Source organism: Kogia breviceps, chromosome 3 (assembly GCF_026419965.1).
Source record: "Kogia breviceps isolate mKogBre1 chromosome 3, mKogBre1 haplotype 1, whole genome shotgun sequence".
In the NCBI taxonomy this organism is placed as follows: Eukaryota; Metazoa; Chordata; class Mammalia; order Artiodactyla; family Physeteridae; genus Kogia; species Kogia breviceps.
Window position 1 is genome coordinate 43,860,088 of NC_081312.1, and position 72,089 is coordinate 43,932,176.

Below are 72,089 nucleotides of genomic sequence, written 5' to 3' on the forward strand. Positions count from 1 at the left end.
TGAATCACAATCTCTGGGTGTGAACCCAGGGATCAACACCACAGGAGTTTGCACGTTTATGCAAGTTTTGTCACCAGTAAAGCCCGTAAACAATTCCCAGGGAATAAAAATACAACTGAGGTAATAAAATAAAGTCTAACCTTTTTTGCTCCTTTGTGCTTCGTCCAGTTTCACTTGCTCACGGGGTGTCGCATACAGAGGCCTTGCACCCAGCACTAGGAACCAGAGTTCCCAGTGCGAAAAGACAGCACCAACAGTTCAGCCGGAGGAACCTTGTACAGAGACGCCGCGCCTAGCACTGTGGTCTGGAGCCTAAGCAGCACACCTGCCGTTTGCCTGAGAAGAACCCGCCCCCTCCCTGGTACTGATTCCTATAAATCAGCCCCACCCACAGCCTGCAGGGAGAGCACCTGCTCTGCAGCTGGAGCTCATACCTCTCCATTCTTTGATCAAAGAATAAAGCTTTCCTTTCCTTTTGAACCGAAGAACTTGGTCTCATTTTATCGGTGCGAGTAACATCCGGTAGAAGAACCCCTTTGGGGGCCGGACTCTGGAGGGTTGGTACCCGTGTAAGGACTGGTTAAGCAAACTCAAAATTATCATTCAAACTACGAAGGCTTCAAGGGCTATATGTAATAGATAATAATTCAAACCAGAGCAACGTTTTAAATATATTGAAATGCTGAATTCCAAAGTATTCGGTTATGATTTTTTTTTTCAAATGAGTGCAATGTGAGAAGCATATACTGAAGGGAAATAGGATTTGGGGAATTGTACCTACATGAATCAAGCACGTTGGTTGCACTCAAATGGGCAGATCTGTCCACTATGCAATAAAATGACTTCAATGGTTTCAGGTGGGTGGGTATTACATCAGTCTCTGATAATAAGAACAGCACAGTAGATAGTCACTTGACAACTCAATTACTAGCTGTGATAGTTGAATATGAACCTTCACTTTGGGTTTTTACATGTCTGTTTTGAACTTAGAATTGAATTCAAGTAAGAAAAACACTTTACGTTACACTGAGTAGTAGAACTTCCACTTCAGGCTTTATTAAAGAAAAAAAATATATACCATGTCTTCCCCTTCCACTTCCCTTACTCCAGACCAAGAATTTAGCTAATGTAGCTAGCATGGTAAATGGGGCTGGGGCCAAAGAGGCAGTCTTGTGGTTAGGATATCGGTTACACTCAGGAGAATTGACTAAGTAAGTAAATATATTGAGGCTAATGAGACCCAGGTGTTTCAGTGCTGAAGATAGTTACAAATAGGTAAAAGAAGCAAGGATAAACCCTGTGGTGTTGGATTGGAATTAGAGGGGTCAATGTGAATTCATGGTTTTTTTTTGTTTGTTTTTTTTTTTGTGGTATGCGGGCCTCTCACTGCTGTGGCCTCTCCCGCTGCGGAGCACAGGCTCCGGACGCGCAGGCCCAGCGGCCATGGCTCACGGGCCCAGCCGCTCCGCGGCATGTGGGATCCTCCCGGACCGGGGCACGAACCCGTATCCCCTGCATCGGCAGGCGGATTCTCAACCACTGCGCCACCAGGGAAGCCAATTCATGGTTTTTTAACATAGAGAGATGATAGATAGATAGGTAGGATAGATGATAAATAGATATAGGTGCATGTGTGTATATATATGAATGTGTGTATGTACATACATATTTCCTAGTCTGCTAAGAAGAACTAAAAGCAATGACACCCAATACCAATGAGTACTAAGATCACAGTTTCTAAATTACATTCTCCCCTACAGGAATGAGGACTCTTTAAAGAAATAACTAAGTCCAGGGCTGTGGCAGAGGAAGAGCAGATGAGCCTAGAACATTGTTGTTCCAGAAAGTAAGGAAGTGCTCAAAAAATGATGGGAACATGTCAAAAGGACATAGGAACAAACTTGAGGGGTCTAATAAATAATAATAGTGACATGTAAGAACACATTGAATAAAATAGAAGTCTGCAAGTCCATAGTTACATAAATAAATGAATGAATATATAAATTAATGAGGGGAAATGAAAAGCTCTACCTTATAAGAAAATTTCAAATAATAAATGTAAAGGAAACAATGAAATTAGAAAATCACCATTTGGCAAATGTAATGGTACTAACTGATTTAACCATGGATTATCAATGGATGCTAAAAGTAATAAGTGAAAATTTAATGAGAAGCATGATATTTACATGTCTCAAAGCACCTCTCCAAAAAATACTTATTCAATGCTTATTAATAAATAAGTACATAATAGTTACTAACTTTATAATAGACTAACCAGAGAGATACTATCTTAACCCAGTGATAAAAATGAACATCAATAGTAATAGGACAAATAAATATCATGTGCCCCCTTATATTATACACTGAGAAGAACACATCACTTCTGTAGTATTCCTGCCAGAAATGTGTAATCTGAATCTAATCATGAGGAAATGCCAGACAAAACCAAATTAAGGAACATTTTACAGAGTAAATTTTAAAAACTCAATGTTATAAAAGATAAGGAAGGACTGGGGAACTCTTCTAGACTGAGAGAGACTAAAATAAAGGACAACTAACTGTAACACGTGATCTTAGAGCAGACCCCAGACTTACAAAGGGTATTTGGGGGGTCATCACTGGATAACTGGCAAATTTTTAGTGAAGTCTATGGATTAGATGACAGTATTGTTCAATATTAATTTCTTGCTGGTATATAAGAAAGAGTCTATTTTTATGGAATACACATTTATTTATTTTTTTAACATCTTTATTGGAGTATAACTGTTTTACAATAGTGTGTTAGTTTTTCCTTTACAACAAAGTGAATCAGTTATACATATACATATGTTCCCATATCTCTTCCCTCTTGCGTCACCCTCTCTCCCACCCTCCCTATCCCACCCCTCTAGGTGGTCACAAAGCACAGAGCTGATCTCCCTGTGCTATGCGGCAGCTTCCCACTAGCTATCTATTTTACGTTTGGTAGTGTGTATATGTCCATGCCACTCTCTCACTTCGGCACAGCTTACCCTTCCCCCTCCCTATATCTTCAAGTCCATGCTCTAGTAGGTCTGTGTTTTAAACATTAAGGGACAATGGAATGTCCCTTAATGGTTTAGAAAAAATTAGAAAAATTAGAAAAAATTAGAAAAAAATAATAAAAATATATAGAGAGAAGGAATAATAAAGGAAAAGTGGTAAAATGTTAATGTAGGGGAGAAAAAAAATTGTCCTCTATTTGCTTATGTTCCTCCCTGAGGCCTGCAAATTAAACTGACAAAAGACAGCTTAACAGGAGAAAAAGGTTTATTCGTGTACACAGGGGACCCAGCAGAAGAAGTAGCTGGCTTATTAAATGGTTTAAGTTAAAGGTTTATAACCCTAACTTAGGGGAAAAGGAAAGGGAAGAAAAGGTTTTTCTGGGCAAAAGAAATAAGTTTCTTTAGGAAAGACAAATGGGTTTTTAGGAGACCAATCAAGAGATACGAAAGTTAGTGATAATGTTTGTCTGTACAGGTATGAGTGGTCTTTCTGTCTCCTTCAGTGCCATAAAACTCCTCTGGAGAAGAAATTTGGGATAGATTTTATTCACATTCTTCCATCTGGGAGTAAATTCACTCCAAATAAGGAATTTATGGCAGCCTCATTTCCCAGACACTGCTGCTTTTAGCAAGATATGGGAAGCTCCAAGAATACTTCTTTCTGCATCTGTTGATTCTCAAATATCTTGAGCTTAAAATAATCTTTATACCAAATCTGGGGTTCTGAGTGAGTCCTTACATTAACAAGTGGGAAATCTTGATGAAAGATATATAGGCGTTCCTTGTACTCTTTTTTGCAAATTTTCTATAAATTTGAAATTATTTCAAAACAAAAAGTTTCAAAGGTATGTACACCTCACAAATTGGAAATTTAATTTTAAAAATATTGCTAGCTCATTGGTTTATTAAAGACGTGGCAACTCTGAAGGATGGATTGAATGTAAAAGGAAAGATTTAATTTCCATAAATAAGTGAGTAGTAAGCATCTATCCTTGAGGAAGAGGACCGTGTAAGGAACATTAGTAACTTAATCCACGTAGAACAGGGTATTTAGAGGATCCTCAGAGCTCTTCAGTAAGAAATGCAGCCCTACCTGTCAGACAACAGATCTCAGGCTGAGTGTAGGATAGCCACTCAACAGAAGGCTCTGCTGACAGCTTTCTGGGCTATAACCTATTGCAAAGATGATGTTGTGTCCACAGTTTGATTTTCTTGCCTAAATTCTTATCTTAAGAAAGTAACATAATGTCCAGATCTTCAAAGTTAAAATAAAAGACCTTTCAAAAATGAACTTATCAGGACTTCCCTGGTGGTGCAGTGGTTAAGAATCTGCCTGCCAATGTAGGGGATATGGGTTCAAGCTCTGGTCCAGGAAGATCCCACATGCTGCGGAGCAGCTAAACCCGTGCGCCACAACTACTGAGCCTGCGCTCTAGAGTCCGTCCGTGAGCCACAGCTAATGAGCCCGAGCGCCACAACTACTGAAGCCCACGTGCCTAGAGCCTGTGCTCCGCAACAAGAGAAGCCACTGAAATGAGAAGTCCGCGCACCACAACGAAGAGTAGCCCCCGCTCGCCACAACTAGAGAAAGACCGTGTGCAGCAATGAAGACCCAATGCAGCCAAAAATAAATAAATAAATTTATTTATTTTTTTAAAAAAAGAACTTATCTACGAAACAGAAACAGAGTCACAGAGAGAACAGACTTGTGGTTACCAAGGAAGAGGGGTGGGTGGGGGAGGGGTGGACTGGGAGTTAGAGATTAACAGATGCAAATAGTATATATAGGATGGATAAACAACAAGGTCCTACCATGTAGCACAGGGAACTATATTCAATACTCTGTGATAAATCATAATGGGAAAGAATATGAAAAAGAATGTATATACATGTATAACTAAATCACTTTGCTGTACAGCAGGAATTAGCACAACATTGTAAATCAACTATACTTCAGTAAAATAAATTTAAAATAATAATCATAATAAAAAATAAAAGGTCCTTGTTTTTCTGTTTTGCAAAATGAAAGTTCTGATATTTTCCAAATAATAATAATATAAGCAACTCACATGTATTAAGGACTTACTTGGGGTCAGAACCTCTCCTCAGTGCGTTATGTGCATTGTTTTATTTACTCATCTCCATTTCCCTATGAAGTATGAATCACTATTGTTCTCTTTATTTTAAAAATAAGGAAACAAGATGCTCTGAGCGATTCAAGTCTCCAGGATCACCAAGATCTTAAGTGGCTGTATCAGAATTTGAACCCAGGCTTTCTAATATCAAAGTCCAGGTAATTAACCGCTATATAGGATGCTATGCTATTCCTCATCATTCTGTGGTTCCCTCTAGATTCCAGCTTATGGTAATAACTTAGGGTCCAGTCATGTAGTAGGTATACCATCTCAGCCAAAAAAAAAAATCCTGAGGGACATAAGGAACAGACTTGTGGTTGCCAAGGGGGAGGGGTTGGGGAAGGGATGGACTGAGAATTTGGGGTAGTAGATGCAAACTATTACATATGGAATGGATGGACAACAAGGTCCTACTGTATAGCACAGGGAACTATATTCAATGTCCTGGGATAAACCATAATGGAAAAGAATATAAAAAACAATGTATATATATATATATATATATACATATATATATGTATATATATATGTATATGTATAGCTGAGTCACTTTGCTGTAATAGCAGAAATTAACACAACTTTGTAAATCAACTATACTTCAATTTCTAAAAAAATCCTGAGGTGCCCAAAAGGAAACCAATTTAAGGTAACCATCTCGATATAAACCCAAGAAAAAGGGGAACTGCTCTGCAAATAAGAGCTACCCTAGGTCATAGTTGACTCACATTATACTGCTTAATGCCTTTGGTGCCTCACTGCTGTGGCAAACTGATAAGCGTTCAGCTCTCTTTTGCTGCTTGCTTAAAGGTCAGGAGGGAGAGGTTGTTTAGAAAAGATACTGAAAAATACCCATCTCCAGCTTTAATTAATTTTTCTTTATTTATTTAATTAATTTCTCTTTTCAAGGGACTCGACTCAGTCCCTCGACTCTCTCTCACACACAATTGACTGTTAAGTATGTCTAATAGCTGCTCCTACACAGTAGCTACTAAAATAAAATGGGAGCATCGAAGAGCCAGGACCAAACTAGAAGAAAATCATCATCCCCAACTCTTAATTCAGTCCTAGGAATGCTCAAACTCTTCAAACTCTTTTCTGCTTCAGCACACAAGGGATGATAGTCAAATGCGTGACACACCCCGTTGCACGTTTCCTGCAGGATCAACTGAAACCCTACTCAATTCTCTTTCATTCAACTCCGTAATGACCTATACAGGAAAAGAATCTAAAAAAAGAATGGATATATGTATGTGTATATGTATAACAGATTCTCTTTGCTGTACACCTGAAACAACCACAACATTGTAAATCAACTATAATCCAAAAAAATTTTTTTTAAAAAAGAAAAGATATCAGAATCAAGTGAGCTCAAGTGACATTATTATACGGAAGCCATCGATTCTAATTTATGAAAAAGAATACCTTTTGTAAACTTTTAAGTGCCAACTATTATGGGTAATAAGTCACAAATAGCTACAGATATGATACATATTATTATTAATATGATACATATTATTATACGTATTCTAGGTTAAATTCGATTGTTGCTTCTTTTAGGACTATTGCATTTTTCCCCTCTTTTGCAAATTATTTTATTTTATCTAGATCCCTACCATAGCAGATCAGAAAGAAGGATGGCAGAAGCAGAGAAGTCTGTTAGAAATTGCTGTAGCCCAAGAATTTGTGCTGATCAAGTCTGGACTTCTCCATCATCAGCTGGGAGATAGGGGTAGTGAGGACTGGGATGTGGAGAGCAGGGCTTGAAATCTTTCTCTCTCTCTCTCTCTCTCTCTCCCTCTCTCTCTCTCTCTCTCTCTCTCTCTCTCTCTCTCTCTCTCTCTCACACACACACACACACACACACAGCTTTACTGAGGTAAAACTGACAAATAAAATTGTGTATATTTAAGTTGTACAACTTGACATTTTGATATACATATACATTGTGAAATGAACAGTGCAAGCAAGATATTTAACATCTCCATCGCCTCATATAGTTACTATTTTCTTTCCGTTCTTTGTGTGTATGTGTGTGTGTGTGTGTGTGTATGTGTGTGTGGTGAGCCCTCAAGACCTACCCGCTTAGCAAACTTCAAGTCTACAATACAGTATTGTTAACTACAGTCACTTTGCTGCATGTTATTTCTCCGGAACTCATTCATCTTGCACAGCTGAAACTTTGTACCCCTTGACCAATATCTTCTCATTCCCCACCTCCACCTCCAGCCTCTGGCAACCACCATTCTTCTCTCTGCTTTTATGAGTTTGACTATTTTAGTTTCCACATATAAGTGAGATCATGCAGTATTTGTCTCACTATGTCATTCCCATGTACAGGACTCCTCTGGTTGTAGAATGTTATCATCCAGGCCCTGGTGGCCTGACTTTGGTAGGCACATTTGACTCAAAGTTGACAGGATAGGGTCAAGGTCCAAAAGGATCAGAGAATGGGTTCCTCAGACCAGATGGCAGCCACTACTTGTGTATTCTTATATCAGCATTTGGGTTCTGCGGGACTTCTCTTGTGGTCCAGTGGGTACGACTCCATGCTCCCAATGCAGGGGGCCGGGGTTCAATCCTTGGTCGGGGAACTAGGTGCGGCATTCATACCACAACGAAGATCCCGTGAGCTGCAGCTAAGAGCCAGTGCAGCCAAAATAAATAAATAAATAAATATTTTTAAAAAATATTTCGTTTCTACCCTTGTATTCCCAGAACCCAGAGAGCTGGACAGGTTGATGGCACAAGTGCCACCTCCAAGGTCTGCCCTTGGTGCCCCTGTGTGAAATAGGCTCTGAATACTTTAGCATTAAATAATAGTAGTAGTAGTAAGTAGTAGCAGTAAATTTAAGTACATCATGTCACAGCATGTGCTATCACACGTATATGAAGTAACTTTTATTATTCCTATTTTCCAGATGAGAAAATTGAGGGGAATTCTCTCAATTTCCAGGGGGAATTTAGGCACTGGAGTGGCCATTCAGAACTGGGGCGAGGCAGCTGGGCCTTTACATGCCCACAAGAACTAGGCTTTGAATACAGACTGTTCGGGAAAGGGGTGTAACACTGGGCAAAGCAGCCCTTTTTGGTTGAGGTACTTCCTGAAGGGGACTGACAGCTGAGGACAGTCTGCCAGCAGGACTCCCAGCCCTGGGAGAGAGTGAGGTCTTCATTCCTGAAGGGGGACAGGATTATTTCAGAGGGATCTTTGTTTTTGCTACCTCCCCCCAACACACACACACATAAAATCCACGGCACTCACCAATGCCTTTTAGATCTTTTTTTAAGAGAAGGAACAGAGAAATGCTACAAAAGACCGATTATGAACTGAAAAGAGAGAATTAGACTGCTGAAAAGATCCAGCCACATTTGCATTACTTGTATTGCCCAGTTTTTTTGTTTGTTTTTGGCCATGCCCCACGGCTTGCAGGATCTCAGTTCCCAGACCAGGAACTGAACCTGGGCCACAGCAGTGAAAGCCGGGGATCCTAACCATAGGCCACCAGGGAACTCCTTTATGGCCCAGTTTTAAACTGCTTACAAAGAGGACTTCTCCCTTGCTGCCTAATTAATCTTTCAAAATTTGCCTTCCATAACTCTGACTCACCATACATCTGAATGCTTATTTGTTTCCAAGCTTCCCATTCAAATTTGGGGACTGCTGTCTGCTCCAAGAATACAGATAACTCCAGAGCTGGCAGGCTTTCAATTAGCACTTTGTTTTCCCTTCCCTAGACTTCTGCTGTCTTAGACCTCACAGGCTATTTGATGCTAAAGGAGTGGTTTTCTTCCACAGTGTCAGGTGCAGTGTCTGGCACATAGTAGGTTCTCAATAAAGATTGGTCAGATGACCAATGTGTTCTAGTTGGAAACTTAAAACATTTCTTCTAATGCTAGCAACATCTCACCACTCCCTCCATGTTTGTGCCACATGGTTTCCCACTGGCTACACAAGGCATAGATCCATTTTCCAGGAGCTATGCTCTCAGACTTGGGACCAAAAGAATTAAGATTACCTCCCAGGCAGCCCTCTACCCAGGTATCCAAATACATAAACTAGTAGTTATTTTAGTTAAACCCCTGAGATTTGACACAAACAACAAAAAAAAAGTGAGGCTCACACATAGTAAAGTAACTGTTCAAAAGAGAACTCAGTAATTTGCAATTAAGTCAAAAAAATGGTTGACTCACACGTACACACAAGTCAACCACTTTTCCTTGGTAAAGGCAAACTAAATTTAGCCAAAAAAGCTACCTGTTTTTCAAAGTAGATGTAATGGGTTTTGCTGACATTGCACTTGGAAAAAATTATATCCTTATAATATTTTTTAAAAATTTTGTAAAAACAAAATCATTCTGGATTAAGAATCAGAAGCTTCTATTTCAATCCACAAAATCTCTGCTGATATGCTTTTCCCTTCTTTTGTCTGTTTAAATAAGCAGACTCTTGGCCTTAGCTGGATCCCCTTTGCCTCTGTCTGTTTTTCTATGTATAAAAATGACCATTTCCTGGCCTTGATTCTCCTTGCTGTCAGTAGGCTGCTTTTACTGAAAAGGTGTGTTCATGTTCTTGGCTTTACCAGTAAATTGATTTTATAGCTGAACTGGCAAGGTTCTGTGGGGGTGGGGAGCCAGAAGTGGCATATCAGGTGGTCAAGGAATGTGAAAATTTAGGTTACAGATTAGAAAAACTTCAAAATGTACACTGCACATTTTAAAAGCACTGCTGGTTGTAAAGCACTGAAGCTATTCCTCATAACTGAGAGTATGTATAAATAATAAATATTTTGTTTTAAAAACAAAATAAGTGTCCAAAACAAAAACAAAATAAGTGTCCAACCACATTAGGTTAATAAAAAATGGTTTCATTTGGATAAAATATATAAATTAGACATCTCAATTTCCATAAAATTTTCTTGTTCAGATTCCTGTGTCTAATTTACAATTTGGGGTTAATTGTATTCGGATTTATGTGTCTGAGGAATTAAATGTTTGACATGATAAAAAGAAAAATCTCCTTTTTATTCACAACAAATACAGTAGGCCTTTGCTTCTTTTTGAAAAATTCAGGAAAATAATACAGAAAGAAAAATATTTAGGAACTTACGGATTCTCCAGAGTTTTTGCCTGTTAACATCTCTGGCACCATAAAAAGTAATACTGCGACCATCTCTGTATATCACAAAGAGCTTTAGGTAGGTCTGTGAGCCCCAAGAGAGCCGTTTACCTGGCTTTGTCTTTTTAGTGCCTTGCACGATGCCTGGCCCAGAGCAGGTTCTCAGTAATTGTTTAACGGCTAACTAAATAGAGCTATTGCCTCATGGCAAAAAATAACCACTTATGACCTTATGATGTAAAGGTTAAGAACATTAACAGAGGATGTATACTTTCATGAAAATGTAGGGAAGGAAGGAGAAAGGAAGGGAGGGAAATACATAGAGATTGTGTGCCAGTTAACACCTTTGATAACTCTGATGATTTTAAGCCTGAAAACTTTCTGTTGTGCACCTTAAAAAGCATTCTGCATCAATTAATGCATTTATGTAATAAGCACTTATGTTATGCTTAATATGCTCTAGGTACTGTTCTAGGCAGTGAATAAATACAGCCATGAACAAATTCCCTACTGTTACGGAATTACACTCCAGTGGAACCCACATCACTATCTTAAAAGGGAAGAATTTATAACCCCATTTTTATGAGTAGAAATAGTATGATTGACCTTCCTGACCTGTCCAGTGTTTTAAGAGGCATGGATTTTGCATATTAGCATCCTACTCTATTTGAAGGCAGCTTTACAGACCAACCTAATTATTTAACATTGTATCACCAGCAGCTGATACTCTAATTAAAACAAGATTTTACCATCAGGAAAGGGGTCTATGTATATGTATAAATGTATATACATTTGTACGTATACACACACATTATATACACACACATACACATATATATATTACATATATACACAAAAATAATTTCCTAATGTTTGCATTTTTGTAGGTTTAGCACTATATGGAGAATACTAATATGACCTGATTTTTTTAGTGTGTTTAAGTATTTCTACATATTTTAATTAGACTTCAAACTTGATTAATAATCAGGATAGGTTTTTTTTTTCTATGAACTCCTTTTCCTTTAGAAAAGAAATTTGACAGAGTAAAAGTTTACTGGAAATATGGCAAGAGTTACATGCTGGAGCATAATATTTAGAAAATTTTCAACATAAATGAATTATATAAATAAGAAGATTCAGTTCAACTTTCATAGGGCAATATATTTTAAAAGTTCACTTTTAAAGAAGAAATCCATTTCAGTCCCCTTAAATATATTATATACCTAATTATTAGAAACCAATTAGATGTTAAGAAAACTACTTAATCCTAAATCCTTTCATGGATTTTACAAATTAGACCTATTAAACATTTTAAGAGAGCATTTAAATTTTATGCTGAATCAAACAGCTGAATTTAAATAATTTAGTAGGAGTCATTAAAGTTTTATTTTTATACAACAGAATTAAACATATTGGACTCTATCCTCTTTGGGTTTCATCAAGCTCAGAGTGTGATGGGAAGAAAGCCAGATCTAGGAGACTCAGGCCTGGGTTGAGGTCTTATCACTGCTTTGTGACCTTAGAGGTGTCATTTAAGCACTTTGAGTATTAATCATTCCATCTCAAAAGATCTTTCTAAAGATTGAGTAAAAGTAGGTGAAACTGCTTGGAAAACTGTAAGAAGGCAAGCTCACTGCATGCTATTTATTATCATTACTCTACTGCCTTCCTGGCAATGAAGAAAAAACATTAATCACATGCCTCTCCACCCCAAGCTGGGGGGATCACATCCTAATAATGGCAAGCATCCCACAATCAAGCCAAAATACAGTGATCCTCTACTCAGTAGACTGGGCCAAAATGTCCAGGTGTTCTTCTGTATCTGTAGTCAGGTGCAAAATTGGACTCCCTAGTATGAGAACCACAATTCTGTAGCTCATATTCTATATCAAACCATCTCCTGATTTTATGCATTAATGGCATCCCTAGTCACGCCATGTGGTTTAAGCTTTCTTTATAAATTTGGATAATGGCTGTGATAAATTTATCCTGAATTATTTCTCTATTAATTCCTTTTTGAACACAACATTGGGGTGTTAGAATATAGGGTTGTCCTTACCCTTCCCTATCTTGTTTTCTTCCAAAAGGAAAAACAGAACAAAACTGTCTTCACTGGCTTAACGATCTCTATTAAAACGTGGTGCCTATATTAGCACCTATTTTTTCTTTCTTGCTTGCCCAATGATCTTTCTTCCTATGCTTTGTTGATTACATTTCAAAAACCCAACCCTTTCTAAAAGTCATTCCCCTTTGTTGCTGTTGGCAATTGCACCATATTTACCTACTCCATTTCCCACCCAATAAACATCTGTGTCTTATTATGCTCACAGAAAAACACTAGGTATTTGGGATATGCAAGACACAGCCCCCTACTTTCAAACTTACCTCTACTTTCCACTAATTTTCTTTCCTATAATCATTTGTCTGTACCTCCAAACTTGTCTACTAAGGTGTCTACTGTCCTTGTAACAGAAATTTTTCCTCTTTGAAAGAGTAACCTCCTCTATATTCTTTATATTTACTTCTTATGCATCTCCATAATGCTACTAAAAACAATTTCCTAGAAACTGGAGTTTTAATACTGGTTATATGATTAAGGATTTGTGTGTGTGTCTTTATTTGTAATGATATTGTGGTTTTGTTTTTAAACACGAGACCTTACCATTTAAGTACTGAAATATTTATATATAAGATGTAATCTCTAGGATTTGTTTTGAAAAAAATTATGAGAAAGGGAAATGGAAAATGGATGGAACCAGACTGGCCATGGGTGTTGGGCCTGGTTAATACATGAAGAGATCATTACACTCTTCGGTCTCCCTGTTTTAATATTCTCCACAATAAAGAGGTGAAAAGTTTTTCTCTTCACTTGCTACAGTCTGGGCTACTCTCATAAGATCTAATATTTAGATGACTTTTACCATTTAAATGGTGCTACAAAATCCAATACCGAAATACAAAATTACTATATACTACTATGGTATATATATTAATAATAGCTATCGTTTTTTACTATATACTAGCCTACTAGGTACTGTTAAGGTGAATTTACATACATTATCTCATTTATTCTTCACACTAAGCTTATCAAGTAGTTACCACTAAAGGTTCACAGAGGTTAAGAAACTTGCTCAGTATCACCTGATGGAAATAAACACCTTGAATGCTCATTATCAGTTCCAAATATGAAGAAAATAATTATTCTCACAATAACTCAAACACAATGCTCACATCCATATTGGTGTACTTCATTTCATATTATCATAAGCTATCAAGTAGACTTGGCCAAAGACAAGGTTGAAGTCAATTTACATTTACCTAGTTAAGTCAATACTTGGTGGACTTACAAATTTTATTTTATTAGCATTCACAATAAAATCAAATATAATGCTAGCTGACTGTTGAGTCACTGTTTACAGCCATGATTGTAGGGAGGGAGGTAGCAAAGTTTAAGGCAGCAGGTTTAGCTTTAAGGCAGCAACTTCAGCTCCCTTAAAATGATCAATAAACATGTACAATCACAGGATATCTGGCCCTACAGATGTTAGTGATCAATCGCCTATATGTTAGGGCATTGAACCCTGAGCAGTTCACAAACATACATAAAATTTAGCAATTACTTTGTATCTTTTATCAGCTTCAAAAAGTTTCATACAATTGTGGATTTTAAAGCAGCACAGTTCTTTAAAATTGCCAATATTGTTTGCAATATTGCAAATTACAGAACTAGTGCATTTCCTACAGAACTAGTGCATTCCTACACACGTAGTTTTACAAATTTTTACTACTGGCTTTAACTAAAAAATTGAAGATATTTTCCTTTGGAAAATATTTAAATCTTAGGAAATAAAGCTTCTTAAGAACTCCTATCTAAGGGGCAAAACATTTTTTTCAGTTTGTGCAACCTGCTGACTTTTCTTAAAAGGGTGAATTTCTTGGGCATGAAAGGAAAACATAGGAGACATACAAATCTTTGCAGTTATAAATGAACAAATGAGGGTACACACATCCTGGAACACAGATCTCGCTAAATAAGAATATGTTTACTAAAAGAAACAAACCAAAAAAAAAAAAAAAAAAACCAAAAGAGAAAACCTCAGTCAAGGGGGCCAGAAAAGGCTGTTTTTAAGAAATTTCAAATAGATTCTGTGTAACAAATTCAGTCACAAATGTCTTTATACAATCTCTTCAAAAGCCATGTCCTTTCTCTAGCATTAGGTAAATTATTTTATTTACAAAAACATACATACAGATTCTCAGGAAATTGAGGTATTAAAAAATTGAGATATATTCATACAGCAAAGAGGTAGTCATAAAAATCCATCATCAACTAAAAATGAGCTTATTTCTTAGCATTATAAAAACCTTACATTTTTAACCCCTGCATTGTTTACATTTTTTTAAGTAGTAGAAGGTAGATTTCGGCACTTTGGTGATCTTTATTATTCCTAGGTCTTTTTCACACGAAGATTAAACACTGATTTCTATCAATGGAACGTGTGCGTTGCGCTCTTTCCCCAGCAGTGTTAACAGGCAATACCAAGCCTGGCACTCCCTTTCGCCAGGTGTTTCCCATCTTCACGCCTGCTCTTTTGATGAATTACACTTACTAGATGTCCAGCTAGAATCAAGATTGACACACCGTGGCCAGAGAACACAGGAAAATAAATCTGGTTCTCTCAGAAACAAAAACACTTGCCCTTGTATCAACATACATAATCTTCTAGAATTTACAAAAAAAAAGTAAGTGTAAACATGATACACCTCCATGTTTGTTTGACCACTCATAAAATGAGAAATGACCAATCTCATTTACAGGTAAAATTATTTCATATTCATCTAAAATGAGAAGTTATTAGGCTTAATGATGTAAAATAGTTTAATGCTAAAAAGATGAGTCTCGTCAGAAACCAATTTTTGGCACTTGAATCTCGGCACCTCTGCAACCCAGAGAACTACCAAATTATAAAAACTGAAAGGGCTGCTTTTCTCAGAATGGCTAATTCACGACAGTAGCAGGGAGAGGGGTAGTGACAAACTGTTTTAATGAAATAGATTTTCGACATAAATACTGTAGGTATACTCTTTTGTATAGAGTATATTTGCTCAGAGGCAATTTTTAATCATGATCCTATTTCATTCAATAAATTAGATAGTAGTCTTAAAAAACCCTTTTCAAAAGGTGCTTTCCTCAGTTATTGCTGTCTAAATATTATCTAAAGCTATGCTATCCAGTGCAGGAGCCACTAACCACATGTGGCTGTGTAAATTTCAATTAACTAAAATTAAAAATTCAGTTCTTCTATCATACTAGCCTTTCTTCAGGGGTTCAGTAGCTACGTGACTAGTGACTACCATATTGGACAGCACAAATAACATTTCTATCAAAAAAAAGTGCTATGGGACTGCTCTGAATCTGAAGAAAGTGCATTGTGCTATCTGCTCATGAAATTTTTCACTCATTTTTTAAAAGTTGCTTAAAAGTATCACTACATCTCTAGGCTACAGGTTATTATTGATCTCTGTTCATAGGTGTGAAAGAACGGTATCAACTTTCTGGTCCTTATTAAGACAATTTATGAAGTATTTAGAATTCCATATAGGGCCCAAGTAAAACATGAACTCAGATATTTCACTACATGACTATAAAAGAACAAAGTGAAGATTTCACAGGCACGATGAAAGTAATTTAGCAGTCCCAATTAAAACAGATCTCTTCTTCCACTAATATCCATAAATCTTGAAATATGAAAGAATACATAACTGCCATTTAAAGCTTCTCACAAGAATGGGACAAAAAGCCCTTTAGATATTGCTCTATTTTCCTTTGGTCTTAGCAAGGGGAAAACAAAGCAAAACAAAACATTACTTAAGTATAAACAAAAAAGAGTAAATTAAAATAAAAACTGTCTTACAAATAAATTGCTATTGGACAAGGACAGAAAAACACGTTTTGGTTTAATGCATGAGAAAATGGCTCTCATTTGTATTGACAGCTGATATATGAGCTGACTAATAACTCTGAATACTTTTAGTAAAATCAAGTTCATGTTGTTATTTTCAAATTTGTCAGAACACAAGGTGAGAGAGATAACAATTGTGTGTCACTTCTTCCAAGTAACTCTTAGATGCAAGGCAGGGAGCGGGGAACAAAATAGATTGCCTATTTTTTTTTTTTCTTCTTAGTAGGTGAAAGTAAAACAACTCCAACATAAAATGCACACAGCTGTATCTAAAAGAAAAATGCAAACACAACTTAACCATACTTTATTTGACTGCATCTTATTTAGACAGCTTGCACATTTCAAATCCCATTAAAACTCTCTCTCCAAAAGGATATGGGACAATAGAAGAAAATTATGCAGCAATATCCAGTCATCAAACAGCAGTCCAATATTTTGAGATACACATGATATTTTATAGATACTCAACTCATATCTGACGTCAATATAATTTATGGTTATATTTTTACAAACCTGAAAGCCCTATAACAATATAGCACTCATTTTAGTGATGTCATGGTGCACTGAAAAGTAACTGATGCACTACCAATTTGCTTTTATCTATGCTCCTGGAAAGTGATGAACTTTATGATTTTTAGACACCATAATAAATATACACATCCAGTCTTATACATGTCAGCCAATACCATAACACAGGGCAAGGTAAAGTTAAAACATGTGACAAACTTCTTTACATAGATTTGTCAAGCAAATGGGGAGGGTACTTTGGGGAAGAGGCAGAAAATATTAAAACCAATTTTTTAATAGTAATTTTTTTTTTAAATTTTGCTGGCTTCAGCTTCAAAACTACTGTCTGGTTTATGATCTGTGGACTTCTCTAGTTTCATCCTAATGTAAGGGAAGTTATAATCAGCCCACACATTAAAATGGTAGTATACCCGTTAGCTTCTTCAATACTAACATATATAGCTTCATGGTAGCATGTATAAAAATGTTCAGCAGTAGCAACTGCCAAACCAGTGTCAGTGGATAGTACAGTCAGTCTTAAAGAGGCAGCACCCCATTAAAAGAAAGTTGCACCAGTTTTGCTCAGTTTTAGCCAAGTGAACTCGCTCTATCAATTCTAAATGGAGCTGTTTTAAGATTATATAAGAAAAATGAAAGCCCAATATCAAAAATTAAGTTAATGTTTGATGCTACTTCACCTGAAATGGAGACTTAATTTTGGTGCTGAGTTACCATGCTAGAGGATAAAATTTTAGTCCACTTAAGTAAACAATTTCTGCACACCCAATTAAAGACATAAGGTAGACACAGATATTCAACAAACACCAACTAAACAATATGACAACCATTTGACTTTTCAGTCACACAGTTAAGTTTGTGTTTAAAACACCCAGTCAATTCAGCAAAATTTGGTCAATTCTGGGTGAAAAGGTCAGTAGTGATGGTTTCATTGACAATCTGTCAAAAACTTAATGGCTGAGCTAAAAATCTAGCATGTATTTAGTTTAGAACTGTCCTCATTAGTGAGTCAAGCAAATGTACGTTCATCAACAATCATTACCTATGAACCAGCAAGTCAAATATAAAGTGGTGAGATAAAATTTGATAATGAAAGTACTGAACTATTTTATGAGTTCAATTCCCTCCATATTAAAAATAACAGAAGCATCATTATGATTGGTATTCCTCTAAGTGCTGGAGTCCAAATGAAGTTTAACCAAAAACGTACTCAAAATGGTCACCTGGAAAGCTGAGTATTGTGTGGTCTTCATAATTTTAATGTAACCAGTATTCTGCCCATTAAACTTTCAAGGCAATATAAAATGGAAAGAAAAAGTTTTCTTTAAAAATAAGGAACTATAAATGATCCCATCAACAGGAAGATTTTATTTTCACCAAATTTATGTATCTTTATTTTAAAAATACTTGTCACCATGTTCACTTTCAAGACACTACACTGAGCAAGGAGCAGCTTTCCCTTAAAAAAAAACAAAAAAAACAAAAAAAAATAACAAAAAGGCAACAAACTTTCCTGAAAGGGGGCTTTTACCAACTGTTAATGGAGGTAGGGTTTTTTAAAATACAGTAATTATAGCCATAAAATAAAATTCAAACCAAATCCTAGAGCAGAAGTAAAGCATATCCAAATTAATGGAAAAACAATACATTCCTACAAAACATTTTTCACAGAGAATGAATCTTTTCTCTAATGGGTACCTAGGTTTTCCAGTCAAATAAATTATCCATCACAGGTTTCTTGACTCAATTGAAAGCAATCAACTTTAAAATTAATTACATTGCACAGATTGGCCAAAACACAATGTAACTAATGAACATGGTGATGGCTATTAAGAAAACCTATAGAACTCATTCCAAGAAGAATTTTCCATTTCTCCCTTTTGTTTTACTGGGAACTAATAAGCAAAGCTCCCCCAAGAATTTGCACAAGTAAGTGAAAAGAAAATAAAATCAGTTTAAAACAGATACAGTGCACCTTAGAATTTATTTCAAGACCAAGAACCAAAAGCGAAGCATTTTAAGAAACGGAAGCAATGTGAATCCAAACCAAGTGGGAAAAAAGTTCCAACTACTTCGTAAAAGCTGTTCCTCACAGCTTAGCAATAATTTTGATTAAATAAAATCATACCAATTTACATTAATTTTTCTATTCTTTTCCAAAAATTCCCTCACTCTCAAAAAAAAGTGCATCTAAAACCCAGCAATTCCCGGCTTCATCAACTTTTCTTATCCCTTTTGAGTCATTTCTCAAAGATTTTCCAAGTAGATTCAACTTCTTAGTGTAAGAAAAGAAGGGACTTCTACAGTAAACCACTCTGTCACTCACCTGGAAAAAGTATCCAAATTATAAAAATCTGAAATAATTTATTACCAAATTAAGAATTTAAATAAAAACAAAAGTTTGCTTGCAAAGGCCTTAAAGAAAAGGAAAAGGTAGCATGCATTCAAAAACTAGAGAGATGAAGACAAATATACTTATCTACACAGGCACTGGCAGACGCAATTTAATTGTTTTCTTTACTCATTGTTAAGACACACCCAACCCTACATAACATTTTTTTTCATTCACTAATCACTGAGGTACCAATATTCAAGAATGGAAATTTAATATTGAAAAAATAAAACCTAAAATTGAAGCTTTTCCCCCACCCCCTCAGAAAACTATGGCAGGTTTCGTGTGAAATGTTAGTATACTCAGAGATTTTTACAATCTACATTGGCTTTTTTAAGGAACAAAAATCATGTTCCACTTCCTGGTTCTGTGATAAAATTATCACTGTGTAAATAACAATGTCAGCAGACTTTGCAAATGAACAAACAAATCTTGGCTATCAACTGGCACATCTTGTTGGTACCAAAAGAACTCTTTAAGTTTAAAACAATCTCTTTTAATTCAGAACAAATGCGCCATGCCAAAGTGCAACAAATATTGTGCGACACTCAAATGAGACACTGACAGATAAGAGCTGCATGGAAATCACTAAATCCACCTGCAAAGCAATTCTGTACAAATTGCATTGCATGCAAAGGTCGATTCTGCATCGTTGGAAAGTTGTTCCTTGATGTCAGTTTCTCAACGCAGCCACAATTTAAGTCGCAGTGCATCAACTCCATTTAAATAGTATCTGAACAGCCTCTTATCTCGAACAAAACCAAGATTTTCATAAAGTTTCAAAGCAGACTTATTCGTTATTTCTGTTTCCAAAACAACCTTCAAAAAAAGAGAGAGAAAACTAAGTTATAATTTTATAATATTTGAAACTAATTTATAATTTCATAATTTGACAAATCACTTATAAACAATAAGATCAAATATTTAAGAAAAAGAAACTATATTTAGTTGTTATAAAGTTGATGGTGAAAACAGTAAATATTAATGACATACAGGAAGAACCCAGAAAAAGTCATCAGAATTATAAAAGTCATTCTCTCTCAGGGCAAACAGGGGTGGGAAGACTGGGGACATTTTCTTTTCTATTGATTTTTGTGAAATATTTGGAATTTTTAGCAATGAGAATATATGTTTTATACTAAAACAAAGATGAATTCGTTCCCTGTATAGTGTGACAAAAAAACTGAAGAAAAAAATCAACAATCAAAGATTTAAGAAAATAAACCAGTACTTGAAACTATTCAGATTGACCTCCAACTCCTATATTTTCATTAGTATGTCATCCTTTATCCTGGCGACAACTACCATTATTTGTCTACAGTCAAGACCAGAGTCTGCAAATTATCGTCCTTAGACCAAATATGCCTACTGCCTGTTTTTGTAAATAAAGTTTTATTGAAACACAGCCATGGCCATTGGTCTGCGTGATGTTTATTGCTGCTTTCTCAATACAACAGCAGACCTGAGCAGTCGCACCAGAGACCTGTGGGCTGCAAAGCCTAAAATATTTACCATCAGGCTCTTTGTAGAGAAAGTTTGACAAACCTAGATCAAAGGTACCAAAACTTTACTTGGAGGGCTTATTAAAATAGATTGCTGCACCTCTCCCCTCCAGAGTTTCTGAGTAGGTTTGGGGTGGTGCCCAAGAATCTGCATTTTTAAAAAATTGCCAGGTGACGTTGATTGCTGCTGGTAAGGAGACGACATTCTGAGAACTACATTCTGAGAATGTCTAGACACTATGGATACGAACACTTAACAGAGGTATTAACTTCTATCTGGGTCTTTTAAAGTATTACTGAACCAGTGGCCCTGACAATGAAGGACTGATACTTTTGACTATTATGTGATGTTCTTCTACTTTACTTCTACCTTCCCCTACCAAAATATCCTCAATCCCATCCTCCCACCTTTTACATACATAGCTCTATTTGCCTTTCTATTGATTCTCTACCTACCTCACTGAGAATCAACACAGTGAGTCACAGTTACTGTCGGGATGTTATAACCCTGAGGTGTTTGGAGTGGGGAAAAAAGGGCAAAGTATAATTAAATAAAGGCCCAAGTAAAGCCTATGAGTCTCTTCCTGTTCTATCGCAAGCTACAAAAAAAAAATCTGACAAGAATTCAAGCAACAGATATAAATAATAGAGAAAAGACTGTACTCCAACTCATCGGACCCAGAAAACTCATGATCAACTCCTCTACAATTTCGTACATCAGTAACAAGATCTCCATCCCATCAATGCCTCAAATCTAAAACCTAAGTGTCATCTCTGTACTTCTTTCCTCTCCACCCCCCGACATACATCCAAGCGTTATTTCAATTTTCTCTCTTAAATCTCTCTTAAACTGATCTTCTTCTTTCTATCCCCATTGACAACATTCTAGTCTAAGCTGCCATCAACTTTTATTATAAATACAAGAACCTACTAACCCAAAGGTCTCCCACTCTAAGTACAGTGATGCTTGTTAATTCCCTGCTTACACCATTTATTGACTCTCTTTTGTCCTCAAGAAAACGTCCACAATCTAACAGTAATCTAGAGACCTAAAAGGTCCATCAAGATACGGCCTCTACCTACCTTGCTAACTGAGCTTTAGGTCTCACCCCCTTACTCGCCACGATCAACACTAAACTTTCAGTTTCTGGAACCCACCATTATCTTTCCTACCTTGGACCTTTCACATAAAGCTGTTTTCTCTGTCTGGAAGAACACTCTTCCCATCCTCCTCTTCTTGCTTTTGGCCTTAGCATGTCACTTCCAGACTGGGTAGAGTATTTCTTTCCCTTCATACTACCTTACAGCACTCGGCACTGCTCCTTGTTCAACTGTACTTTCATTCAATGTTTGGTGAGTATGACATCTTTCCCAGCTGGTGAGCCCAACAAGGACAGGGATCATGGGTACCTTGTTCACAGCCATTTCCTCTGCACCTAACACACTGCTCGACACATAGAAGGCTCTTAAACATCTGTTAATTATATATGCCCTTAGTATCTTTCATTATATTACATACATTACATAAATGTGAGACAAACGAAAGTACTGCCAAGCTTTTAAATGACCAGAGTACTTAAACAGAAAGAAACATCTTACGCAATTACCTATGCAAACAACTCATAAGAGCAAATCACACACTAATCCAAACTTTAAAAAGATCTAAAAACAAGTAATTAATAGTTCAAGATCAAGGGAAAATGTTCCTATAAAAGTTATACAGCAAGCAAATTGGTTCAAGATGAAAATAAAAAGTCAACAATTTCTCTCTGCTCTTAAAAAAATGGAATTTAATGTTCAGTAATGTATGCCATCCTCCAGTTTGGAACACCCCAGTCTGGTCAATACAATTTACCAGTTTGGAACTATTCTCTTCAGTAATTCCTAGAATTCTGTTTTATGCCAGCACTAAATTACTAAAATGTTAAATCAAAACAATTAATATGAGATGCAATAAAGCTGCAACAACTCAAAACTTAGAACTGATTTCACAGAAACAAAAAGGAGAGCGACAGTGTAATAAAAATACTAATACTTTTTGAAGACTTACTAAGTGCTACGTAAAGCATTTCACATGCATTATCTCATATTACACGCATTTGTCATAATGTCATTTTCACAAGAACCCTATGAAACAGATATATCTCTAACTTACAAGTGAATGAAACTCAAGTCCACCAGTAGAACAAGAATAGACCAGACTCCAAATGTGAACTAGAGTTTAATAGTATCCACTCTTCTGTACCTGTGATTGCATCCCAAAGTAAAACAAAGCAGTGAATGGGAGATCTAACATAATGAAGGGGATCCAAGTCCATATTCATTAATATCTAGCAATCTAAAATATTCAAAACACAGCTGAGGCTGACTATAGCTACACAAATAAACACTTGATGTGTAAGTTAAGAGTTGAATTCGGGTTTGTTGGCATCCTAACAGATTAATAAAATAAAGCCCAGTTTACAGAAAAACATTACACAAAGGGCTAACACCTTGGTTAAAATGAAAAGATTCTCTCAGCACACTCACATTCTCTAATCAAAGAGATCATGTATTATTTGACACAATAGAAAATGCCACAAAAAAAGTAACTACTTTTTAACACTTAATTATGAAATTCTTATAAACATACTAAAAGAGAATCTGGGTTTATACTGGAAACTCTCTATAAAATTATTCTTTTAGTCCACATCATGGGAATATTATATAGGAAGCCAAAGCATAATAAGGTTATTTTAATCCTAAAGAAACTTGGCCAAGTTGAATTCTACTTAACAGAAAATAAGGGTTACAGTGAAGTTCTACAGATTCTCTCAGGAACAAACCATTGCCAGGATGAGCCAAACCATTACAGTTTAGAAAGCCTTTTTTAATATTACAGGCTAGGAGCTCCTGGAGGGACGGCAAGCACTATTTTATTGTCTAGCACCTCACAGGCCTTACAGTGACAATGCTGACTGAACCATTTTATTGCTCTTCATAACACCCCTTTAAGATCAGAATCACCATCACACTGCACAAAGAGACAGATTTTTTAAAGTTAAATGACTTTCCTACAATCACACAACTATATCGACAGAAGATGGATCTAGAACCCAGGCTTATCATATCCAGTTCTTTAACTAGCCCAAACTACTCAACCAAAAATCCTTACAGTTTAAATAATTCCATTTTAGGGCTTCCCTGGTGGCGCAGTGGTTGAGAATCCGCCTGCCGATGCAGGGGACACGGGTTCGTGCCCCGGTCCGGGAAGATCCCACATGCCGCGGAGCGGCTGGGCCCGTGAGCCATGGCCTCTGAGCCTGCGCTCCGCAACGGGAGAGGCCACAACAGTGAGAGGCCCGTGTACCAAAACAATTCCATTTTACTCTGTTCTTTACCTAGCAGCCTCTGTCTCACAGCCAAACTATATGTTTCCAATGAAACTAAAAATGTTAAACATATAATTATTAAACACAAAAAGCTTAAAAGTCATCTTGTACATTACCATAAAATGTATGTTACTTTGTTAACATGTAACAGGTTTATTATTGGTTATTTAAATAAATTTTCCACTGTTGGTGGGAATGTAAATTGCTAGAGACATTATGGAAAACAGTGTGATAGTTCCTCAAAATTAAAAATAGAACTATCATATGATCCAGCAATCACACTTCTGGGTATACAACCAAAGGAAGTAAAAATCAGGACCTCAAAGAGATCCTCATTATCTCTCTCTCTCGAATATTTTTTGGCCTTAAAAACAGAAAGCCTGGGCTTCCCTGGTGGCACAGTGGTTGAGAGTCCGCCTGCCGATGCAGGGGACACGGGTTCGTGCCCCGGTCTGGGAAGATCCCTCATGCGGCGGAGCGGCTGGGCCCGTGAGCCATGGCCGCTGAGCCTGCACGTCCGGAGCCTGTGCTCTGCAACGGGAGAGGCCACAACACTGAGAGGCCCGCGTACCGCCAGAAAAAAAAAAACAAAAACAAAAAAACAGAAATCCTGCCAGTGTGACAACATGGGTGAACCTAGAGGGCATTACCCTAAGTGAAATGCATTAAACATAAAAAAACAAATACCGCGTGATCTCACTTATACGCAGAAACTAAAATAGTCAAACTTAATAGAAGCAGAGTGTAGAATGGTGGCTCCAAGGGGTTGGCGACAGACGAAAATAGGAAGATGCTGGTCAACTAAATATGTTTTAAGGTCACATACTGCACACTTAAACTCCATTATGAAATTCTGATTCCAGTATATTTTCATCATTTATGAGTTAGTTCTGAGTATTAATATCATAGTAACCAAACCACAAACCTAAAAAATATTTTGAAATTTAAATTTCCAGAGATGAAGATTTCAGGGACATCTACAGCTTAAAAAGTAAAGTTCATCATGCTGCTCCATTCATTCTAATTTATTTCCAAAAAAAGTACATAAAAGTAAATGGCAGGCTTCCCTGGTGGCGCAGTGGTTGAGAGTCCACCTGCCAATGCACGGGACACGGGTTCGTGCCCCGGTCCGGGAAGATCCCACATGCCGCGGAGCGGCTGGGCCCGTGAGCCATGGCCTCTGAGCCTGCACTCGGCAATGGGAGAGGCCACAACAGTGAGGGGCCCACGTACAGACAAAAAAAAAAAAAAAAAAGTAAATGGCCACCATATGGGTTCATTATTTTAGGTACACAAGAAAACTCATTCATGTTATTTGTGTATATTTTTCTTACTATTTCCCCTAATGTAAAACCCAAGCTCAAGAAGCTTCTCTTAGTAGCCACTAAAAGTTTGGCAGCCAGACCACATAGAGGAGTAACCAAATTCAAGCCAGATTAGCAACATAGGTAATGCATTTCTTATTCATGAAGTAATGAATCCACCTGTTTCTTTTTTTGATGCTATAACTTTTTAGTCAGATCCAAATATACAGAAAATGGAAAAGATTTTTAGCTACACTGTTTAAACATGTCTAATTCTGATATAAAAAGTTAGGAAAGTCATAGTAAGGCAAAATGAAAAGATCTATTAATACAGAAAATGGAAAAGATCTTTAGCTACACTGTTTAAACATGTCTAATTCTGATATAAAAAGTTAGGAAAGTCATAGTAAGGCAAAATGAAAAGATCTATTAGACCAGAAGAATAATACCATTGTTATTTGGGCAAAAGCAAGATCTACATTTCAACTCTGTGAAATGTACAGATCTACATTTCAACTAACCTCAGTTTAATTCACTCTCAATTTATCTTAAAACGACAAGTGGCAACCAAAAGCAATATAAACATGACTCAAGGTCATAAATAAATTCTGCAAACAGAACAGAAAGTAAAAATTGACTGGATGTGCACAGTAAAGCTTCATAGAGATTTCCAAATCTATCTCTCTTAATAGGCTCATAGATTCAAAAATCTCTCTAAGATTAAAAAAAAGCAGCATGACCTAAGCAGTAGAAAATGTAATTTAAAACCCTTCCCAAATGTCTTTCTGATAATTTGTCAAAATTTCTTAACACTTTAAAAGAAAGGAAGGTTGGCCTAACTTAATGAAAGTAACATTGCATGGCAATTATTTTATAATTTAGTCATTGTATTCTTGGAGAATTATAATTTCAAAGTTTTCCTCAGAACAATGAATTATATACAAAACTATTTTTATATATAATTGTTTTTATCAAAAGGTACTTTAATAACTTGGTTAACCCTGAAGATATATATTTTTTCAGATATATTTTTTTATGTACACACACGCAAAAAAAAAAGACGATTGCTGTTCCTAGAAGCTTAGAGAGAAAGACAAGTTAAAAACTAATTAGATTGGGAGATGGGAATTGACATATATACACTAATACGTATAAAATAGATAACTAATAAGAACCTGCTGTATAAACAAATAAATAAAACTAAAAAAAAGAAAAGAACTAAAAAACATTTTTAATGAAAAAAATAGACAAATCGAAATTCAAAAGTCGCCCCCCCCAAAAAAAAGAGAGGCATAAATAAGATACTGGAAGCACAAAACTGATCATTCAACCAATGTTTATGAACCATGTACTCTATCACAAATGCTGTCCTAATTACTAAGAATACGCAGTAAACAAGAGGTATCTCTGCTCTCAGTGGCTAAGGCACAGTCTCTGAACAAGTTAATTTAAGCATAGTAAGTATTACAGAAAGGGAGGTCAAGAAAACCACAGAAGGTGCAATTGATTCTGTCCAGAGGATCAAGGAAAACTTAAAAGGAGTTGTTGATATCTGAATTGGGTAAGCAGAGGAAGACCAAGAAGCTACTGGGTCTAGCAAATACAAAGTAGTTACACTGGAATGGAGGGGAAAGAAACCAAACCAAACAGGATGAGATGGTAACATAAGGAAGTAGAACAAACACACTACCATCAAAAATCAGAAGGGTAAAGAGGACAGAAGAGTTTGTTGCTTATATGATTTAAAACCCAAAGAAAAGGAAAGTGAAAGCCTAAAAAAGAGTAAGCAAGAGTTCTGTCCCTTTCTACAGCAAATCCTTTATCTGAACAATATGGGGCACAGAGAACCAATTTTTTTAAACCATGGAAGACTTCCCTAATCCAGAGGCAGAGCTATTCAAACTGCAAAAACCATCCACTTAAAACCATACAACAGAAATAAGTTCATGGAACTATACCCATTTCAGTCTAAGACTGAGTAAAACTCATTGCTTGAAAAGAAAAATGAATCAGAATTTTAGGCCCACAATGAATAGTTCTACCATAAAATGTATCACTAATTTAGGCCTTAACCTTAAGACTATAACAATATAACCAAAATCTCATCATTCCTCAGAACTTTCAAAGAAAAACCAATACTATTTAAACATTTGATCAGTTAAGGTAAAGTATACTACCTGTCTCATAGGCAGTAACTACGATAACTCAGAAAAGGCTTTCATAAGGGACATAACACTCCTTCCTTATACCATCCCTGTTTACTGGGAACCACACTACTCAGTAGAGGATCAAAACATGGTCTTATCATCCCAAAGATTTCTCCAAACTGTTAAGCAGCTTTTGTGAAGCCTGACTTCTATTCTTGATGAGCTGTCTAAGCCAATATAGCCATGGTCCATATTGGACTTACACTCATGAAAAAATTTATGTTCAATTTTATACTCAAATTTTAGTTACCAATGATGTAGATAACCAGGGCCACTGTACCTTTTACCTTTTGAAATTAAAAGCTTTGAATATGAGATCCTTTGCCATGTGTGAATTTTCTTATTCGGGGTAAAAAAATTAAATATCCGTAAATCCCAGGATGCCTTCCCTGCGCTGCCCAATATGTCTGTAGGCCTTCCCATACAACCACCATTTAGTGTGATCTGTCAAACTACGAACTATGAATGTGGACAAGGAACCTGAGAATACTCTGCTGTACATCTGTAATGACATGGAATCCTGTTCATGAGTTACTGTTAAGTGGAAAAAGCAGTTACAGCAGAATAATAACTGTGATTTCATTTGTATAAAAAAGTATGTGTAAACATTTGCATTCACATGTGCTTAAAAAATGGGAGGGTGCAAACTGCAAGATTAATAGCAGCAGATATAAGTGGAAAGAAAGATGAAGAGTTGAAAAGCATGAAGATGGTAAAGGAAAGGACTTTGCACCCCAAATACACACACACAAATAATGATGGTTAGTGACTGAATAAATTTTTACCAAAAAAACCCCACTTAAAAAAAAAAAGTAATCAAAACAAGTTACTTATTCAAGTCAGTCTGAGAAAAAAATTACCTAATTTCAAGTATTTTGAGAACTCTCTAAGGCACATTTGCCCTCCAATAATAAAGACAAATGTTAGTAGTAACGCTCATAAAATTACTAGCACAACTCTGGTCCTTCTTAGTCACCACTGTTATATTAAAGATATCTATACTTCCCTAGTTTATACTTATTCCCTTCCACAGTACATAATAGTAAATCTTAACATTCCCAACTATCACTATTATTTATTGAGCAACTACCAGATGTAAAGCACAGTGCTGCAGGATACAAAGAAACTACCTGCCTTCAGGCCTTACAAACAAGCTGAAGAGAGAAGATGCTTTTATGCTAATTTACAGATAGCTCTACATTTAAAAAGTGGTTGTCTTTCCCCCCTCCAGCCTTATTATTTAATGCTGATTTTTTCAAATGTGAAATGTTCTTCATATGGGCTGACAGTTGACCCACAGGGAAAAAAAAAAAGTATTATTTAGAGAGAAACCAAGGCCAATACACAAGTAAATTACAATAATGTTTATAATAAGAGCTACCTTAAATGATTTAACTGATAACAAATAAGAGCTCTGAATACCAGTTATTTACTAAAAATATCTAAAATTTTACCTTTACATTCTGACACAAATTTTAGCTCCCATTATCATCTTAAAATTTGTTCTAGGTCAAAATTCATGTGTTTTTAAATGGAATATAATTTTCAGCACAAGTTACATTTGTATAATAATAGCTTGCAATGAAATCTGCAGTACAATTTATTATGGGCTATTTATAAAAATACCCAGTAGAATACAGCCCGGGATAAAAGGTCTTAAACATTTAGGAAGACTTACCTCATCACAGTCTCCTTCAACCATAGCATATATAGCTTTCTTAACCAAGTTAGTACCTAGAATACAGAGCTGAGTATTAATGAAGTAAAAAAGGTAATTAGTTTCTTAAAGATACCTAAATTATAATAGTCATAAGAAGCAAAGAAATGTCAAATGCTGGGTTCTACCCTGAATGAGATACACAGATTATCTCAAATTAAGTGGGAAAAAAAATTTAGACTTAAAACTGAGAGGCCAATAGGACCTATGCATAGCAATATAAGTTTCCTCTTGAAAGACATATCTCCTGATATATATCCTTTTCTCAGGTATAAATGCTATTTAATTCCAAGAAAAAAGGTAAGATATGGCCAGAGCAACCCAGGAACTTCTTCAGCTGGTAAGAACTCACTCCATGACCTTTGAGCCGATCTTGCCAAAGATCACAGCAGAATTGCTGTGACCCAGAGTGGGCCCAAGACACTGTGTTAGTTTCCACAAACCTTATAGTAAGCCTGGGCACACCAAATGATGTCAGTGGTGTGTCTGTATCCTAGTTTGGGGTCAGATATACTTAGCACATTAAAGGGAAAACAAATGCTAAATCTGATCTTAAGAGAAGAAATCCAAATTTTCTCTCTCAATTTTCAAACCATGAACACAAGCAAGCACATGTTACATGGGCCATACAAAATATGTCTGAGGGCCAGGATGCAAACTTCAAGGCACTGGTTTCTGCCCTCTGAAGTAGCCAGACAATTTGCCTATCATTTGCCATGAGTCCTTACCAGCTCTTTTTAATACATCAAAGACTCAAACTTGGCTTGTATAACAAGCCCAATTCATTAAACATCTTAGTGGCAAACTGTAACACTATAAGAAAAGTTGGCCGAACCTAATGTATTAAGTAAACCTATTCATAATGACTTCTCATGATGTCTCAGATTGTGTGAACCAGTCTTAAACTGGACATACACTCATAGTTAAAAAAAAAAAACTACAAGTGAGAAAACTGCTAGTAATTAAATACTGGTACAGGCATCAAATTTTTTTTTCATGAATACTTACTTAGCTTCAGTACCTCTCAGAATTTGCCATGCTCAGACAAGTGCTTGTCTACCTGATCCTCCATCTTGAACAAAGAGCCAGTAGTTCTTAGACACTATGACAGCAGTTCTTAACAGGCTTACATCATAGCCACCTGGGGAAATTTCAGCCCTACTTCTAACAGGACAAATAAGATTCTCAAGGGGAGGGGCCTAAGCATTTGTTTTTAAACCACCCAGATGATTCTAATGACCATTATAAACCATGAGTATAAGATTAACTGCAAATGCCAGGAAAGGTAGCCCAGGAAAGAGATGAGCTTGGGAATAGTAGTAAGAAACAATTCTCCTTTTTCCTGGTCCTTCCTGAATTGCTAATATAATGTTTGATGACTAGTACTAAATAACGTTAACAAGTTCTCCATTATTTTGCCTTGATTGAGGACCATTTAACCCAAGTACATATAGCTGCTTGAGCACTGTGATCAAGCACCCTAATAATACTATTAAAAACTGCAGAACTTAGTATAATGCAAAGCAGTTTGGATGTGATCAAAAAAATGTCTGGAGATGAAAACTGATCACCTTCTAATTGTTAGATAATCTCTCAAATAATTAAACAGTAATAAAGGAAACAATTCATTTTTAAAACATTTTGAAAATATTTTGAAATAAAAGCATTCAATTTTCTTCCCTCAGCTTCACGCTCGTTTCTACATACTATTTACATTTAACTCTTCTGCTTCAAAAAAAAAAATGAAAATAACTTAGGCATTTTTTTGTGACATAGTATTGTTCTTACCAATGCCATTTCTCCTGTATTTGGAATCCACGGCTAACATGGCTATATAACCTCTGCGGAACATCTTTTTGTGCATATCCAACTTGCAAACGATGGCACCTACACACTCCTCCCCTACCATGGCCTTAAAAATAAACAAACAGTTACAAAGAATACATTGCCATCAGGTATTGCACAATTACCCACGGAAACAGCAGCCAACCATTGGTCAGTGTTTTTGAGGGAGGAAGAAATAATGAGAATTCTAGCAAGAGAGCAGTCACAGAAGTGTCAGAAATCTAAATCCCAGAACTCCTTCAAATGTTCTAGTTTTAAAATCTTTCAACATTCTTTAGGACATGAATTTCTTAGGCTCATTATTAAAGCCTAGGGGGTAAAAAAAGCGAATTTCCACATGGTAAACATTCCAGTACTTTATGAGGTGCTTATAATTAGTTGCAATAAAGAGCTACATGTTTAAGATCTGGGAAAGGGGAAACATGTGAAAATAATTTTTTTAAGAAAGTCTTTTCATTAGATATCACAAAATATTGTGAAACTTATCAACAGAGTACTATAAATTTATATTTAATTATAATAAAGTTTTGGTGAAAGACAGATATAAGACATAATATTTATACCTGAATAATAGATTTTGATCAGGGAAAAAAAATCTAAGAGAAAAAGGATTATTTTTAAGGTATTCCTTAGATCCTACCCAAGGGGGTTTTGTTATTGAAGGACTACAAAAACTAGATATACGATGGTCTCATTTTTAGGACTCTCCTGACAGTGTGAGTGAGTCATTGCCATAAAGCTCACAGAATATCTAGAACTCAAAATCAAAGCTTCATATTAAAGCAAAAGCTGTAATTTTTACAGAGCTTTCTATTTTAATAAAAATGTACAGCCTTCCAAAGATTACTTATTAAATAAAAGCTAATCAGCCTCCATTTTCATTAAAATTTCCAGTATCACCATTGAAAAGGTTTTTCAAAAATTCTATCACCAACAAAAAGTTCTAGTAAAAATTGTATTCTGGTAAATATAAATAGGGCAATAGTTCCAATTGTTTAATAATGTGTCAGACAGAAATACTTGTTTGCTGTAAAGAGCCCTCATAAAAAAAATATGAAAGCTTCAAATCATCTCTTAATAAAATTAACTTTTCAGAAACTATTTCAACAACAAAAACCAGGAATGGGATAAAAAAAACCTCAATAAGCAAAGCCTAATTTACACTTAATACCTCTCTTATCTTGAATCTGTTATGACTTTTTTTAGTTCATCATTCTGTAAATTGATTAAAAAGTCTTTTTTTCAACTATGGAGAAATCTTTAGGCAAGATAATTCTAATCCATTTCACGCAAGCCTAAACTAGGTCAGGAGGGCTATTAATTTACTTATTTTAATTGAAGTATACTTGATTCACTTTGAAGGGATATTAAATTCAACAATCTACACTAATTCATTTCTGTTTTATCAACACAATCCAAAATTATTTGGGGTCAATAAACCTCTAAAATTGTTATTTCCATTTTCATTCATGATAAATCAATCTGGTTCTTTCAAAATTCTTTTGAAAAGTAAAATTTCTTTCTGTAGTAAATCCTGAAACATATACAAAAGTTGCCTGGTTGAACAGCATTTTCTGATTTGAACATAACTTATTTCAAATAGATGTGTGAGGTTGTGTGTGTGTGTGTGTGTGTGTGTGTGTGTGTGTGTGCATACATCAGAGATGAGAGGTACATTAAAATAGTTTTGACCTGACCTCATAAACTAGGAGAAATGGAAATCTATACAAATCTATGATACAAAATTACAGGACAGCTACATTTCACAGTTAATAAACCATCCAAAAGGGGAAAAAATTAAATCCACTAGACACAATATAACTGGACAATACTTTCAAACTGGACAGACATTTCAAACAAATCTTCTTTGTCCTCGGACCAAGAAAGTAATAAGCAAACAAAGTATTATATTAGTTCACTCTTAGACTAGATTGATTTCTTACTAATCAAGAATCTACAGGAACAAAAATCAAGTTGTACACATCATTTAAAAATAAAAGCCCAATATATGATTCACTGTTATTAGTAAGGTGTTTAGTGAGGAAGGCCAATTCTGTATTTTTTCCTGATAAATTGCTGATGAATATACACTTACAAGAATCACTGAACTGCATGTTAAGTTTTTACAAATAAAAGCTTCTGCACATACATTTGGAATTCATGCTATAAAAGTGTGTTCTTTTTTTCAAGGATGGGAACTGAAAAATTCCAGGCAAGATTAAAATTTAACTCTACAAGGCCAAATGCTTGTCAATCTATAAAACTTGAAAAATATAAGTTGTGTGAAATACGGATTCCCAAATTCCAGAATATCACAAATAGGAAAACAGAGGAATCTGGAGATTTAAATTTAGAACAAATAACATAAGTACTATAGTATATCACTGGTAATAAGTTTAAGAAGTGCAAAAAGGCACCAACAACTGAAAATACCATGAACTCAAAAGAGACAGAGATAAATTAGTTAAGTAAAGAGTAAATGACAGTGCCTCCCATTTGTACAGTACCATACTTTCACATCTGTTACAATTAGGAAGAATCATTAGAAACTGTCACTTTTGTTAGTCAAATATGGTCAAGTATTGGCGATTTTCTAAGGTTCAACCGCATATATTCCATTTGATCCACTGCAGGTTACTCATGGAAACCAGCAACATTCTGGAGATTTCTAGTCTCTTAAGATCGATGTCTGCAAGGACAACTATTACTTGGTGAAGCATAACTTGGTGACACAAGGATCTTGACTGAATGACTCAAGGGTATGTCATTTTTCAGCTTCTTAGTTGTTTCCATAATGACAGGCCAGGAGACGTGGGTTCTAGCTTTACATCTCCGGACACTAAATATCTGGAGATGTGAACATTTTAAGTCGCTCTGGTCTTTAATTTTTTTTTCATTAAAAAAAAAAAAAAAAATGAAGCTGAACTAGATTATCTCTAGGATCCTTTATAGTTCTAAAATAGTATGAATTGAAATAAACATACACTTATATTTGTTTTAAATTCGTTCTCATGAGAAATTCAAACTTTTTAAATGCCAATATAAAGGCCACAGTTCCAAACGGCCTCTGATTGTTTAACTATTGTTTTATGTTCAATACGTCCAGATCCATACTTGCATTAGTAAACCTTACAGGTCAACCACTTGCGTATTATCACAATTTCTAGATATTCAGAGATTAATGTTAAACAACCTGGCTACTAAGGGTTAAAGTTCAAATTAGCTGTTGAATTGGGAGGAGTCTATGTAAAATCAAAGTAAAGTTTACTAATATTCAGTTTATCAGAGTTTAAAATGACAGACAAGTTGAGAGAGGTCTAGGTAATAATAGAACTCAAAAGTTGACTAATCATCACACATACACAACTATTTTCTGGAATTAACAGAAATACGTACACTATTTCAATTTAAAGTGTAACTAAATTGTATGCTTTTGTGAATTAACTTACAATTAAATCAATCTACAATCTTCAGCATTTATAATAGTATTTAATATGACATTTATAATAATGCTATGAAAACCATCTTCCCATATTCATTTGACACAGACGTGTCTTAGAACTTCGATTTTGATGCAACTGTTAGAATCCTGTAAGAGCAGTTTTGTAGAATATAAAATAGTATGTTAAACAAACATACTAAACTGAAGTTTAGCGAAGTGAACGCAGAAAATAGCACAGCTACCATTATCAACAATACTGAGGTTATATTTTCAGATCACCACCAAGCTACAGATTCAAAGAGATTTCTAAAGTATTGTCAAAGCATCTTACAGGGAATTAGTAAATGCAATTAAGTCAATTCTAAAACAACAAATAATGGTAGTGGCTTTTCCCTTCACATATCATAAAGCACTCCTTAAAAGCATGTTGTCTTTCTTCAATAAAATTCAATGGAAACAACATGCTTGTGAGTACATGATACAAAGCACATACCTGCCATCAGTATTTAAGTGAAAGGTTTCATACAGACTGAAATTGGTCAGTATTATTGGGAAACTATTGGTACTACCAGTACTACATAAGTCAAAAAAAAAAAAAAATTCAGCTTGTTTGGTTAAGCCAAGTCTTTTTTACTAATATATTAAGCAAAAAAATTCTGTCAACTATATTATACACAAGCCAGCAACAGTACTAGAACTTAAGCATATCTATGACCAGCTTCTTTAAAAAAAACAAAAAAATTAGATTAGTAACAATTTCACACTTTGTTTCATACACTCCCAAAAAGGGCATTTTTTTTCAAGTTTCAGGAGTCTTTCAGCCACCAGAAGTGTTAGTAGCGCCTTCTGCAACCGTGCACCAGAAAGCAGGCTGGCTACAACTGCTAACTGCCCTGCTGAAGTAAAAGCAAACAATCTCCATAATTATGGAATATGCTTCTAAGATTTAATTCTCCAGTGTGGCCACAGCAAGTACTGACAATCATGTTCACCAAAACATGTTTATGCATACACTCTTCCCTGATTATGGCTGTAATTGAGAGATTAATAAGGCCTGTATCCGAACAGAACCATGTTCAAATTAAATGACTGCAAAGTGCTTTGAGGATGAGGGAGGATAATTAAAGACGGTTAAACATGATTATAAGCTAATGTAAACAGGATACAAGACCCCCAACATGCATCACACAGGCTTATTGCATTTACATCAGTATCAAGTTAACCCGGATCAAGAAGCCTTACCTTCAAAGCAGTTTCATTAAATAATTAGGAGTGCATACACGCACTTTACATAACGTAACGTACTATGAAATGCAGGATACATCCACTGCCACTCCAGCCCTCACACTCCCTGCCCTGCACGGTCTGGATCTCTCTGCTGGGTTCACCCTTTTTTCATTCCACCCACTTACCAAGAAGCACAGCTGTGGCCAGTTGTGGATAAAATATCTATAGGTATAAATGGAGTAGGGTTCAGACAGATCTTTGGTGATCAGTCTCATGATATCGGGCATTTGCAGCTCGGATTCATATCGGACATAACGTATAGTCCGATCCTCCCCAGGCTCAACCTCCCGGCCTGAAGGGCTTCTCAAACTGCAGCCGACGGTCAGGGATGAAGATAGCAGCCGCACCTGCTCGTCTTCCTCCTCCTCCTGCTCCGTGCCCTCCGCCAGTCCATTGCGGGCCGCCGCGGGATCGCTTGCCGCCGCTGCCTCTGCGGGGCTGCGGAGCGCAGTTCTTGCATTATTGGGGAGGCAGGGAGGGGGGCTCTCGCCCAAGTGTACCCCGGCTCCTTTTGTTGCAGTCGCTCTGGGGCCCCCGGCGGGGGTGGGGGTGGCCGTGACCGTGGCCGCCTCGGCCGCGCTCAAAACCTTGCTCTTGAGAGAGGCGGCCGTCCGGAGGTGCCGCAGTTCGGGGTTGATCAATCCGTTGAGCTGCAGCTGCTCCTGCGGCGGCTGGGGGCAGCGGAGGCACGGATGCCCCTTGGCCGCAGCCGTTGCCTCGCCGCCCGCCGGGCTCCCGCCGCCGCCGCCGCCGGCTTCGTGTTCCTCGTCGTCCTCCTCGTCCTCGCTGCAGCAGGCGAGAGCGGCCCCCGCCGGGAAGGGACAGCGGGGCTCGGCCGCCGCCGAGGCCGGAGGTGCTGGTGGTGGGAGGAGGCTGCTAGGCCCAGGCGGTACCTCCGCCATCCTAGAGGAGACACAGACCGAGAGGGGAAGCCATGAGACCCGGCGGACGAGCGCGGAGCAGAGGGGGCGGGGAGCAGGGGGCGGCGAGGGGGGGGGAACAAAGGCAGAAACCGTCCCTCACAGAGCTGGCGCCCCAGTTCCGCGGGCCCCCCCCAACTCTTCAGCGCCGCCCAGCTGCTCAGCCGGCCACCGTCCCCGTCCGCCCGCGCCCATCCGCCAGCCCTGTCACCCGCGGCCCCTCCCCGTCCCCACCGCAGGCTCACCCCGCACAGGTCCCCGCCGCCACTGCCACCACTCCTCTTCCTCCTCGGCCGCCGCCGCCTCCCGCACCGCCGCGGCTGCCTCCACCGCCGCCAAGGCTCACACTCAGCCGCCGTCGCCGTAAAGCGCCTCGGCTGTTACCCCGGGTAAAGTTTCCTGGGCCTGGCTTTACGACACTTCCCTGCCTGCCGGCTGCCGGGGCCGAGGGAAAGGGGAGTGGAGGGAGGTGACCTGTGGAGGGGCGGGGACGAAGGTGTCTTCTACGGGCCTCGGGGGAGACCGCGTGCTAATGGGTGGGGCTGTAGGGCGGGGAAGTTGCAGAGGGCTTTGGAGTCACCAGCTCCCAACCCACTGTCCTCGGCCTTGGGGTTCAACCGCGGATCTTGCAGCGCGAGGCCCGGGAAGGATGGGCGGGACAGGCGCTCCCACGGAGCTGCCGCGAAGCCTGCCCGCTCCGGGCCTGCTGCCCCAGCCTTGGACAAGTCTCCTAAAAATGCTTTTCCTCAGCTGTACAACGTAAACGTTGTACAAACCTTAGCTCTGACCGGGGGCGGGGGGAGGGCTACCCGCGTCCCTTAAAAATGGAGCAAATCTGGAGAGAAAAATCCCTGAAAAGGAGAGGAAGTTAAAAACTTTGAACTGTGAAAAATATGGGAATGACTGATGAAACCTGGTCGTTTGCAATGTGAATTAGGTTTAGTCTTTGCCCCTTCGAAGCAAGAGAAAGTGGACAGGTAGTCCTCTTCCTCTCTCATCCCCTTCACCCCGCCCAGGAAAACTAGAAGTAAATGGGATTAACAGGTGCGGGGCAGCTGCAAGCATGCCTGGGGAAGAGTTAGAGACGTTGAAAGAGAGTGACAGTGGCTAAGAAGCGCATTCCTAAACTTGTGACCCGAATTGTGATAGGGTGAGAAGCACCAGTCAAGAGGTGTCCTGAACCTGCTCCCCGCCTGCTCTTAACAAGTGGTCCCCCTGCGCGGATGCACAGGGAAGAGAACTGCCCGCACGCGTCTGAGCGGGAGGTTCCGCTCTTTCCGCTCTGGTCCACAGCCACGATTTCCGTAAGAGGAACACAGGTAGTGTTAACTCACCAGCACACGGAGGAAGTTAAGTTTTTTAAACTGAATGTAGAACTGGGCAAGTCTGCAGCAGATGAATGTTTTCAGGGATATAATTCTCTGACTGTTTGCGTTTTTTGCCGTAATCTAAAAAGTAGAATACATTGTAGTGTAGCTGTTAAATAGCTGTTAAGGTCCTTGTCACTAAAGATGTTAAGGAAGTACTATCATCTTCTATCTAGAAGGTCAACCTATAGTGATAAAAATAATATAATGTGTTACTATGTGCCAGGCACTGTCCTAAATATCTTACATGTATTTATTAACTCATTTATAGGTTTTTATAGAAATACATTTGTGTACAAATAGACATGTAGAAGCTTATTTATTTCAGCCTTGTCTATAGTAAGAATAAATAATTCCAGACCACCTAAGTATCTGTCAATACAGGAAAGATCTTATGATACATAATACTATAGAATATTACTGTTAATTATGTTATTGTTTAAAAGATTGAAACAGACATATTGGCACTCCTCCCACTACTATAGCTGCATTGCAGATTACCCCACAGCATGTGGTATAAAACAACTATTTATGCTCACAGATTCTTGTGGGTCAAGAATTCATACAGAGCACAACAGAGATGATTTTCCCTGTTCCATCATGCATAGGGCTTCAAGTGGAAGACTGGAGGCTGAGGACTGGAATCATCTGAAAACTTTGCACTCTCCTGTTGATGGTTGATGCTGGCTGGAGACCGCAGTTTGATCTTATGTAGCCCATGTTGTCTTTTAGTATGGGCTAGTTGGGCTTCCTCACAGCTTGGTGGCTGGGTTCCAAGGGCAAGTATGCCAACAGACAGAGAGAGCCAGGTAAAAGCATATTGCCTTTTATCACTGAGCCTTAGAAATTATGCAGTGTCATTTCTGCTGCACTCTATTTGTCCAGGTTCCACAGGAGGGGAAATAGACCCTATCTCTTGATTGGAGAGAGGCAAAGTTCTTAAAGAGCATGTGGGACCAGAAGTATTGGCTGTGGCGTCTTTGGAAATTACAAGTTGCCACAGGTGCTTACACGGAAAGACTTCCTAAATACCTTACGGGTAAATAAATTAGATGTATAATAAGTACAATGTGATCCCATTTATGGTTTTTAAAAAGTACAAAACAAAGCTATATTTCCAAATGTACATACAATGTTTAAAGATACGTCTGTTTCAAACCATAATTAAATATTTGTGTAGTTTTATTTTACATGCCATGTGGTTCTTAATCCTACTAATCCTATCTGTTATACATAAAGCCATGAATATGAGTGTCCTTAGCTTTTTTTTATCCTAAATGAAAGAAAAGGCATACATCAAATTTGAGGGCTATAGAATTTAATCAAAGTGTGAATATTAGTATATTGTTTTACCACCTGTAATCCTGGAACACTATGAGATTCCCAGGTAAAGTGTTTTAGTTAACAATTTGATTCTTTCCTTTGAACTTGGGGTGGGGAGGGGTGAGTGCTGACAGTCTGCTCTTTGACCCTCTTTCCCTTTGAGAACAGTGGTTGGCAATCCCCATTGTAGGCACAGATGTTGCTTGTAGAACTGAGGCCCCAGGAGAGTATGAGGAACCAGAGAGCGCTATGGTCAAATGGTCCCCATTTCCAGTACTTTCAACCTCATTCTAACTTCATAACTTGCCCAAAGACATGGACAGGCTGATTCACATTATCTCCATCTGGACTGGGGAGAATTATGTATTCCTACCTACATATTAAAGCTATCAAAAACTCTTGGTTTTCAATTTAGCTATGCTCTCAGCACAGCACTCTAGAATTATCTTACCTGTCTTCCAGGCTTGCTTCATCTAGCAGCAGCTATCCTTGAGCACTACAGCGCTTGCTTCACACTCCTCATAAGGTGATTCTGCCACTGTTTCACTAAGAAAAATGAAGTATTCCATAGGTGCACTCCCTCAATGTTTTCCCCTCCTATAAATGCATCTACATCTGAACTTACTCTTAACCTCTTTCCCCCCAGTCTTAGTGGGAGGGAGACGGCCCAGTTCTTCAAGACTAATGCCTCCCTCCACCTGTGAGCTTGATGCCATCTCTTTCGGTCTTCTTGGGGACTTGTCCCATCGTTGTTTCTCTCTCCTGAATTGTCAATGGTACCTTTGCTAGCTACTGCCTCAAAGTTTATAAATGTGCTCCATCTGGAGACCTGCTACCATGGTTTCTTCCTCTCCTTTCCATCACAGTGAAACTGCTAGTCTGCAATAAATAGGTAGCCACTCACTGTCTCCACTCAGGTGCAAGTTTGCTCTTCAACCAATTGGTTGGCTTCCACCTCAGCCCTTACACTAACACCTTTCTGGCAAAAGTCACACTGTATGGGAATTCCTAGGTAGTCCAGTGGTTAGGACTCCGCCCTTCCACTGCAGGGGGCATGGGTTCCATCCCTTGTCAGGGAACTTAGATCCTGCAAGCCGCAGAGGTTGGCCAAAAGAAAAAAGGAAAAAAAAAAAAAGTCACCCGTTATAAAGGCTAGACCCAATAAACTCTTTTCCACTCTCATGTCACTTTATTCCTCCAGGGCATTTGATCCTGCTGTGCTCTACTGAAAACTCTTGGCTTGGCTTCTGTCATACCACTATCCTTTGCCCTACTTCTCTGAACATTCCTTCTCTGTTTTTCTTGATAATAGTGGTCTACAATCATAATAGTAGTAGCTAGCGTTTGTTGTGGGCCTACCCCCTACCAAGTATGTTATAAGCAGTAGCCCATTCAGTTCTCACAATAACCCTATGAAGTATGCAGTATGAATTGGTGGTTAGAAGCCAAACCAGAATTGAGTTGCCAGCCTACTTCTGTGTTAATTACTGGAAAGGGGCTGGGTTTACTTTTATATCAGTTAGGTCTATTTGAGGCTGAGAGTAAGATGAGCTTCTTCTGATTATAGCTTGGAGGGTAGGAGGGAGGCATAAAGAAACGTCTATAATAAAAGTGGCTTCAAATCCTGGCTCTGCGACTTACTAACTGTGTGGTCTTGGACAACTTAATGTTTCTGGACTTCAGATTCCTTTTATTGAATGTGGGTAATATATTACATGCCTCAGAGAATTTTGGAAGTGTTAAATGAATTAATATATGTAAAGTGTTTTAGACTAGCACAAAGCACATAGTAAGGCCTCAGTAACTTTTAGCCTGTCTCCCAACCCACCCTCCATCCTCAGCACTTCTGCCACTGCTGTCCTCATAAAATGCAAACGATTATGTCAGTCTCCTGTTTAAATCTCTTCAGTGACTCCCCATTGCCTAATAATCAAATCTAAACTTTGGTTGGGGTACTTTGGCCACAGATAACAGAAAAACCAACTCAATCTAGTTTTTAAATAAGTGAGTGAATTAGATCATGTAAAAGAGATCAGAAGCAGGGTGAAGTTCAGGGTTAGTTGGTTCAATATATTATTGAGAATCCAGGTTTTGTCCTCTCTTCTGCCATTCATAGAGTCAGCTCCATCCTAAAGCTGGTTTAGAACAGACACATTGATCATTACAGGGACTGAGTCTGTGAAACTAGTCCAGGAAAGTTAAATTATTTTGTTTGAATAAAACACAAACTATGTGAAATAAAATGCTTGTTTTATTACTTTTTTTCTGAATGACGAAATATAGAAACGATCAAGACATTGAAAAGCTAGACTTAGCACGATATGAATGTAATGCTAAGAATGGTGCCTCAGGACTCACTGGGGTGGGTAAGTCTCTAGTCCTAATATATTTTGATTTGTTACTCCTTTGAATATGTGTACAAAACTGCAAAACCTAAAATGCAACCACAGTGAGGAAATAAAAAGAATATGGTGACCAAGATATTTGTAATTTTATATTTATACACTGTAATGGAAGTCTCCAAGTAATTTCACAGCTGCTTCTCCGAATTCCCATAGGACTAACCTTTGAAGTTCAGGGAGTGGCTAATGGTCCCTTTGATCTTCTTAGTCTTTTTGCACTTCAGGGAGCTTTGGAGGAGAGCAGTTTTGCTTATCACTGGGCCCATTGTTCAAGCAAAAGAAAAAGCAACTTCCTAGATCTATTGAGATAGGTGGTGCAGGTGAGGGACTTTCCCAGACTAGCTGTCTGAACTGCTGCTATGGCCTGACTATTTCAAGAGGTAATTCTGCCCAAGTTAGCCTTTCCCCTAATCCACTTCGAGTAACTATACAGTTAGTTAATTGCCTCTAACCTCTCCTTTAGTCTTGTTTTAAAATGTCATTTTATTTGTGCTTGGCATGATAATATGTGCATTAATTTACTTTCTAAGCCATTTCGCAAACTATTCTTTTCTGCCATGCTGTGCATGCAGCATGTGGGATCTTAGTTCCCCGACCAGGGATCAAACCTGTGCCCCCTGCAGTGGAAGCATCTTAACCACTGGACCACCAGGGAAGTCCACAAAATATTCTTTAATAAAATTGTTTCCCCTTGAGAAATATGAAAAACTTTGAACATAAGGATATTTAAATTAAATTTAACATGATTATAGTTTTTTAGTGTCTCCTCATAGCATCTGCATTAAAGGTCATTGCATTATTAAATCTATTCAGTATAAAATATTTTTAAGTATATCTGTGCTGCATGAAAAATATTCATGCCTATCCTTTAGTCTTAAAACAAATTTTGAAACAACTGCCTATAGATAAAGGAATTCATTTTATTACAGAAATTTTTTTTATAACCCTTGGTGTTTGTTTTTTGCGGTACGCGGGCCTCTCACTGTTGTGGCCTCTCCCGTTGCAGGGCACAGGCTCCGGACGCGCAGGCTCAGCGGCCATGGCTCACGGGCCCAGCCACTCCGCGGCATGTGGAATTTTCCCGGACCGGGGCACGAATCCGTGTCCCCTGCATCGGCAGGCGGACTCTCAACCACTGCGCCACCAGGGAAGCCCACCCTTGGTGTTCTAATGAAAGTAATACACACTCATTCTGAGAGAAATCCTGAAAAATGTAAGGAAGAAAAGCAGTTTACATGTGCTGATCCTCAGAAATAATCACAATTTACTCTTCAATGCATTTCCTTTCAATTTTTTATTATGTAAATACAGTATATACTATGAAATTTCTTTTTCTGTGGGAGAGATTAGCTTATTCTATGTATGTAATTTGTGTACTTTGTAAAGAAACTTAATATTATATTATTAATAATATTATTTTCCCATGCATTTAAAGATAACTATTTTATGAATCGTAATTTATTTAGTCCCCTATTGTTGAATGAAGGTATCTTTTTTTAAAGAATTAAAAACAACTGGCCAGTGTATCAGAGTGATTTTTTTTTCCACTAGAGGCTTGAAAAATTAATTTGAAAAAGTTCTTGAAGCATTTGTGCATGTACACATATATCTGTTAAGTGAGTACAAGATGCAGGACTAAAGTGCTGAGTGAAGAACTCCCAGCATCCCCAGGGCCACCACCATCACAACATGTGTCCTCTTTATTTTGATATGCATTTGCATCAATTAGAGTACCTCTTTAAAGAAAGTTTGGAGAAGTTGAATATAATTAGGCTATTTCTCTTATTCATCCACTTATTCATTCATTCAGTAAATATTTATTGCTCCCTGGTTATGCATTGTAGTATCAAGGTGAACAGGGCAGACTCAGCCCTGGCCCTCACTGAGCCTGCAGTCCAGATGAGAAGGACAATTAAACCAGATAATTTAATTATATACAGAAAGGGCTTTGACAAGGAAAGCAGTGATTGTAATAAGAGCACACAGTGGGTACAGCTAAGTTTTCCCAATGAAGATGACATTGAACCAGAGACTTGAAAAGTAAGCAGGAGTTAGCTAGATAAAGGAGACAAGATGAGTCCAACCTGAGAGAACACCTGAGGAAAAGCCTGGTGAATGTCAGAATGCCTGGAATGTGGAGTGGAAGCTGAAGAGGAGGCTAGAGATGTAAGCCAAAGCCAGATGATAAAGGGCCTTGTCAGCCACCATAAGGAGTTTAGAGTTTATCCCCAGGGCCACTGGGAATCTGTTGAAGGTTTGCTCTTTGAAAAGATCACTCTTGCTGCAGTCTGGAAAATTGTTGCAGGACTGCATGTAGAAAGACCAGCTCTTTAGCTCCAATCTAGCTGATAAGTTCCTACATGAGGGCTGGAGGTGAAATGCTATAGCCATCCTTCATTTCTCTCAGCCATTCATCACATTTAGCTTCTGACCCTTTTCAACCAACCTAGCACGTATTTAGCATTTAATAAATGGTTGTTGCTTTGTTTGCTCTTTTATGTGTTTGGAGAAGGAATCATCCATCACCTGACTCTTTTTCTCTTCTAAAAGATGAAGTGTTAGGAGAGAAAGTATCCATCCTAAGAACTTTCCCCACTTTTTCACTGATCTAGGGACCCCTCTACTTTTCTTCAGTGGCTCAACTGGCTACATCTGAGCTAGTTTCTGAGGTCTTAGTCTCCTTTACAAAAGCTTTCTGAGCTTGTACAGAAAGCCTGAAAAATTCCTGATCTGAAGGCAGTACCTCAATTCTGCTGATATTAGGAACATGGGGACTTCCCCCATTATAACAGTAATAGATTATTCAACAATAAAACATGGTAAAGTACCAACAAGTGAAATACAGAAAAAGCTACCTAGTGCTACCCCCAAATGACAACCACTATTAACATTTTAAGGCATTTTTTTTAGACTTTCTTTAGTCTTGGGAGAACTACTTTTAGATCATTGTGATACACACACACATGTATTTATATCCTGAATTTTTTAAACTTAACATCATAACAAAAATTGTATTATTTTAAATATTAAATTAAAATTTTAATTTTTGCAAAAAATTCCATCATATCATTCTATTCCAATCTAATTCAACACACAGCCATATTTAGGTTGTTACCAATGTTTGCACTTCCAATAATACTATGATGAGTAGTATGAGCATTAAGTTTTGGGGGTACTTAAGTTTGTGCTTTTGAGATAAATTCCTAGAAGCAAACCTGATAATCCTTTTTTAAGGCTTTTAACATATACTGTCAATTTGACTTACCAAACAAGGAGTGTACCAAATTTACATTTCAACTGTAATACCTGTTTTAATTAGGCAACTTTTAAAAGAAAACTGCTCATTTAATATACAAGGCAAAAAATCGTAGAAAATAATTTTAAAAGTTAACAGTGCTTTTATGTACGCATCATAAATAAGTGAGCTAAAGGGAGAAACTGACTGCAAGGGTATTAAGCCAGACCTATATTAATAGGCTAATTGGCTGCATTTTCCATAACTTGGTAAAGTGGGTAGTTAATATCAGGGTTTTAGTATTCCTTGACATAATTCTAAGTTTTTCTTTATGTAATTACTTCTGCTTAACTCTGCTTTTTGTTAACTTTAGGTCATAGTATTTTATAGATTAATTCAGAGATTTAAAGGAGTAGAAGGTATCACAAGCCATAGTACTAACATTAATTTCTGATTTATATGGTTTTGAATATAAGGCTTTGAAGTTCATTTAGTACTGAGTTAATTTTAGATTGAAAAGTTACAAGCTGAATATTAAATTGATAAAAATAACAATGATTTAGCTAGAGAAAACACAAGAGGGCAATCTTGCACAATAAAATATCTCTGCATAAGATAAAAAATAATTCATTTTTAATCAACTGTGATTTTTTTAATAGACATTTAAAGTCTTATCACTATGTATTATCTTTTTATTAAGTGATAGAAGTGTGGCTTTGCAAAGAAATTTAGTGTCAACAAACATATAATAAATTTTACATGTATTTCAATTATATTTTTTAATACTGGAAAGAAGTGAATCTATTTTCCATTATTGGAACCATATGGCCTGGTTTCAGTTGATAAGAAAGCAAGGAAGTAGATCTGCTGTAGAAGAGACACCAAAAGTATTTTTTTTCTCCTGGATTCACTATAGATATATATCTCAAAATGGAAATTGTTTTATTTTTTTCTGATTAGGAATATGTGATCCATTAAATCTCAAAAAAAAGGCTATTTTTTAAAAAATAAAAATTAATGAATTGCTAAAGCCAGGGCCTGGTCTAATGATTAGATCCCAAAATTCACGTATGATGTTTTACATACTTTAATTTTCTGACACTTAAATAGGACTGTAATTTCGGTTAACTCACTAGGCCCTAAAAATTAAGGGCATGAGAAAATAAGAGGTTTAAGGCAATTGCATGTACTTTTGCAAGTGCAAATTGTGAAAGATCTTAATTTCATCTACAAAGGAAACACAGATAGTATCTGTATGGTCTTACTTCCCATATCCTTGTGGTCCTTCTCCACTCAAACTAATTTGGAGTTTAGAATGCCAAACTGGATAAAAAAGGAATAGAAATAGGTATTTTTCTGAGCACACTGGTGGGAGCAAGCCTTAAAAATTCTGTGATCAAGTACCTGGTACTTAGAAAAGCAATATAACAATAGTTAATCACGTGGAATTTGAATCCTTAGTTTCTGCCACATATTAGCTGTGTGACTTTGGGTAAGTTCTTAACCTCTCTGTGCCTTATTTTCCCCATCTGTATAATGCAGTTATAATGGTACACATCTCATGAGGTTTGTTGTGAGACTTAATATGTAAATACTTAGAGCAGTATCTGGTACAAAGTAAACTTTATGTAAGTATTTGCTGTTATGCCAGGGAGCCTAGGAAAATCTCTAATGGAAGTAAGAACCCAGATATTAGAATATGAAATGTAGTCAGTAACCCAGCTGGACATACAAAAGAGGGTCCTCAAGACCAACAAGAAGAAAAATTCATATTATAACCATTTCTCAAGCTACCCCTGGCTAAGGGTTTTCTACAGTTCCTAGGGAGAAGGAATCCAAAATTAGCAGCAGCAACTTACTGAATGGTACAAGAGTTTTGCTCATGTTAACCATGTAGAAAACCATACCTGCTTCTTCTTCCACTATGAGGAATGGTGAGTCATTCTAAAGTACTTTTCTTTAATGCTCATAAACCTCTCTATTAAAGAGTCCTCAGGGTCTAGTACTGTTATTGATAGGATCTGAACTGATGAGTATTATTTGAACGATAGAGTTAGGATATGGGTTTTCCAAGAGGGCAAATGAGATATACAGCAACTTATAGGAGTTGCTTTAACAAAGCTTACTTCTGCCATTTGCAACATGACTTGCAGTGGAAGATAGTTCACTCAGGTAACTTTCATCTTCAGAAAATAGTCTTTCTTTGGGAAAGAAAAAAAGAAAATCCCTGAAATTGGAAGCTCAAGACGTGCCAGTTCTATTCCTACCACTGCCATTGCTCCATTCTGAGAGCAGGCAAGGGGCTCTCCATGATTCTGTCTGTTCTTTGTGTGAATTTCTCATCCCATTATCATGGTTTCTAAATTATTTGAAAAATCTGAGTAGAAAGGTAAATGAGTCATTAAGAAAATTATTAACAATATTATACTTGTGCTTTGCATTATTCCATCTATAGTTTTCACTTTAGATAGAGTGGTTAAAATCTTACAATATCTTGGTAGGAAGAAATAATTATAGTAATTTAAGAGCTTGTGCACATTTCTACAGAGATCATTTTGGAATATCAGTGAAATTTTCTGTCATATCCTTGTGGTGCTTGAACAATTTTGAGTACCATTGGGGTTTGAGAGGCTCCCGGTGTGCTGGAAAGATTTTGCAGGGAAGGCTGCCTGATTGACTTTATTATAAGGTAAATTGGTGAATTGCCTAAAATCTACAGCTTTAACTTTCCAAGTTCTAGCATTTAATTTTTACGTTCTGGTCTGAGTGGATCAGACCAACCAAATTTATAAGAGACTGATGTATAAATGTAGCAAGCACTGCGCAAAAGATAAACACAATCCCCATCCTCACTGAACTTAAGGGAGAGAAAGAGTAAACAAATAGACGTACAACTAATTATTAAATTTAAAACTCAGAGTAAAGAAATCCCCAGAGTTATAAAGCACATGACGGAGGATGCTCATCAAGCAGATCATGAAGAAAGGCCTTTTACTTTAAGGTTTACAATTTGGCCTTTTGTTTATTTAGTTAAGTATGTGTTATCATACTGTAATAATTTGCTGTGTCCATCTCCACAATGGATGTATCTGTTCCATAGACTTGTAATTTACAGTTTGCTTATCAAGGTTCTCCAACTTCAAATTGCATCTTCAGCTTCTGCTTTTTCTATACTTTCATACAAGCCATTTCCAATTGTTGGCTTATTCTTTAAATATGGCAATACCAAAGATCAAGTTAGATAAAAGTAAGGAGTTCTTTCAGGCTCAGAGGCTTGTCTTTCACTCTGTATTATTGGTCCGAGTCTCTGAATTTGTGGCTTCCTTAGTGCCACAGTACAAACACTCAAGGCAAAAACAAAATAAACCATTCCAAAGTTAATATATGCTCTTATCAAAATCCGGTGCCTTTGAAGTAGCAGGGAATAGCCACCTAGCTGCGGTATAAAAATTCATAGCAGCAGAATTCACAAAAGCCACAAGGTAGGAACAACCCAAATGTCTATCAACAGATGAATGGATAAACAAAGTATGGTATATATACATACAAAGAAATATTATTCAGTCTCAAAAAGGAATAAAGTTCTGACACATGGTACAACATGAATGAATCTCAAAGACATTATGCTAAGTGAAATAAGCCAGACACAAAAGGATAAATATTGTATAAGTCTAATTATATGAGATACCTAGAATAGCCAAATTCATAGAGAGAGAAAGTAGACTAGAGGTTACCAGGTGCTGAGGGAAGAGGAGAATGGATAGTGTTTAATGAGTACAGAGTTTCTGTTTGGGATGATGAAAAAGTTCTGGAAATGGATAAAGTTGATAACTGTACAACATTGTGAATGTAGTTAATGCCACTTGTACACTTAATGGTAAATTTTATGCAATGTGTATCTCACCATAATTTAAAAAAATACAAAAACAAAAGGCAAAACCAGAGACTGTGTGAAAGGTGGAGGGAAAATATAGTCACCTGTCCAGATGCTGTCACCATGGGATACCTAATGTCTTGTATATCTTGTTTCTGTATACCTAATGTCTTGTATGTCTTATTTCTGTTATAATGCTAAAACATTTTTAAAAATCCTTTCTTAATTTTCTCTTTCAGCACTCAGTCTTCTCACCCCTATTAGCTACCTTATAGTTGTGTTATTCTGTCACTCACAGTATTTTCTGCATGTAAGCCATACTGTTGTTATCATTATCATCATTATTATTAATTCTTGGATTGCATTCATTGTTCTGGTGTCCCATTTATATTGAGGGCTTGACGTACTCACCATTAACCTGTAAAAACATGGATTACAAGGGGAGTATGATAGGATAGTGCTGATGACAGTATAATAATTTTGTGTGATTCTATTGAGCCTTCTTTCTTAGTATGTCAACACTATCAGATAGAATTGCAGCTTTGCATCTAGTTTGTGCTCCTTAGAAAGGACATGGGCTCCGGTTGACCTCAAGAGAAAGGCTGGAATAGGATAAAGTCCACAGAGAAACTGCAGGACTGAAGATGGTCCTTTCAGTTTGAGAAAACACATTTTACAAAATTATTGGGAACATATGCCAAACCTTTTTCTTCTTCTAACACCTACTTGCTCTTGTAGAAATATTTTAATCACCATAAAACATGCTTACTATGCTACACATTTGGAACAGGGCAGACCTGTTCTGATTTATTGATTTCATGAATTTCAAAATTAGCTAAATCTCTTAAAGAACTTACTTTTATGATTTAAAAGGATCTTAAGAAAATATACCACTATTCTTGAAATAATGGAAGTTATTTACAGATATCTTTTATTATTTAAAATTATAAAATAATATATTTTCATATAAAAATCCAACAAGAAAAGCAAATGGAAAACAAATAGGAAAGTTTCCCACTCTACCCCATTGCAGACAATACATCTCCTCTGATATAACCAGTGTTACAGGTATATCTTATACATATACATGAAATAACTAAACAACATAATAAATAAAATTATATACGCTATGAATATAAAATAAACAAAAAGACATCACTCTACAACTTGGTGTTTCATAACTTTTTTTCTTACTTTAACAGGAGCTTTTATTTATGTTTTCTTATTGAAGTATAGTTGCTGTACAATATTATATGTTACAGGTGTACAATATAGTGATTCACAATTTTTAAAGTTTATATTGCACTTATAGTTATTATAAAATATTGGCTGTATTCCCCATGTTGTGAAATATATCCTTGTAGCTTATTTTATACCTAAGAGTTTGTACCTCTTAATCCCCTACACCTGTGTTGCCCTCCCCCCTTCTCTCTCCCCACTGGTAACCACTAGTTTCTTCTCTATCTGTGAGTCTGCTTCTTTTTTGTTATAGTCACTACTTTGTTGTATTTTTTAGATTCCACATATAAGTGATTTCATACAGTATTTGCCTTTCTCTGTCTGACATTTCACTTAGCATAATGCCCTCCAAGTCCATCCATGTTGCTGCAAATAGCAAAATTTTATTCTTTTTTTATGACTGAGTAGTAGTCCATCCTGTATATATGCCACATCTTCTTTATCCATTCATCTGTTGATGGACATTTAGATTGCTTTCATATCTTGGCAATTGTAAATAATGCAGGTATGAACATTGGGGTGCATGTATCTGTAGGAATTAGTGTTTTGGGGTTTTTTTGGATATATACCCAGGAGTGGAACTGCCGGGTCATATGGTAATTCTATGTTTAGTTTTTTGAGAAGCTTCCATACTGTTCTCCACAGTGGCTGTACCAATTTACATACCCACCAACAGTGAACAAGGGTTCCCTTTTCTCCACATCCTGGTCAACATTTGTTATTTGTGTTCTTTTTTTTGTTTTGTTTTGTTTTTTGCAGTATGCGGGCCTCTCACTGCTGTGGCCTCTCCCGTTGCAGAGCACAGGCTCCAGACACGCAGGCTCAGCAGCCATGGCTCACGGGCCCAGCCGCTCCACAGCATGTGGGATCTTCCTGGACCGGGGCACAAACCCGTGTCCCCTGCATCGGCAGGCAGATTCTCAACCACTGCACCACCAGGGAAGCCCTGTGTTCTTTTTGATGACAGCAATTCTGACAGGTGTGAGATGATATCTCATTGTGATTTTGATTTGCATTTCCCTGATGATTAGCAATGTTGAACATCTTTTCACGTGCCTGTTGGCCATTTGCATATCCTCTTTGGAAAATTGTCTATTCGGTTCTTCTGCACATGTTTTAATCAGGTTGTTTGTTTTTTTGATGTTGAGTTGTATGAGCTGTTTATATATGTTGGTTATGGACCCCTTATTGGTCATATCATTTGCAAATATTTTCTCCCATTCAGTAGGTTGTCTTTTCGTTTTGTTAATGGTTTCCTTTGCTGTTTAGTCTGTTCAATTTTAATTAAGTTTACATTTAATTTTAAGTTTAATTAGGTCCCATTTACTCATTTATTTCTTAAAATATTAAGGAAAAATAGATTATTACTTAGATCTGATTTGTAAATATTGCCTCTTCTTTTTTTCATCCATGAGATAAGTACAAACCATGGAAAAGTCCAAAGTAGAAAAAACGTCTGTTTACATCTGTCTCTCCTGTTTTGCTGCAAGGTGCTTTAGGCCAGGAACTGTGTCTGCCTAACCTTTGTAGCCTCAGAACCTAACACAGTGCTTGGCACAAAATAAGTGCTCAATAAATGCTTGTTGAGTATTGTTGATTCAACTGGGGAGTATTTGTCATCATTAATTGGTGGAATATGGTACCAGGATGTGCATTATAGGCTATAATACACTGTTGATACAATATGTGAACCTGGCCTGACACTACTACACACCACTTGGTTAAGGCCACAGACAACTATGTGCCTTAAAAATTCGGGAATCCAAAGTATAAATCATGCACAGATAGTTTTCTTCTCCCAGGGCCCCAAATTCAGGGTAGAGGTGACATTCGTATGTGTCACATTCTAAAATGCACACCATGGGCTTCAAGGGATCTCAGGACCCTAGATGATTTCCATAAACAAGAGTTTTGAAGGACCTTTTAGAATTATCTATAGCAGTCTTTCAAAATATTGAGTAGAGGAGCAATTGTATTCCTAGGACAGTGTGCTACAGCAGAGGCAAAATTGCCACATGTGTCAATGTAGGTTAAACACAAAGAATAAATAGAAATTTAGCTGTACCTAATTATTTCATACTTTTGCCCCCAACTTCATTTATCCTTCTAATTTAAGTGTTTAAAACTTAATATTTTGAGCTCTACCCACCACAAGTCCCTCCCATCAAGCCTCTTAGATAGCCTCATCCACCAGAGGGCAGAGAGCAGAAGCAAGAAGAACTACAATCCTGCAGCCTGTGGAACAAAAACCACATTCACAGAAAGATAGACAAGATGAAAAGGCAGAGGGCTATATACCAGATGAAGAAACAAGATAAAACCCCAGAAAAACAACTAAATGAAGTAGAGATAGGCAACCTTCCAGAAAAAGAATTCAGAATAATGATAGTGAAGATGATCCAGGACCTTGGAAAAATAATGGAGGCAAAGATCAAGAAGATGCAAGAAATGTTTAACAAAGACCTAGAAGAATTAAAGAACAAACAAACAGAGATGAACAATACAATAACTGAAATGAAAACTACACTAGAAGGAATCAATAGCAGAATAACTGAGGCAGAAGAACAGACAAGTGACCTGAAAGACAGAATGGTGGAATTCACTGCTGCAGAACAGACTAAAGAAAAAAGAATGAAAATAAATGAAAACAGCCTAAGAACCTCTGGGACAACATTAAACGCAACAGCATTTGCATTATAGGGGTCCCAGAAGGAGAAGAGAGAGAGAAAGGACCAGAGAAAATATTTGAAGAGATTAGAGTTGAAAACTTCCCTCACATGGGAAAGGAAATAGCCACCCAAGTCCACGAAGCACAGCGATCCCATATAGGATAAACCCAAGGAGAAACATGCTGAGACACATAGTAATCAAATTGGCAAAAATTAAAGACAAAGAAAAATTATTGAAAGCAGCAAGGGAAAAATGACAAATAACGTACAAGGGAACTCCCATAAGGTTAACAGCTGATTTCTCAGCAGAAACTCAACAAGCCAGAAGGGACTGACATGATATACTTAAAGTGATGAAAGGGAAGAACCTACAACCAAGATTACTCTACCCTGCAAGGATCTCATTCAGATTTGATGGAGAAATCAAAAGCTTTACAGACAAGCAAAAGCTAAGAAAATTCAGCACCACCAGACCAGCTCTACAACAAATGCTAAAGGAACATCTCTAAGTGGGAAACACAAGAGAAGAAAAGGACCTACAAAAACAAACCCAAAACAATTAAGAAAATGGTCATAGGAACATACATATCAATAATTACCTTAAACGTGAATGGATTAAATGCTCCAACCAAAAGACACAGGCTTGCTGAATGGATACAAAAACAAGACCCATATATATGCTGTCTACAAGAGACCCACTTCAGACCTAGGGACACATACAGACTGAAAGTGAGGGGATGGAAAAAGGTATTCCATGCAAATGGAAATCAAAAGAAAGCTGGAGTAGCTATACTCATATCAGATAAAATAGACTTTAAAATAAAGAATGTTACAAGAGACAAGGAAGGACACTACATAATGATCAAGGGATCAATCCAAGAAGAAGATACAACAATTATAAATATATATGCACCCCACATAGGAGCACCTCAATACATAAGGCAACTGCTAACAGCTATAAAAGAAGAAATTGACAGTAACACAGTAATAGTGGAGGAGTTTAACACTTCACTTACACCAATGGACAGATCATCCAAAATGAAAATAAATAAAGCAATAGAAGCTTTAAATGACACAAGAGACCAGATACATTTAACTGATATTTATAGGACATTCCATCCAAAAATGGCAGATTACACTCTCTTCTCAAGTGTGCACAGAACATTCTCCAGTATAGATCTCATCTTGGGTCACAAATCAAGCCTCGGTAAATTTATGAAAATTGAAATCATATCAAGCATCTTTTCTGACCACAACGCTGAGATTAGAAATGAATTACAGGGGAAAAAAATGTAAAAAACACAAACACATGGAGGCTAAACAATACGTTACTAAATAACCAAGATATCACTGAAGAGATCAAAGAGGAAATAAAAAAATACCTAGAGACAAATGACAATGAAAACACGATGATCCAAAACCTATGAGATGCAGCAAAAGCAGTTCTAAGAGGGAAGTTTATAACTATACAAGCCTACCTCAAGAAACTAGAAAAATCTCAAGTAAACAATCTAACCTTACACCTAAAGGAACTAGAGAAAGAAGAACAAACAAAACCCAAAGTTAGCAGAAGGAAAGAAATCATAAAGATCAGAGCAGAAATAAATGAAATAGAAACAAAGAAAACAATAGAAAAGATCAATAAAATTAAAAGCTGGTTCTTTATAAACCATTAGCCAGACTCATCAAGAAAAAGAGGGAGAGGACTCAAATCAATAAATTTACAAATGAAAAAGGAGAAGTTACAATAGACACTGCAGAAATACAAAGCATCCTAAGAGACTACTACAAGCAACTCTATGCCAATAAAATGGACAAACTGGAAGAAATGGACAAATTCTTAGAAAGGTATAACCTTCCAAGACTGAACCAGGAAGAAACAGAAAATATGAACAGACCAATCACAAGGAATGAAATTGAAACTGTGATTAAAAATCTTGCAACAAACAAAAGTCCAGGACCGGATGGCTTCACAGGAGAATTCTATCAAACATTTAGAAAAGAGCTAACACCCATCCTTCTCAAACTCTTCCAAAAAAAATGCAGAGGAAGGAACACTCCCAAATGCATTCTATGAAGTCACCATCACCCTGATACCAAAACCAGATAAAGATACTACAAAAAAAGAAAATTACAGACCAATATCACTGATGAATATAGATGCAAAAATCCTCAACAAAATACTAGCAACCAAAATCCAACAACACATTAAAAGGATCATACACCATGATCAAGTGGGATTTATCCCAGTGATGTGAGGATTCTTCAATAAACGCAAATCAATCAATGTGATACACCGTATTAAGAAACTGAAGAATAAAAACCATATGTTCATCTCAATAGATGCAGAAAAAGCTTTTGACAAAATTCAACACCCATTTATGATAGAAATTCTCCAGCAAGTGGACATAGAGGGAACCTACCTCAATATAATAAAGGCCATATATGACAAACCCACAGCAATTATCATTCTCAATGGTGAACAACTGAAACCATTTCCTCTAAGATCAGGAGCGAGACAAGGATGTCCACTCTCACCACTATTATTCAACATAGTTTTGGGAGTCCTAGCCACAGCAGTCTGAAAAGAAAAAGAAATAAAAGGAATACAAATTGGAAAAGAAGAAGTAAAACTGTCACTGTTTACAGATGACATGATACTATACATAGAGAATCCTAAAAATGCCACCAGAAGACTACTAGAGCTAATCAATGAATTTGGTAAAGTAGCAGGATACAAAATTAATGCACAGAAATCTCTTGCATTCCTATACACTAATGATGAAAAATCTGCAAGAGAAATTAAGGAAATACTCCCATTTACCATTGCAACAAAAAGAATAAAATACTTAGGAATAAACCTACCTAGGAAGACAAAAGACCTGTATGCAGAAAACTATAAGGCACTGATGAAAGAAATTAAAGATGATATTAAACAAATGGAGAGATATACCATGTTCTTGGATTGGAAGAATCAGTATTGTGAAAATGACTATACTACCCAAAGCAATCTACAGATTCAATGCAATCCCTATCAAATTACCAATGGCATTTTTTTACAGAACTAGAACAAATCATCTTAAAATTTGTATGGAGACACAAAAGACCCCAAATAGCCAAAAAATCTTGAGGGAAAAAAACAGAGCTGGAGGAATCAGACTCCCTGACTTCAGACAATACTACAAAGCTACAGTAATCAAGACAATAGGGTACTGGCACAAAAACAGAAGCATAGATCAATGAAACAAGATAGAAAGCCCAGAGGTAAACCCACACACCTATGGTCAACTAATCTATGACAAAGGAGGCAAAGATATACAATGGAGAAAAGAGAGCCTCTTCAATAAGTGGTGCTGGGAAACTGGACAGCTACATGTAAAAGAATGAAATTAGAACACTCCCTAACACCATACACAAAAATAAGCTTAAAATGGATTTGAGACCTAAATGTAAGACCGGACACTATAAAACTCTTAGAGGAAAACATAGGAAGCACACTCTTTGACATAAATCACAGCAAGATCTTTTTTGATCCACCTCCTAGAGTAATGGAAATAAAAACAAAAATTTAAAAATGGGGCCTAATGAAACTTCAAAGCTTTTGAACAGCAAAGGAAACCATAAACAAGATAAAAAGGCAACCCTCAGAATGGGAGAAAATATTTGCAAATGAATCAACGGACAAAGGATTAATCTCCCAAATATATAAACAGCTCATGCAGCTCAATATTAATGAAACAAACAACCCAATCCAAAAATGGGCAGAAGATCTAAATAGACATTTCTCCAAAGAAGACATACAGATGGCCAAGAAGTACATGAAAAGCTGCTCAACATCACTAATTATTAGAGAAATGCAAATCAAAACTACAATGAGGTATCACCTCACACCAGTTAGAATGGGCATCATCAGAAAATCTACAGACAGCAAATTCTGGAGAGAGTGTTGAGAAAAGGGAACCCTCTTGCACTGTTGGTGGGAATGTGAATTGATACAGCCACTATGGAGAACAGTATGGAAGTTCCTTAATAAACTAAAAATAGAATTACCATATGATCCAGCAATCCCACTACTGGGCATATACCCAGAGAAAACCATAATTCAAAAGCACACATGCACCCCAATGTTCGTTGCAGCACTATTTACAATAGCCCGGTCATGGAAGCAACCTAAATGCCCATCGACAGATGAATGGATAAAGAAGATGTGGTACATATATACAATGGAATATTACTCAGCCATAAAAAGGAACGAAATTGAGTCATTTGTTAGATGTGGATGGATCTAGAGGCTGTCATACAGAGTGAAGTAAGTCAGAAAGAGAAAAACAAATATTGTATAGTAATGCATGTATGTGGAACCTAGAAAAATGGTACAGATGAACTGGTTTGCAGGGCAGAAATTGAGACACAGATGTAGAGAACCAGCGTATGGACACCAAGTGGGGAAAACCACGGTGGGGTGGGGATGGTGGTGTGCTGAATTGGGCGATTGGGATTGACATGTATACACTGATATGTATAAAATTGATGACTAATAAGAACCTGCAGTATAAAAAAACAAACAAACAAAAGAACTAATACTAAACTTTCTTTGGGTTATTTGTATATGTTAATATAAATGTTTCAGACATTACATGAAATTTCTAAAAATCTTATATGTTCTGGTATAATGTTACAAGTCATAATTCTAGTTATTACTTTAAAATGTATATCTCAGAAATAACTAAATTTCCTTGTCAATTGCATTATTATGAACTTTCATCAAATCTTTAACCATGGTCATTTTTAAGTCTTTTGTCATTTACAGAGAGTTCTGGGTATACTCTGATGCTTTTGCAAAAACGTTCCTATAAAAGGGTTTCGTCTTCAAGGAATCATGGAAAAGACTGACAAGTACAGGTTTCTGGTAACTGACTATACTGCTGAACTGAATGAATAAGCATTTTCAGAACTCTAATGGAAAACTGATGAATTCATAAAAGTGCTAACAAAAGATCAAAATGAAAAAAAAATTAATTACATGGGACTGAGTGAACTGATGGGGATGATTATAATTTTTGTGACTTTCTGTTTGAATAAAAAAAAAATCCCACAAGGACTCAGAAAAAAGACACGTAATATTTTGAAGTATATTCCATAAAATAATATTTTAAAACTTGCAATAATATAATATTTTAGCAAGTTCCTAACCTTGGATCTACTGCTAATTATGTAGCTTTGGTCAAGAAATCACTTGACTCTTCATTATTGGTTTAGTCAAAAATAAACAGATCCACCTTGCACAACTTTAATCTTTAATCTTTTGGTTGTGGTTTTGTATAGCACTTTGTGAGCATGACTTTGAGGCTGCCTCAACTCTATAAGAACATGCCATGATGACTCAACAATCTGTCATGGGCATGCAAAGAAGGAGGGTGAAATGTGTGCAGTGCTGTATGTAGGTGCCATTTTTGTTTATACTGTTCTAAATTAGTTTTAAGGTTTCTTCAGCTCTAGAAGTCTAATTCTATTTATAAACATAGAAATTATATTAATGATATATTATCAATGAAAAATTATAATTATGTATGTCCCTTCTGTGTATACATATTTTAGCATAGAATAAATTCTGGAAAGATACTCATTGAATTGTTACCTGATAATCTCTGGTTGGTAGAAATAATAATGTTTATTTTTGTCTTTATTTTCTATTTTTCTTTCATAATCATGTTTTGCTTTCGTAACAAAATGGTGACACATTTTTAATGTCTTATTCTAAAACAGGTATTTAAGTGAATTTCCAAATTATAAATTTTAACAGGTATAAAATTAAAGTTAATTAAATCATGTTAGATGAATCATTTATTTACTATAATAAGCAAAATGAGTCTGATATCACCAAATAGTATTTTATGTACATATTTAATACTAGAGTCTTTCTAAGAAAATGTTGAAAATTGAAAATAATTATACATGCTTCTAGTAAAATTTACAATAGTACAAAAAGAGTATAGAGTAAAAAGTAATCTTCCTCTTATCTGAGACTTCCAGTCTTTTTCCCAAAGACAAATATAATTAGTGGTTTCTTATATACCATCACAAAAATCATCAGATGATATATAAGCATATGTATGTATTTATACACTCTTATAGAGAAATAGAAGCATCCTATATACAGCATGGTATATTTTTATTTACTTTTTCATGATAATATGTATTAGAGATCATTTCCTATTAGCCCACATAGTTCTACTCCATTCTTACTCTGGACTGCATAATATTCTATTTTATGGATGAACCATAATTTGTTGAAATTACTCTCAAAAAAGTTGTACTAATTTACATCCTCACTAATCATGTATGAGAATGCTAGTTTTGTTAAATCCATGCCAAGATGATATATTATCAAACTTGGATCTTTATTTATCTGATTGGTAGGAAATGATAACTTGTTTTAATTGGTATTGCTTTAATTATGAGTACTGCGATATCTTTCCAAAGTTTTTATATTTTATTCTGAGAATTGTCTGTTGCTGTCCATTCCTCATTTTTCCATTGTATTTTTTCTAAGCTTTTTCTTCCAGAAATAGTTAATGAGTTAACAGATGATAATAAAACATTATCTAAAATTAGTTTCTTATAAGTTGTTTGTCATTTGCATCTTTAAAAACATAGATTCCATTCCACTTAGTTCAATAAACATCTAAGGGAAACTTTCTAAAGGCAGAGGTGTAGACCCTGGGGGGAGACAAAAAGGTTAAGTGGATAAATAGATAAAGGGCTATCTCGGGGAACTCACAATTTAATACAGAAAATGTAGACAAAAAGACATGCTCTAAAAATAATATTATGAGGCTGTAGGAGAGCACAAGAAATTACTTTGACAGATTGAAGTCAAGGAAGGTTTAATGGAGTAGGTGTCATATGAACTGTGCTTTGAAGGACAAATGTATTGGTTTCCTACAGCTGCTGTAATAAAGTACCGCAAATTGGGTGCTTTAAAACAGCAATAATTTGGGACTTCCCTGGCTGTCCAATGGTTAAGACTCTGTGCTTTCACTGTCAAGGGCATGGGTTCAATCCCTGGTCAGGGCACTAAGATCCTACAAAACCTGCATGGCCAAAAAAAATAAAAAATAAAACAGCAGAAGTGTATTGTCTCACCGTTCTGGAGGCTAGATACCCAAAATTAAGGTCTTGGCAGGCCCACGCTGCCTGCAATAGAATCCTTCCTTGCCTCTTCCTAGCTTCTGGTGGTGGCCAGCAATCCTTGGCATCCCTTGGCTCATGGCTGCAGCAATCCAATCTCTGCCTTTGTTGTCACCTTGCTATCTTTACATTGTCTTCCCCCGTACCTATCTGTGTCTGTGTCCATATTTCCTTTTTATAAGGACAGCAGTCATTTTGGATTAGGACCTACCCGAATGACCTCATCTTAATTTAACTTGATCATCTGCAAAGACCCTATTTCCAAATGAAGTCACATTCACAGGTATTCTCAACAGGGGAAAATAGGGGGCTGTTGGTAGAGAGTGGGTATCCTAGGACAAGAGAATAAAATGGGTAAAGACTTGTCAGTAGGAAATGCAGGGCATGTCCAGAAAACATCAAGTACTTTGTCCAGTTTTTCGAGAGCATGTTGCAAGTAAGAAAACAGTGGGAGGTATTCTCTGGTGGCACAGTGGTTGAAAACCTGCCTGCTAATGCAGGGGACACGGGTTCGAGCCCTGGTCTGGTAGGATCCCACATGCCGCGGAGCAACTAGGCCCGTGAGCCACAACTACTGAGCCTGCACGTCTGGAGCCTGTGCTCCGCAACAAGAGAGGCCGCAATAGTGCGAGGCCCGCGCACCGCGATGAAGAGTGGCTCCCACTTGCCACAACTAGAGAAAGCCCTCGCACAGAAATGGAGACCCAACAGTACCAAAAATAAATAAAATAAATTAATAAACTCCTACCCCCAACATCTTAAAAAAAAAAAAAAAAGAAAACAGTGGGAGAGGGTCTTGTGTGCATTTGTTCTCCAGGAAATGGACAACCACTGAAGCTTTCAGTCAGAGACTGCCCAGTTCAATCATGGGTGCCTTAAGGAGACTGTGCTGTAGCTGTGCAAAGAATGAATGGGATGGGGGAACTAGTGAAGGCAGGAAGACTGGAGAGGAAATGATTGCAGCTGCCCCAGAGAGGTCAGACAGCAAACAATGAACCTGTAAAGACAGTAGGTTAGGGCATCTGCACTCACCCTCAGACCCTACAGAAGGGCTGCTTGCTTGTGGTTTGAAAATTCCCACAATCCAGAGGGATCCCCTAACCCCATCAGAAAAATTGCTTGAAATATATTCATATATTTCTTCATCTGACTGGGTTGCTTTAAGAGTGACAGTATTTCACTTTGACAAAGATTACACATGTTGCTTACTCTGAAAGAGGCCCGAGGGTTGTTTATGACTCTCTAGAAGGCTTTTCTTTCTGCTTTTTACTTAGTATTTTCAGACTGACTCATCAACATCTTGGACTAGAAAATGAAATTTGAAAAACGTCTTCTCCTTTAAGTTCTTAAGAGTTTTTCTGCACCGTTAGCTCAAAAGAGCATATAAAAGTGGGTTAATGGTTGAATTAAGCTGTGCCAGCCAGGCAGATATTGTCTGCATCTGAGGAGGAAGCGTCCACCCACTGTTTACCATTGTGCTTGCCTGCGATATGCTTGCAATTATGTAGGAGATCCAACAACAAAAGAAAATAAAAGTCACCAGAAATAGATGAAACGTGCCCTTGTATTCAGAAGCAGGGTCGTTGCACATTTCAAAATGTCCTGTTTTCTGCTCCATGGAGAAAAGGCACTGAGTATGTATAAAGTATCGGCCATTTTCTAAGACTAAGTAGGGCTCCTATCTGCAGTTGTTTCTCTTGAGATCCTCAAATACATTTAGAATCTTCTTGGCTCTTCTCTACATAGAAGGCTATACTTGGCTTCACCTTTCTCAGCCATTGACTTTCAAAGTCATGTAGCCAGTTGGCTTGATCACTAGCTACTTCTGTTGTTCCAACATAACACAATGTGCCAACACACAGGTAGCAAACAGGAAGAACAAAACTTTATAAGCCTGACACAGGTTAGCCTGAGTGCCCAGTGTTGCAAGTAGCTGGCCAGTATTCAAAAGGTCACCATCTTACAAGGAGGAAACCTTGAAAAGGAAACTTAAATTCAGATCCAAATCCCAGTGCTAATACTTGTTTTAAAGATATTCTACATTCTGTGTCAGACACTGTGCGTCTATCTGTACACATTGTAGCTGATGTGTATGCTCAAGGTGTGCAGTAGACCAAAAAGCTATTGCCCAGATAGACGAAGCAAATGCATTAGGCTGAGTTCTAACTGATAGCATAGCATTTATAATTGCTATTACCAGGTGATCCTGGCAGTAAAGCTGAATTCAAAACACAAAAACTATGCTAAAAATGTTTGTATCAAGATTAGTGACTCGATTATTATACATTCTCTTAACACAGTGTTATAAATTCTAACCTCAAATGTAATCATTGCCCTCTGGAAGATTTAGATACCTGTTTTTCAGAGTAATTTGACTTTAATACAGAAAGGCTTTTGTAGACAGTCTATTCACTTGTTCAACACTCTTAGCACCTTTCAGTGGTGGGAGCTGAAGTATCCCCTAAGCTATTCAATTGTCTTTTAGAATAAACAAATACATGAACACCTTAACAGCAAATATCAGTGTAGGAAAATCTACCCAAGCAGTACTTTTTTTAAACCAGAAATAATCATCACACTGCATTATTCTTGTATTCAAGAACATGGAGAAATAAAGATCACTTTAAAAAGCCTCTTTCCCTTAAAATACAATAACAGGAAAGAAAAGCATTCAGAACCACTCTTTTTTAGTATTGTGTGTACTCAGGAAATAAAGACATTTATTTAGTGAAGTATAGATATTTTGAAGTAATAGCAACAACTATAGGAAGATTTGCAGAGAATAATCTCTTCATGTTTACCCCCTTTTCCCTTTTTGCCTCCCTCTACTTCTTTTATCTACTTCCCTCTTTTCTTTTTCTTTCATGTTCTTCCTTGATTTGGGTCCTTTTCACTTTTACTTTCATCTTCCTTGTTAAATTTTCTTTTTTTTCTCTTTTTCTTTTTTCCCTTTGACTTTTCTTCTCTTTCCCCATCACATTTTGTAAATATAGTTTCATATGCAATATTATTAGCTATTTCATTAAATTTTAAACATATATTAGTTATTAAATATTTTAATAAAAAACTTCCCCAAATCCAGTCCTGTAACAAATAAAAGAATAAAACTTATGAAGAAATTGATTTTTTTCTGCCTCTTTCTCATTTTACACAATGTTTGCAAATGACTTCACCTTTCTTATTCACATAACAGAAGGTAAAAATAAAAGGGAAATATAAAATTACTATTTAATCAAAATCCATTATAATGAGAACTTAAATCACATAGCTTCAGTGATATTGTTTCTCTTACATTTATATTACCAACGGCAACACAACTGGCAAAATATTTGCCCACATTTGTCACCCTTGGCTCATAAGAAATATGGACATTATAGAATAAAAATACTTGGTGACAGGAAATATAACAATCACAAGAAATTTTCATAGGAAAAATGGTGCCTACAGATCAAAGCAAAACATTTGAGATACTAGCAAAACATGGTAACTTCAAAGGCTGTTCTCTGTACAGCTGTGAATCTGCTTTAGGTATAAAACTTGCAAGAACTTGAACACACTGAAAACATTCCAGGTTAACTTCCCAGTTTGACAGAAAGCAATTAAGGGCCCAGAAAGGGAGGATACTTTGAAACCTAAAGCCCAGAAATTCATTTTAAGATATTCCTTTCTTGAGGAATCTTCTCAGATAAAAGCATGACTGGTAACATTTTGTTCAGGAACTGAGTTTAATTAACTACTAATGTTCAAATGAAGGAAGAAGGGCAGATGTAGATGAAGTCCAATTTGAGAATGCATTAAATACCAAAGATTATGCCCATAATACCTGATGTTCTTTCCTTTAGGATTTGTTACATAGATGACTCACCACCTCTCCATCTCTTACATTACTTTTGATCAAATGGCATCAAGGCTTCTTCATTATCATCTTCCTTCTAACTGCTCATTTTCTGAGACTTCTTCAATATGCTCCAAGGACACCACCTTTGTTGCAAATAGACTAGGTTTCAGATAAAGTATTGTTCAGAATTAATATTTCAGTACAAACACAATATACTTTTGTACTGAAGTGGAATAAATGTTAATCCCCCTTTGTACATTCAATCAATTTCTCTCTTCTTTTTCCTTGTCTCAGTGATGCCATTTTTCTTCTACAAAGGTCAAAAGTTATTGCCCATGCTCTGCCCAGCATGTACCTACTAAGATTTGCAAGCTTCTTTTCTATTTGGATCCCTTCCCTGCCAAATGTAGTTTGGTTTCACTGTACATTGGGGCTTTCTTCTTTTTTGCTCTTATATTATAATGCAACCCTCAATTGTCCAACAATAATTCATCAATGAGGTAAATTGTCCTCATGGCTTATACATGAGTGCCAAGGATCTGTTCTTGTTGCTTGTTTAGAGCTTGTTGAGACCTTCTTCTGTTCTGAGAAAACTTTAAAAGAGCAGAGCCATGTTTTGCCCACCTGGGCATTAACAAAGAAGTGAAGCAGGGCCACTGTACGGACATGGCTCCAGCCTCGTCAGCTCACCCCAGCTGAGATGATCCATCACTATGCTTAAAATTATCCCTTTCATTGTCAAGTAAATCCAGAACAGATTACATGTCCTATTTTTGTGCTAATGTTTAATCCTCACAATACTCAAGGTAGGAAAACTAAAGGTATAATCAATCAGTATCCCCTTCCAAGGGTAAAGTGAGCCATAGGAGGAAGATGAGATTCAAGGCACTTTCCAACATTACAAATCACGATCTAAAGCATCTATATTTGTGACTATGTTTAAAGGGTTTTATTGGGGAAAAAGAATTATGAATTGGATCTGGGGGTTAATAACAGTACTTAACTCACAGGGTTATAATAAGGATTAAACGAGATAATGCTTGTAAAGCACTTAACATAGTGCCTGGTTAGTACTCAAAGATGCTAGTAGTTACTAGTATTCACTATTAATTAATGTATTAATTAATGTATTATCCATTAAGCTACACTCCCTCACAGTTCCTTTTGTATTAAGCAATACAAATATCACATAAAGGTAGGCAGTGTTGTTAAGTGTTTAAACTAAACAAGAAGTGATTTTTAAAAAGCATGTATTTTTTATCCACCCAAATTTATTTTGGGTTTTTCTAAACACAGGTATTTGCTGAGGAAAATAGGATGTCACTTTTAGGAACCTAATTTTTTATATTACATTACTTTCAATAATGTGCTATCTTGCTTTGAGACAAAATATTGGAACTGAAGATGACCCCAAAAAACTCCATTATAAATGTTTTCACTTTTTCCTTTTATCTCACTCCTTTAATGTGAAACTAGATAAGTACTGTCCTATTTTTCCATTCTCATAATGGTGAGGAAACTCATAAATCAATTAAATGTCCACTAAGGCACATTTGTGATATCCGCTTGCCCTGACAACTGACAGCTGTGATATTTCTCCCTTTGGACACACATTTTTTTTCTATTAAGTACTATGGCTTAAGACTACATGTGTCTAATTTTAAATAATTTTCTTTCATCATTTTTGTGTTCCTTTAAAAATAAGTGAGAAACAGGCAGTCTAATACACTTGGTAAGAGTATAAATTGCTACAACATATTTGGAGATCAATTTAACAATTTTTATTAAAATTTTAAATGTTCATACTCTCTATTCTTGCAATTTTACTTCTAGGGGTTTTCCTTACAGAAATATTTGCATAAGTACACAGAAACATGTGTACTAGGATACTGCAAGCACTGTTTACAGTGGAATAACAGTGTTCCCAATCAAAGTCCATCAGTAAGGGGGCTGGTTAAATATAATATGATTCATTCAGACATAGAATACTATACAGTTGTTGAAAAGATGAACTAAATAGGCATGAAAACTATGGAGGAATGGACACAAAATCACTAACAGTGGTTATTTCCCTAGCAGAGGTATTATGATGGATCTTTACTTATTTTCTTCATTATATATTTTATTAACAGTGGAATGTTCAAAATAAGAATAAATTGCTTTTGTTAGCAGGAATACACACAGATTTAAATATATAATAAATACATCTAAAAACTCAAAGCAGAGCGGTTAGTTGAGATAAAGCAGGAATAACATCCCCGCTTCGGACTTCAAGTCCAAGAGTGCTTTTTTTTATAACCTCATTTATAGTCTTACAGAAGCCACATATGGCATCAATGTGTCTATCTATGAATGAGAGAAAGCAATTAGATTTGGTAAACATTTTTTCTTATTAAATTTACCATTCTTTAGCCCTCTAGGGCTCCTCCTTCCTTTGCCCCTGCTGGCCCCCTTCTTAATGAGTCACCAGCCCCACCCCAGCTCCCACTGGGCACCCTTGATGACTGTACTATGGTGAATGAGTTTGTTCTCTTGAGGCAGATCCAATTGAAAATTAGCGGCTGCCTATACTACTGTGCTGAAAAGGGTTCTGAGGACAAATGTGGGACATAGGGTCATGATCAGGTAAAGATGCTGGTCACGAGGGAGGGTATTACCACATATGCGTCTTGGATTTGCTAACTCATACCATGAATATCATGATGATTATCATCCCCAGAGCTACCAGGATATTCTCAGCTTTTCCCTAGGGTTAAGGACTCAGGACATGAATAAGTTTGAAACCTGGCAAAACAAAATCAAACCCCCAACACATTAAGGCATTGTGTTTGGAGTAGTCATTTACATCACTATTCTATTTGGTCTCCCCAGTGGCTTTGAAAAATATAGGAGGATTATCAATTGCCCAAAATTGTCCTACTCCCTTTGAATGGTTCATTTTTCCTTGAGTATTAAGAATTCTTATAATCTATTTCCTGTATTATCACAGTGTCTTGGAGTAATAGAATCATACATCTATTTCATTCTTTTGCCGCTGAGCATAAGTATACTCAAACTGGCCCTGTTCTTATACTTTTATCTCCAGGAGGCTCTATAGCTTTAGAATTCAGCATCCTAAACTTTCTTCGTTCATATATAGATCTACTAAATTATTCCATATTACCTTATTTTAAAGTCTATCACACATCCTATTAAAGTTATACTATTCCAAATTCAACTCTTGTGTATTTTATCTTCTCAGTTGAATATATATCCAAAAATGTTAACAATCAATGTTACATTGAACCAAACTAGTGATAAATATTGTCCTTTTAAAGATTCCTAAAAATGTGAATCTTATTTACCCAAGTTCATAGCCAATGGAAATGTTTTTGAAAACTGTGGGGACTTCCCTGGTGGCGCAGTGGTTAAGAATCTGCCTGCCAATGCAGAGGACACGGGTTCGAGCCCTGGTCCGGGAAGATCCCACATGCCGCGGAGCAACTAAGCCCGTGAGCCACAACTGCTGAGCCCACGTGCCACAACTACTGAAGCCCAGGCGACTAGAGCCCATGCTCCGCAACAAGAGAAGCCACCGCAATAAGAAGGCGGTGCATGCAACAAAGAGCAGCTCCCGCCCGCCACAACTAGAGAAAGCCCGCACGCAGCAACGAAGGCCCAACGCAGCCAAAAATGAATAAATAAAATAAATTTATTTTAAAAAAAAGAAAATTGTGAATAGATGCACTAAAATAATTTTTTTTTTAAAGTATAGGTGGGAAGGGACCAGGGGTTATACAGCTGACTGCTGAGTCTGGGGTTCTTTCTGTATTGAACATTTTTCTTAGTGTATAGCCATTGAGCTTCAAGAGGACCACAAGTTTACAAAGAAAAGACTATAATTCAATAATAATTCAAGCATTCTTTTTCTTTCTTACCTTTTGTTTTGGGTGTATGGGAAGCTAAGAATGGAGCATCTCACTTTGAGTTCAGAATGACAAATAATTATTTTGATAGTTTATTTTCCAAAGCATACATATCTCCTGGGAGACCTATACTTGGCTTCAAATTTCTTAATAGGAGATTTTTACAAGTCTCTTCTTTCAAGTCTGATTCCTACATGGCCTGTTTTAGGTTGAGCTAGATTAATAACAGACAAAAGTTGCCCATAAAATTTCTGAAGTTCACTTCAACTGGTCCAAGCCAGAGCAGAAAGCTGGAAGTGTGTCACAGAGGAGAGCGCAGCAACAGGGGTGCAGAGGGCAAAGTGGAGAGATTCCTGCACAGAGGATGAGTGCCGACTAGCACTCACCAGCCTGAGAGGTTTGTCTGCTCACCCAGAGGGGTGGGTGGGGGCTGGGAGCTGAGGTTTCGGCTATGGAGATCAGATCCCAGGGAGAGGACTGGGGTTGGCTGCGTGAACACAGCCTGAAGGGGGCTACTGTGCCACAGATAGCCGGGAGGGAGTCTGGGAAAAAGTCTGGACCTGCCTAAGAGGCAAGAGACCATTGTGTTGTGGTGTGCGAAGAGGGGGATTCAGAGCACCGCCTAAACGAGCTCCAGAGATGGGAGTGAGCCAAGGCTATCAGTGCGGACCCCAGAGATGGGCATGAGACGCTAAGGCTGCTGCTGCCGCCACCAAGAAGCCTGTGTGCGAGCACAGATCACTATCCCCACCTCCCCTCCCGGGAACCTGTGCAGCCCGCCACTGCCAGGGTCCCGTGACCCGGGGACAATTTCCCTGGGAGAACGCACAGTGCACCTCAGGCTGGTGCAACGTCATGCCGGCCTCTGCCGCCGCAGGCTCGCCCCGCATCCGTGCCCCTCCCTCCCCCCGGCCTGAGTGAGCCAGAGCCCCGGAATCAGCTGCTCCTTTAACCCTGTCCTGTTTGAGCAAGAACAGACGCCCTCCGGAGACCTACACACAGAGGCGGGGCCAAATCAAAAGCTGAACCCCAGGAGCTGTGAGGAAAAAAGAAGAGAAAGGGAAACCTCTCCCAGTAGCCTCAGGAGCAGCAGGTTAAATCTCCACAATCAACTTGATGTACCCTGCATCTGTGGAATACCTGAATAGACAACAAATCATCCCTAAACTGAGGTGGTGGAATTTGGGAGCAATTGCAGACTTTGGGTTTGCTTTCTGCATTTAATCTGCTTCTGGTTTTATGTTTAACTTAGTTTAGTATTTAGAGTTTATTATCATTGGTAGATTTGTTTATTGATTTGGTTGCTGTCTTCCTTTTTTTTAAATATATAGATATATTTTTTTTTCTTTTTCTCTTTTTGTGAGTGTCTATATGTATGCTTCTTTGTGTGATTTTGTCTGTATAGCTTTGCTTTTACCATTTGTCCTAGGGTTCTGTCTGTCCGTTTTTTTGTTTGCTTGTTTTGTATAGTTTTTAGCTCTTGTTATCATTGGTGGATTTGTTTTTTGGTTTGGTTGCTCTCTTCTTTCTTTTTCTTTTTTTAATTACTTTATAATTTTTAAAATTTTAATAACTTTATTTTATTTATTTATTTTCTCCCTTTTCTGCTGAGCCGTGTGGCTCACAGGGTCTTGGTGCTCCGCCTGGGTGTCAGGCCTGTGACTCTGAGATGGGAGAGCCGAGTTCAGGACATTGGCCCACCAGAGAACTCCCAGCCCCATGTAATATCACATGGCAAAAGCTCTCCCAGAGATCTCCGTCACAATGCTAAGGCCCAGCTCCCCTCAACGACCAGCAAACTACGGTGCTGGACACCCCATGCCAAACAACTAGCAAGACAGGAACACAACCCCACCCATTAGCACTGAGGCTGCATAAAATCATAATAAGGTCACGACACCCCAAAACACACCACCGGATGTGGTCCTGCCCACCAGAAAGACAAGATCCATCCTAATCCAACAGAACACAGGAACCAGTCCCTTCCACAAGGAAGCCTACATAAACCACTGACCAACCTTAGCCACTTGGGGCAGACACCAAAAACAACAGGAACTACAAACCTGCATGCAGCCTGCGAAAAGGAGACCCCAAACACAGTAAGTTAAGCAAAATAAGAAGACAGAGAAACACATAGCAGATGAATGAGCAAGGCAAAAACCCACCAGACCAAACAAATGAAGAAAAAGTAGGCAGTCTACCTGAAAAAGAATTCAGAGTAATGATAGTAAAGATGATCCAAAATCTTGGAAATAGAATGAAGAAAACACAAGAAATGTTTAACAAGGACCTAGAAGAACTAAAGAGCAAACAAACAATGATGAACCACACTGTAAATGAAATAAAAAATTCTCTAGAAGGGATCAATAGCAGAATAACTGAGGCAGAAGAATGGATAAGTGACCTGGAAGATAAACTAGTGGAAATAACTACTGCAGAACAGAATAAAGAAAGAGGAATGAAAACAGTTGAGGACAGTATCAGAGACCTCTGGGACAACATTAAATGCACCAACATTCGAGTCATAAGGGTCTCAGAAGAAGATGACAAAAAGAAAGAGACTCAGAAAATATTTGAAGAGATTAAAGTTGAAAACTTCCCTAATATGGGAAAGGAAAGTGTCAATCAAGTCCAGGAAGCACAGAGAGTCCCATACAGGATAAATCCAAGGAGAAACATGCCAAGACACATATCAAGCAAACTATCAAAAATTAAATACAAAGAAAAAATATTAAAAGCAGCAAGGGAAAAACAACAAATGACATTCAAGGGAATCCCGATAAGGTTAACAGCTGTTCTTTCAGCAGAAACTCTGTAAGCCAGAAGGGACTGGCAGGACATATCTAACGTGATGAACAGGAAAAACCTACAACCAAGATTACTCTATCCTGCAAAGATCTCATTCACATTTGACAGAGGAATTAAAAGCTTTACAGACAAGCAAAAGCTAAGAGAATTCAGCACCACCAAACCAGCTTTACAACAAATGCTAAAGGAACTTCTCTAAGCAAGAAACACAAGAGAAGGAAAAGACCTACAATTACAAAACCAAAACAATTAAGAAAATGGTAATAGAAACATACATGTCGATAACTACCTTAAAAGTAAATGGATTAAATGCTCCAACCAAAAGACATAGACTGGCTGAATGGATACAAAAACAAGATCCATATATATGCTGTCTACAAGAGACGCACTTCAGACCTAGAGACACATACAGACTGAAAGTGAAGGGTGAAAGAAGATATTCCATGCAAATGGAAATCTAAAGAAAGCTGGAGTAGCAATTCTCATATCAGACAAAATAGACTTTAAAATAAAGACTATTACAAGAGACAAGGACACTACATAATGATCAAGGGATCAATCCAGGAAGAAGATAAAACAATTGTGAATATTTTTGTACCCAATATACAAGCACCTCAATACATAAGGCAAATGCTAGCAGCCATAAAAGGGGAAATCGACAGTAACACAATCAGAATAGAGGATTTTAACACCCCACATTCACCAATGGACAGATCATCCAAAATGAAAATAAATAACGAAACACAAGTTTTAAATGATACATTAAACAAGATGGACTTAATTGATATTTATAGGACATTCCATCCTTAAACAACAGAATGCACTTTCTTCTCAAGTGCTCATGGAACATTCTCCAGGATAGATCATATTTTGGGTCACAAATCAAGCCTTGGTAAATTTAAGAAAATTGAAATCGTATCAAGTATCCTTTCTGACCACAATGCTATGAGACTAAATATCAATTCAAGGAAAAATTCTGTAAAAAATACAAACACATGGAGGCTAAACAATACACTACTAAATAACCAAGAGATCACTGAAGAAATGAAAGAGGAAATCAAAAAATACCTAGAAACATATGACAATGAAAACACGATGACCCAAAACCTATAGGATGCAGCAAAAGCAGTTCTAAGAGGGAAGTATGTAGCAATACAATCCTGCTTCAAGAAACAAGAAATATCTCAAATAAACAACCTAACCTTGCACCTAAAGCAATTAGAGAAAGAAGAACAAAAAATCCCAAAGTTAGCTGAAGGCAAGAAATCATAAAGATCAGATCAGAAGTAAATGAAAAAGAAACAATAGAAATGAAGGAAACAATAGCAAAGATCTGTAAAACTAAAAGCTGGTTCGTTGAGAAGATATAATTGATAAGCCATTAGTCAGATTCATCAAGAAAAAAAGGGAGAAGACTCAAATCAATAGAATTAGAAATGAAAAAGAAGTAACAACTGACACTGCAGAAATACAAAGGATCATGAGAGAT

General features: G+C 37.1%; 1 protein-coding gene and 1 long non-coding RNA gene across 2 annotated transcripts; one reads left to right on the forward strand and one right to left on the reverse strand.

The window, feature by feature from the left end:
* Positions 1-13,612: 13,612 nt before the first annotated feature.
* NAA30 (N-alpha-acetyltransferase 30, NatC catalytic subunit) lies at positions 13,613-37,208 on the reverse strand. The gene is made up of 5 exons (XM_059059501.2): positions 36,995-37,208; positions 35,955-36,732; positions 31,044-31,167; positions 29,217-29,272; positions 13,613-19,973 (listed from the first exon to the last, which is right to left on the reverse strand). Exons 2-5 carry the CDS (start codon positions 36,729-36,731, stop codon positions 19,836-19,838), a joined length of 1,095 nt encoding a protein of 364 aa, XP_058915484.1. The 5' UTR covers position 36,732; positions 36,995-37,208; the 3' UTR covers positions 13,613-19,835.
* Positions 36,841-43,366, forward strand: LOC136793787 (uncharacterized). The gene is made up of 6 exons (XR_010839541.1): positions 36,841-37,138; positions 37,899-38,068; positions 38,725-38,925; positions 39,002-39,155; positions 41,723-41,805; positions 42,848-43,366. It is a non-coding gene; the product is annotated as an uncharacterized lncRNA (long non-coding RNA).
* Positions 43,367-72,089: the final 28,723 nt, after the last annotated feature.

Excerpts from the sequence above, each read along its gene's own strand:
- NAA30 (XM_059059501.2), bottom strand. The coding sequence starts at position 36,731 with ATGGCGGAGGTACCGCCTGGGCCTAGCAGCCTCCTCCCACCACCAGCA. Across the intron at positions 31,168-35,954 it reads GGCCACAGCTGTGCTTCTTG|GCCATGGTAGGGGAGGAGTG; the intron begins GTAAGTGGGTGG and ends TTTATTTTTAAG. Across the intron at positions 29,273-31,043 it reads ATACAGGAGAAATGGCATTG|GTACTAACTTGGTTAAGAAA; the intron begins GTAAGAACAATA and ends TCTGTATTCTAG.